This window comes from Oncorhynchus masou, unplaced genomic scaffold (assembly GCF_036934945.1).
Source record: "Oncorhynchus masou masou isolate Uvic2021 unplaced genomic scaffold, UVic_Omas_1.1 unplaced_scaffold_487, whole genome shotgun sequence".
Taxonomy (NCBI): domain Eukaryota; kingdom Metazoa; phylum Chordata; class Actinopteri; order Salmoniformes; family Salmonidae; genus Oncorhynchus; species Oncorhynchus masou.
In genome coordinates this window covers 5,944-78,032 of record NW_027011265.1, presented here as the reverse complement: position 1 = coordinate 78,032, position 72,089 = coordinate 5,944, and the positions used below count along the sequence as shown (strand labels likewise).

Here is a 72,089-nt window from a genome sequence, read left to right as displayed (position 1 = left end):
AGGAGCAGGAGGAGGAAGAAGAAGAAGGAAGAAGAGGAGGAGAAGGAGGAGGAGGAGAAGAAAGAGGAGGAGGAGGAGAAGAAAAGGAGGAGGAGGAGCAGGAGGAGGAGGAAGAAGAAGGAAGAAGAGGAGGAGGAGGAGGAGCAGGAGGAGGAGGAAGAAGAAGGAAGAAGAGGAGGAGAAGGAGGAGGAGGAGAAGAAAGAGGAGGAGGAGGAGAAGAAAAGGAGGAGGAGGAAGATGTACTCTGGCCTTAAACAACCCCAGATTTCATTCATCTTTACCTGGGCTCTGTTACATCAAACACAGTGACTTGGTTATGTTCTCTATATGTGTTGAGGACACCTGTTAAAGTTTCTATGTATTAGTCCACCAAGACCAATGTTTATCAGTTTTGACTGGTGGGAGGAGATATCATAGGACAGGCTCATTGAAATGCCCGAAGTGGAATAAATGGACAGGAACCAAACACATCAAACAAATGGTTTCCATGTGTTTGAGTCCAGCCATTATAATGAGCCTGTCCTCCAATATCTCTCCTCCCCACCAGCCACCTCTGATGTGTATAGAAAGTGGGGGACTGAGTTTCATAGACTAAATACTCTGAAAAGGCCTGCTGTTTCAGAATGAGGGGGGCTGTAGCTGTGCTGGTGCTGGTGTTGCTGTTCCATCTGTCTGGAACATGGGCTCAGCAAGAGAGTGGAGAGGTCAGAGAGAATGACACTACAGAGACCACCCAACCTGATGACTGGGCTGAACTGAGAGACATGATGGTGGAACCGAGAGTGGAGTTCCACAAGAACACCGTGGAAGAACTGAAGAGAGAGAACGTGTCACATGCAGCAGAGCTGTCCACCATGCGGGAGAGACTGGATGCCAGGGAGGGGAAGGTGGAGGAGCTGAAGAGAGAGAATGGAGAGTTGCGGATTAGACTGGCACGCGTTGAGGCGAAGAACCAAGACCAAGATGCAGAGTGGTTCGAACTGGAGGCCAGACTGAGTTCTAGTGAGCAGGAGGTGGAGGAGCTGAAGAGAGAGAACACAGACAGACCGAAGGTAGCCTTCTCTGCTGCTTTAGGTCGTCCAGTGGGACCCTTCACTACTGCTGTCACACTAGTGTCCAACAATGTCATCACGAACATTGGTAATGCCTCCAGCCCAGTTACAGGGGCCTTCACAGCACCAGTGAGAGGTGTCTACTACATCAGATTCACTGGTATGGACAACCGCATCTCAACAAGGGTGGGTGTCTCCATGAAAAAGAATGGCAAGTACCACATAATGTGGGCAGGTCAGAGGAATGTAGCAGATCATCAGCATGTTTCCACTGCAGTGATTCTAGAGCTGGAGGAAAGGGATGTGATCTACATGGAACTGGATTCTGTCTTTAGGCTCTATGATGATCACGATAAACACAGTATCTTCACTGTCTTTCTGCTCTTCCCTAGGTGAGAAAATGCTGACATGCAATCAGATGACATGTGGTCTTTCTCTTGATTCTGTGGCTGTCACATTGAATTTAAACTGTGGATTCCGGAATTGCACAATAAAGGCTTGTTAAATCGCTCTCTATATCTCTCTGTCTCTCTCTCTCTCCTCCACATAAACAGACATGAGATGTGCACCACTCATAATCCTCCAAACTTAAAGGGGAACACTTTACAAAAAGGTTCCATTTGCAAAAAGTGTATAATTACAATATTAACGACTATTTAATTATTTATAAATATATTATTAACCATTAAGAAACTGTTATATCGCATTAATGCATCATCAGGGCTTCAAACGTAACAACAACTGGTCTGAAAACCATTTCTGTTCCTGGGACGGAGCAATAATGCATCAAAAAGTGAGAAAATAATAATTGTTTAACTGTCAAACATTTAAAATAAGGTTGCATGATGATACAAAAGGGTTCAATATTATACGCACTTGTAAGTGCATTTATAAGTGGTTAATAGCTGGAGGGAAATAGTGGCCCACTATTTGGCAAGCACTGACTGGCTATCACACTCTTTGGCAAGCACTGACTGGCTATCAAACTATTTGGCAAACACTGACTGGCTCTCTCACTATTTATCTCACTATTTGGCAAACACTGTCTGGCTATCTCACTATTTGGCAAACACTGACTGGCTATCTCACTATTTGGCAAACACTGACTGGCTATCAAACTATTTGGCAAACACTGACTGGCTATCAAACTATTTGGCAAACACTGACTGGCTATCTCACTATTTATCTCACTATTTGGCAAACACTGTCTGGCTATCTCACTATTTGGCAAACACTGACTGGCTGGCTATCTCACTATTTATCTCACTATTTGGCAAACACTGTCTGGCTATCACACTATTTGGCAAACACTGACTGGCTATCTCACTATTTATCTCACTATTTGGCAAACACTGTCCGGCTATCTCACTATTTATCTCACTATTTGGCAAACACTGTCTGGCTATCTCACTATTTATCTCACTATTTGGCAAACACTGACTTGCTATCTCACTATTTGGCAAACACTGACTGGCTATCTCACTATTTATCTCACTATTTGGCAAACACTGACTGGCTATCTCACTATTTGGTAAACACTGACTGGCTATCACACTATTTGGCAAACACTGACTGGCTATCTCACTATTTAGCAAACACTGACTGGCTATCACACTATTTGGCAAACACTGACTGGCTATCTCACTGACTGGCTAACACATGGAATTATAGATATAGTGGGGCAAAAAAGTATTTAGTCAGCCACCAATTGTGCAAGTTCTCCCACTTAAAAAGATGAGAGAGGCCTGTCATTTTCATCATAGGTACACTTCAACTATGACAGACAAAATGTAGGATTTTTAATGAATTTATTTGAAAATTATGGTGGACAATAAGTATTTGGTCAATAACAAAAGTTTATCTCAATACTTTTTTATATACCCTTTGTTGGCAATGACAGAGGTCAAATGTTTTCTGTAAGTCTTCACAAGGTTTTCACACACTGTTGCTGGTATTTTGGCCCATTCCTCCATGCAGATCTCCTCCAGAGCAGTGATGTTTTGGGGCTGTTGCTGGGCAACATGGACTTTCAACTCCCTCCAAAGATTTTCTATGGGGTTGAGATCTGGAGACTGACCTTGAAATGCTTCTTACGAAGCCACTCCTTTGTTGCCCGGGTGGTGTGTTTGGGATCATTGTCATGCTGAAAGACCCAACCACGCTTCATCTTCAATGCTCTTGCTGATGGAAGGAGGTTTTCACTCAAAATCTCACGATACATGGCCCCATTCATTCTTTCCTTTACATGGATCAGTCGTCCTGGTCCCTTTGCAAAAAAACAGCCCCAAAGCATGATGTTTCCACCCCCATGCTTCACAGTAGGTATGGTGTTCTTTGGATGCAACTCAGCATTCTTTGTCCTCCAAACACGACGAGTTGAGTTTTACCAAAAGTTATATTTTGGTTTCATCAATTTGGTTTCAATGTGTCGGAGGAAACACCGTACACCATCGTACAGCACCGTACAGCATCGTGAAGAAGGCACAGCAGCGCCTCTTCAACCTCAGGAGGCTGAAGAAATTTGGCCTGTCACCAAAAACACAAACTTTTACAGATGCACAATCGAGAGCCTCCTGGTGGGCTGTATCACCGCCTGGTACGGTAACTGCTCCGCCCACAACCGTAAGGCTCTCCAGAGGGTAGTGAGGTCTGCACAACGTATCACCGGGGGCAAACTACCTGACATCCAGGACACCTACACCACCCGATGTTACAGGAAGGCCATAAAGATCATCAAGGACAACACCCACCCGAGCCACTGCCTGTTCACCCCGCTATCATCCAGAAGGCGAGGTCAGTACAGGTGCATCAAAGCTGGGACCGAGAGACTGAAAAACAGCTTCTATCTCAAGGCCATCAGACTGTTAAACAGTAACCACTAACATTGAGTGGCTGCTGCCAACACACTGACTCAACTCCAGCCACTTTAATAATGGGAATTGATGGGAAAGGATGTAAAATATATCACTAGCCACTTTAAACAATGCTACCTAATATAATGTTTACATACCCTACATTATTCATCTCATATGTATACGTATATACTGTACTCTATCATCTACTGCATCCTTATGTAATACATGTATCACTAGCCACTTTAACTATGCTCTTTGTTTACATACTCATCTCATATGTATATACTGTACTCGATACCATCTACTGTATCTTGCCTATGCTGCTCTGCACCATCACTCATTCATATCTTTATGTACATATTCTTTATCCCCTTACACTGTGTATAAGAAATTCGTTTTTGAATTGTTAGTTGGAATACTTGTTGGTTTTTACTGCATTGTCGGAACTGGCAGCACAAGCATTTCGCTACACGTGCATTAACATCTGCTAACCATGTGTATGTGACAAATAAAATTTGATTTGATTTGATTTTAAACAGCTTACTGGAGACGGACACACTCTGATCCTGATCACCAACAGCCAGCTGCCGTCCAGGCTCAGCCGGTCGCTGACTAAAGGAAACAAGGTCTCCTCGAGGATTCCGACACCATCCGCTGATACTGGTACATGTGCGGTGAGTCAGGCAGACATGAGTCGAAGCCCACCTCCTCCTCCCTGCCCAAGGCATGCCCGTTCTGTCCCCCTCTTCCTTCCCCATCGGATTCCATCACCACCACCATCATCTTGGGCAGCTTGATAGTGAGAGATATTGGACTGCCTGCAGCCTGCAGCCTGACCAAGGTCCACTGTCACCCAGGCGCCCGTATCCAAGACATCTACTCCCTTCTACCCACAGTTCTAGACAACTATTCGAATATTGTCACCATTGTCACTGTTGGATTTAACAACATTCACTTTCAGCAATCTGAGGAACTGAAGAAGGACTACAACATTCTCTATACATGGTTATAGAATATACAGGAAAGATATACATTCTAATGGAGGACTACAACATTCTCTATACATGGTTATAGAATATACAGGAAAGATATAAATTCTCATGGAGGACTACAACATTCTCTATACATGGTTATAGAATATACAGGAAAGATATACATTCTAATGGAGGACTACAACATTCTCTATACATGGTTATAGAATATACAGGACAGATATACATTCTAATGGAGGACTACAAAATTCTCTATACACGGTTATAGAATATACAGGAAAGATATACATTCTAATGGAGGACTACAACATTCTCTATACATGGTTATAGAATATACAGGACAGATATACATTCTAATGGAGGACTACAACATTCTCTATACACGGTTATAGAATATACAGGACAGATATACATTCCAATGGAGGACTACAACATTCTCTATACACGGTTATAGAATATACAGGAAAGATATACATTCTCATGGAGGACTACAACATTCTCTATACATGGTTATAGAATATACAGGAAATATATACATTCTAATGGAGGACTACAACATTCTCTATACATGGTTATAGAATATACAGGACAGATATACATTCTCATGGAGGACTACAACATTCTCTATACAAGGTTATAGAATATGCAGGAAAGATATACATTCTCATGGAGGACTACAACATTCTCTATACACGGTTATAGAATATACAGGAAAGATATACATTCTAATGGAGGACTACAACATTCTCTATACATGGTTATAGAATATACAGGAAAGATATACATTCTAATGGAGGACTACAACATTCTCTATACATGGTTATAGAATATACAGGAAAGATATACATTCTAATGGAGGACTACAACATTCTCTATACACGGTTATAGAATATACAGGAAAGATATACATTCTCATGGAGGACTACAACATTCTCTATACATGGTTATAGAATATACAGGAAAGATATACATTCTCATGGAGGACTACAACATTCTCTATACATGGTTATAGAATATACAGGAAAGATATACATTCTAATGGAGGACTACAACATTCTCTATACACGGTTATAGAATATTCAGGAAAGATATACATTCTCATGGAGGACTACAACATTCTCTATACATGGTTATAGAATATACAGGAAAGATATACATTCTCATGGAGGACTACAACATTCTCTATACATGGTTATAGAATATACAGGAAAGATATACATTCTCATGGAGGACTACAACATTCTCTATACATGGTTATAGAATATACAGGAAAGATATACATTCTAATGGAGGACTACAACATTCTCTATACATGGTTATAGAATATACAGGAAAGATATACATTCTCATGGAGGACTACAACATTCTCTATACATGGTTATAGAATATACAGGAAAGATATACATTCTAATGGAGGACTACAACATTCTCTATACACGGTTATAGAATATACAGGAAAGATATACATTCTCATGGAGGACTACAACATTCTCTATACATGGTTATAGAATATACAGGACAGATATACATTCTCATGGAGGACTACAACATTCTCTATACATGGTTATAGAATATACAGGAAAGATATACATTCTCATGGAGGACTACAACATTCTCTATACATGGTTATAGAATATACAGGAAAGATATACATTCTCATGGAGGACTACAACATTCTCTATACATGGTTATAGAATATACAGGAAAGATTTACATTCTAATGGAGGACTACAACATTCTCTATACATGGTTATAGAATATACAGGAAAGATATACATTCTCATGGAGGAGGTGTTGCCATGTATGTCCTGAGTCATATTCCTGTTAGGCTGAGAGAGGATCTCATGTCAGATGATGTGGAAGTAATATGGCTACAGGTTCATCTACTTAAAGCCTTGTAGGAAGTTTCTATAGACCACCATTTAATAAAAGTCAGTATTTAGACTATATGTGTGAAATGTTGGAAAATATATGTGATATCAACAAAGAGAGATATTTTCTAGGTGACCTAAATATTGACTGGTTGTAGACAAGCTGCCCACTCAATAAGAAGCTGCAAATAACCCGTGCTTAGATTCTAGTTAAAGTTATCAGTCAACCTACCAGGTCATTTACAAAACAGAACAGGAACTAAATCATCCACCTGTATTGATCATATATTTACTACAGAAATCTGCTCTAAATCTATATCCACACATCATAATATAATAGCCATATCTTGAAAACCAATGTTCCAAAGACTGGACCTAAAATCGTTTATAAACGATCATACAAGACATTTTGCAATGAATGTCATGTCGAAGATGTGAAAAATATTTGTTGGTCTGATGTGTGAGGAACATCCGGACGCTGCACTTGAAGCAACTGAAACAGCTTCTTCTGGTTACTGATAGGCCCATCATGAAACGAACTGTTAGAACTGCCAAATGCCCTCAGATAGATTATGAATTGAAAATCTGTATGGCTGAGAGGGATGAGGCAGAGGGAATAGCAGATAAGTCAACCAACACAGCAGACTGGAAAACATACAGTAAATTGAGAAATCAGGTAACTAAACTAAACACAAAGAAGAAGAAACTAAACTATGTAACAAAGATAAATTAAATATAGAATGACAGTAAGAGTCTGAATGAAATTCCAGGCCAAAGGACAAACTCGGCTCATTGAGGCAGAAGAGGTACAGAACGGGCCTCGGGTGGGGAGGAGGTACAGAACGGGCCTTGGGGTGGAGGAGGTACAGAACGGGCCTTGGGGGAGAGGAGGTACAGAACGGGCCTTGGGGGGAGGAGGTACAGAACGGGCCTTGGGCAGGGTGGAGGAGGTACAGAACGGGCCTTGGGGGTGGAGGAGGTACAGAACAGGCCTTGGGGTGGAGGAGGTACAGAACGGGCCTTGGGCAGGGTGGAGGAGGTACAGAACGGGCCTTGGGGTGGAGGAGGTACAGAACGGGCCTTGGGGGGGAGGAGGTACAGAACGGGCCTTGGGCAGGGTGGAGGAGGTACAGAACGGGACTTGGGGGTGGAGGAGGTACAGAACAGGCCTTGGGGTGAAGGAGGTACAGAACGGGCCTTGGGGGGAGGAGGTACAGAACGGGCCTTGGGCAGGGTGGAGGAGGTACAGAACGGGCCTTGGGGGTGGAGGAGGTACAGAACGGGCCTTGGGCAGGGTGGAGGAGGTACAGAACGGGCCTTGGGGGGAGGTACAGAACGGGCCTTGGGGGGAGGAGGTACAGAACGGGCCTGGGGTGGAGGAGGTACAGAACGGGCCTTGGGGGTGGAGGAGGTACAGAACGGGCCTTGGGGGTGGAGGAGGTACAGTACAGGCCTTGGGGGGGGAGGTACAGAACGGGCCTTGGGGGGAGGAGGTACAGAACGGGCCTGGGGGGAGGAGGTACAGAACGGGCCTTGGGGGGAGGAGGTACAGAACGGGCCTTGGGGGGGGAGGAGGTACAGAACGGGCCTTGGGGGGGAGGAGGTACAGAACGGGCCTGGGGGGAGGAGGTACAGAACGGGCCTTGGGGGGGAGGAGGTACAGAACGGGCCTTGGGGGGGAGGAGGTACAGAACGGGCCTTGGGGGGGAGGAGCATAATGGAATACATTGTGACTCCTGTCATGACGTTGCCCTATTTGGATATATATATACCAACCCCCTACAACTAGGCTGCTGTGAGAGAGAGGTCATAAATTCCTGAGGAGACCCATGGCCACACAGTATAAGAGGACGGTACATTTTCATAGAGAACAAAGGAATTTCTTCCACCTCACAGAACTTTATCTTTTCGGCAGTATATGACGAGCAAGACAGCAAAGTATTGCATCATGATATGGGTGGCCTGTTACGCACAATACAGCTACGCTTGGAAGATCAAATCAAATGTTATTGGTCACATACACATGGTTAGCAGATGTTAATGGTCACATACACATGGTTAGCAGATGTTAATGGTCACATACACATGGTTAGCAGATGTTATTGGTCACATACACATGGTTAGCAGATGTTATTGGTCACATACACATGGTTAGCAGATGTTAATGGTCACATACACATGGTTATCAGATGTTAATGGTCACATACACATGGTTAGCAGATGTTATTGGTCACATGGTTAGCAGATGTTAATGGTCACATACACATGGTTAGCAGATGGTCACATACACATGGTTAGCAGATGTTAATGGTCTCATGGTTAGCAGATGTTAATGGTCACATACACATGGTTAGCAGATGGTCACATACACATGGCTAGCAGATGTTAATGGTCACATACACATGGTTAGCAGATGTTATTGGTCACATGGTTAGCAGATGTTAATGGTCACATACACATGGTTAGCAGATGGTCACATACACATGGTTAGCAGATGTTAATGGTCTCATGGTTAGCAGATGTTAATGGTCACATGCACATGGTTAGCAGATGGTCACATACACATGGCTAGCAGATGTTAATGGTCACATACACATGGTTAGCAGATGTTAATGCGAGTGTAGCGAAATGCTTGTGCTTCTAGTTCCAACAATGCAGTAATAACCAACGAGTAATCTAACTAACAATTCCACAACTACTACCTTATACACACACGTGTAAAGGGATAAAGAATATGTACATAAAGATATATGAATGAGTGAGGGTACAGAACGGCATAGGCAAGATGCAGTAGATGATATAGAGTACAGTATATACATATGAGATGAGTAATGTAGGGTATGTAAACAAAGTGGCATAGTTTAAAGTGGCTAGTGATGCATGTATTACATAGAGATGCATGAGATGATATCGAGTACAGTATATACATAAGAGATGAGTAATGTAGGGTATGTAAACATTATATTAAGTAGCATTGTTTAAAGTGGCTAGTGATATACTTTACATCAATTTCCATCAATACCCATTATTAAAGTGGCTGGAGTTGAGTTAGTGTGTTGGCAGCAGCCACTCAATGTTAGTGGTTGCTGTTTAACAGTCTGATGGCCTTGAGATAGAAGCTGTTTTTCAGTCTCTCGGTCCCTGCTTTGATGCACCTGTACTGACCTCGCCTTCTGGATGATAGCGAGGTGAACAGGCAGTGGCTCAGGTGGTTGATGTCCTTGATGATCTTTATGGCCTTACTGTGACATCGGGTGGTGTAGGTGTCCTGGAGGGCAGGTAGTTTGCCCCCGGTGATGCGTTGTGCAGACCTCACTACCCTCTGGAGAGCCTTACGGTTGTGGGCGGAGCAGTTGCCGTACCAGGCGGTGATACAGTCCGCCAGGATGCTCTTGATTGTGCATCTGTAAAAGTTTGTGAGTGTTTTCGGTGACAAGCCAAATTTCTTCAGCCTCCTGAGGTTGAAGAGGCGCTGCTGCGCCTTCTTCACGATGCTGTCTGTGTGGGTGGACCAATTCAGTTTGTCTGTGATGTGTACGCCGAGGAACTTAACACTTACTACCATCTCCAATACTGTCCCATTGATGTGGATAGGGGGGTGTTCCCTCTGCTGTTTCCTGAAGTCCACAATCATCTCCTTAGTTTTGTTGACGTTGAGTGTGAGGTTATTTTCCTGACACCACACTCCGAGGGCCCTCACCTCCTCCCTGTAGGCCGTCTCGTCGTTGTTGGGAATCAAGCCTACCACTGTTGTGTCGTCCGCAAACTTGATGATTGAGTTGGAAGTGTGCATGGCCACGCAGTCGTGGGTGAACAGGGAGTACAGGAGAGGGCTGAGAACGCACCCTTGTGGGTCCCCAGATGTTGTTACCTACCCTCACCAACTGGGGCGGCCCGTCAGGAAGTCTAGTACCCAGTTGCACAGGGCGGGGTCTAGACCCAGGGTCTCGAGCTTGATGACGAGTTTGGAGGGTACTATGGTGTTAAATGCTGAGCTGTAGTCGATGAACAGCATTCTCACATAGGTATTCCTCTTGTCCAGATGGGTTAGGGCAGTGTGGTTGAGATTGCGTCGTCTGTGGACCAATTAGGGCGGGAAGCAAATTGGAGTGGGTCTAGAGTCTTCAATTCAATAAAGTCTTTAAGTCTTTGATGTTAATTACTAGTCTGCAGCTAGGAATTCGGTATCATTGAACGTGAAGAACGACAAACATCCATTCTACAACAACACGAATGAATGTCACTCTGAACTATCCACTCTAACCACGACAGAGAGAGAGAGAGAGAGAGAAAAGAGAGAGGACTGAAACTCTCCAACAGAAACTAACTTTTCAAAAGCGATCAAGACGACACACTGAGCGTAAATAAATATATTGATTGAAATTGTTCCCGAATGAGTGAGCGTTCATGTGCAAAGGATTAGCATTTCAGTTGTTAGAATTATTAACTCTGTAGTGACTTCTTAGTCGACCCTTTTGTCTAACAAGCCGCCAAGCCTCCTATCATTTCTTCTAACTATATTTACTTTGTCTGTTTGTTTATGCATTTCTTTGAATTACTTAGTAATAAATAAATTATTTAAGACAATTGATGTATGAAAGACTAAGTGAAGACTGGGTTCGTATTATATTTATTTATATTATATATTTATATTATTTATTTTATATTTCCACAACACAGGTCACCAAGGAAACAGTGACACTACCTCGTAACATTCAATAATGTTAAATATCACACTGGAGTCACGTTCTGACACAATGATGTCATAGTTTATTAAAACAATAAATCATCAATACATGGAAAATACCATTCAACTGTATAAACATGATCAATATATAATATACAGTGGGTCTGGAATTATAGATAAATAATTTAAATACTGAGCTCTATCATCTGCTCAACAACATGTCAATTATATTATTTTATACTAATACGATTGATCTGATTAAAATATTTAGTTTAACAAGTAGTATTTATTTTCTAAATGATTGACCCCCCTAAAGAGTAATAAACTAGTCACAAGGTCAGTATCTGGTTCTATATTCATAGCAATGACATCATCACACTCCTGTAGATTTTGGCTGTCAATCATTTTGACCCCTAACCTTTTACAACAAAAATACATTACACAAACATATTTCTCTGAGCAATTATATTATTTTAAAATAATATAATTTACAATGTATTTTGAGCATACAATAGGTCAGTACTTTATTTATTTAATATAGTCATGATCCTCAGCAAGGATGTCAATAATTTGACCCCTCTGTATATAATCAAGGTGACAATAAAAAAGTAGAGCAAAATTTAACACTTAAAGTCAAATAAAAAACTGGCACATTGACATGAAGCTAAAATATAAACATTTCAATAAATGGTTTTATCAGTCTTGTTCACAAAGCAGGTTGAACTTGACAGGTTGAAGCTACAATAGAAGCTGACAGGTTGAAGCTACGATAGAAGCTGACAGGTTGAAGCTACAATAGAAGTTGACAGGTTGAAGCTACAATAGAAGCTGACAGGTTGAAGCTACAATAGAAGCTGACAGGTTGAAGCTACAATAGAAATATAAACATTTCAACAAATTCTACCAGGAGACATTAGTCCTGTGGTCTGGTTGATGTACCTGATGATCAGGTACTGGACATAAGAGAGTCTGTACCAGGAGACATTAGTCCTGTAGTCTGGTTGATATACCTGATGATCAGGTACTGGACATAAGAGAGTCTGTAACAGGAGACATTAGTCCTGTGGTCTGGTTGATATACCTGATGATCAGGTACTGGACATAAGAGAGTCTGTACCAGGAGACATTAGTCTGGTTGATATACCTGATGATCAGGTACTGGACATAAGAGAGTCTGTAACAGGAGACATTAGTCCTGTGGTCTGGTTGATATACCTGATGATCAGGTACTGGACATAAGAGAGTCTGTAACAGGAGACATTAGTCCTGTGGTCTGGTTGATATACCTGATGATCAGGTACTGGACATAAGAGAGTCTGTACCAGGAGACATTAGTCCTGTGGTCTGGTTGATATACCTGATGATCAGGTACTGGACATAAGAGAGTCTGTAACAGGAGACATTAGTCCTGTGGTCTGGTTGATATACCTGATGATCAGGTACTGGACATAAGAGAGTCTGTAACAGGAGACATTAGTCCTGTGGTCTGGTTGATATACCTGATGATCAGGTACTGGACATAAGAGAGTCTGTACCAGGAGACATTAGTCCTGTGGTCTGGTTGATATACCTGATGATCAGGTACTGGACATAAGAGAATCTGTACCAGGAGACATTAGTCCTGTGGTCTGGTTGATATACCTGATGATCAGGTACTGGACATAAGAGAGTCTGTACCAGGAGACATTAGTCCTGTGGTCTGGTTGATATACCTGATGATCAGGTACTGGACATAAGAGAGTCTGTACCAGGAGACATTAGTCCTGTGGTCTGGTTGATATACCTGATGATCAGGTACTGGACATAAGAGAGTCTGTACCAGGAGACATTAGTCCTGTGGTCTGGTTGATATACCTGATGATCAGGTACTGGACATAAGAGAGTCTGTAACAGGAGACATTAGTCCTGTGGTCTGGTTGATATACCTGATGATCAGGTACTGGACATAAGAGAGTCTGTAACAGGAGACATTAGTCCTGTGGTCTGGTTGATATACCTGATGATCAGGTACTGGACATAAGAGAGTCTGTAACAGGAGACATTAGTCTGGTTGATATACCTGATGATCAGGTACTGGACATAAGAGAGTCTGTAACAGGAGACATTAGTCCTGTGGTCTGGTTGATATACCTGATGATCAGGTACTGGACATAAGAGAGTCTGTACCAGGAGACATTAGTCCTGTGGTCTGGTTGATATACCTGATGATCAGGTACTGGACATAAGAGAGTCTGTACCAGGAGACATTAGTCCCGTGGTCTGGTTGATATACCTGATGATCAGGTACTGGACATAAGAGAGTCTGTACCAGGAGACATTAGTCCTGTGGTCTGGTTGATGTACCTGATGATCAGGTACTGGACATAAGAGAGTCTGTAACAGGAGACATTAGTCTGGTTGATGTACCTGATGATCAGGTACTGGACATAGAGAGTCTGTAACAGGAGACATTAGTCCTGTGGTCTGGTTGATATACCTGATGATCAGGTACTGGACATAAGAGAGTCTGTAACAGGAGACATTAGTCCTGTGGTCTCGTTGATGTACCTGATGATCAGGTACTGGACATAAGAGAGTCTGTACCAGGAGACATTAGTCTGGTTGATATACCTGATGATCAGGTACTGGACATAAGAGAGTCTGTACCAGGAGACATTAGTCCATTATTCCATTCAAGCTCAGCTCTATAGTTATAGTCTCTCTATAGTAACCCTATAGCATATAGTTATAGTCTCTCTATAGTAACCCTATAGCATATAGTTATAGTCTCTCTATAGTAACTCAGCTCTATAGTTATAGTCTCTCTATAGTAACCCTATAGCATAGAGTTATAGTCTCTCTATAGTAACCCTATAGCATAGAGTTATTGTCTATAGTAACTCTTCCTCCCCTCTCCATCTCATCCAGATCATCATTCTGTGGTCCAGCAGCCAGTAAAGGCCTCTTCTCAGGTAAAGACTTCATCTCCATCCCGTCAATCCTCTTAGACTCTATTAAAGATAGAAAGGAACAACATCAGAATAACCTGACCAGACAGAGAGAGAGAGAGAGAGATAATAAACTGACCAGACAGAGAGAGAGAGAGATAATAAACTGACCAGACAGAGAGAGAGAGAGAGAGATAATAAACTGACCAGACAGAGAGAGAGAGAGATAATAAACTGACCAGACAGAGAGAGAGAGAGATAATAAACTGACCAGACAGAGAGAGAGAGAGAGAGATAATAAACTGACCAGACAGAGAGATATAATAAACTGACCAGACAGAGAGAGAGATATAATAAACTGACCAGACAGAGAGATAATAAACTGACCAGACAGAGAGATATAATAAACTGACCAGACAGAGAGAGAGAGATAATAAACTGTAAACTGACCAGACAGAGAGAGATATAATAAACTGACCAGACAGAGAGAGACAGAGATATAATAAACTGACCAGGCAGAGATATATAATAAACTGACCAGACAGAGAGAGAGAGAGAGAGAGAGAGAGAGAGAGAGAGAGAGATAATAAACTGACCAGACAGAGAGATATAATAAACTGACCAGACAGAGAGATATAATAAACTGACCAGACAGAGAGAGAGAGATAATAAACTGACCAGACAGAGAGAGATAATAAACTGACCAGACAAAGAGAGAGAGATAATAAACTGACCAGGCAGAGATATATAATAAACTGACCAGACAGAGAGAGACAGAGATATAATAAACTGACCAGGCAGAGATATATAATAAACTGACCAGACAGAGAGAGAGAGAGAGAGATAATAAACTGACCAGACAGAGAGAGAGAGAGAGAGATAATAAACTGACCAGACAGAGAGATATAATAAACTGACCAGACAGAGAGATATAATAAACTGACCAGACAGAGAGAGAGAGATAATAAACTGACCAGACAGAGAGAGATATAATAAACTGACCAGACAGAGAGAGAGATAATAAACTGACCAGACAAAGAGAGAGAGATAATAAACTGACCAGGCAGAGATATATAATAAACTGACCAGACAGAGAGAGACAGAGATATAATAAACTGACCAGGCAGAGATATATAATAAACTGACCAGACAGAGAGAGAGAGAGAGAGAGAGAGAGAGAGAGAGAGATAATAAACTGACCAGACAGAGAGATAAATAAACTGACCAGACAGAGAGAGAGAGAGAGATAATAAACTGACCAGACAGAGAGATATAATAAACTGACCAGACAGAGATATAATAAACTGACCAGACAGAGAGAGAGATAATAAACTGACCAGACAGAGAGATATAATAAACTGACCAGACAGAGAGAGAGAGAGATAATAAACTGACCAGACAGAGAGAGACAGAGAGATATAATAAACTGACCAGACAGAGATATAATAAACTGACCAGACAGAGATATATAATAAACTGACCAGACAGAGAGATATAATAAACTGACCAGACAGAGAGATATAATAAACTGACCAGACAGAGAGAGAGAGAGAGAGATAATAAACTGACCAGACAGAGAGATATAATAAACTGACCAGACAGAGAGAGATATAATAAACTGACCAGACAGAGAGAGAGAGAGATAATAAACTGACCAGACAGAGAGATATAATAAACTGACCAGACAGAGAGATATAATAAACTGACCAGACAGAGAGATATAATAAACTGACCAGACAGAGAGATATAATAAACTGACCAGACAGAGAGAGAGAGAGAGATAATAAACTGACCAGACAGAGAGATATAATAACCTGACCAGACAGAGAGATATATAATAAACTGACCAGACAGAGAGAGAGAGAGAGATAATAAACTGACCAGACAGAGAGATATAATAAACTGACCAGACAGAGAGAGATATAATAAACTGACCAGACAGAGAGATATAATAAACTGACCAGACAGAGAGAGAGAGAGAGAGAGAGAGATAATAAACTGACCAGACAGAGAGATATATAATAACCTGACCAGACAGAGATATATAATAACCTGACCAGACAGAGAGATATAATAAACTGACCAGACAGAGAGAGAGAGAGAGAGATAATAAACTGACCAGACAGAGAGATATAATAAACTGACCAGACAGAGATATAATAAACTGACCAGACAGAGATATATATAATAAACTGACCAGACAGAGATATATATAATAAACTGACCAGACAGAGAGATATAATAAACTGACCAGACAGAGATATAATAAACTGACCAGACAGAGAGATATAATAAACTGACCAGACAGAGAGAGAGAGAGAGATAATAAACTGACCAGACAGAGAGATATAATAAACTGACCAGACAGAGATATATATAATAAACTGACCAGACAGAGATATATATAATAAACTGACCAGACAGAGATATAATAAACTGACCAGACAGAGAGAGAGAGAGAGAGAGAGATAATAAACTGACCAGACAGAGATATATAATAAACTGACCAGACAGAGATATATATAATAAACTGACCAGACAGAGATATATATAATAACCTGACCAGACAGAGAGATATAATAACCTGACCAGACAGAGAGATATAATAAACTGACCAGACAGAGAGAGAGAGAGAGAGAGAGAGATAATAAACTGACCAGACAGAGAGATATAATAAACTGACCAGACAGAGATATATATAATAAACTGACCAGACAGAGATATATATAATAAACTGACCAGACAGAGAGATATAATAAACTGACCAGACAGAGAGAGAGAGAGAGAGATAATAAACTGACCAGACAGAGATATAATAAACTGACCAGACAGAGATATATAATAAACTGAATAGACAGAGAGAGAGAGAGATAATAAACTGACCAGACAGAGAGATATAATAAACTGACCAGACAGAGAGAGATATAATAAACTGACCAGACAGAGAGAGAGAGAGATAATAAACTGACCAGACAGAGAGATATAATAAACTGACCAGACAGAGAGAGATATAATAAACTGACCAGACAGAGATATATAATAAACTGACCAGACAGAGATATATATAATAAACTGACCAGACAGAGAGAGAGATATAATAAACTGACCAGACAGAGAGAGATATAATAAACTGACCAGACAGAGAGATATAATAAACTGACCAGACAGAGATATATAATAAACTGACCAGACAGAGATATATATAATAAACTGACCAGACAGAGAGATATAATAACCTGACCAGACAGAGAGATATAATAAACTGACCAGACAGAGAGAGATATAATAAACTGACCAGACAGAGAGATATAATAAACTGACCAGACAGAGAGAGAGAGATATAATAACCTGACCAGACAGAGATATAATAAACTGACCAGACAGAGATATATAATAACCTGACCAGACAGAGAGAGATAATAAACTGACCAGACAGAGAGAGAGAGAGATATAATAACCTGACCAGACAGAGAGAGATAATAAACTGACCAGACAGAGATATAATAAACTGACCAGACAGAGATATAATAAACTGACCAGAGAGAGAGATATAATAACCTGACCAGACAGAGAGATATAATAAACTGACCAGAGAGAGATATAATAAACTGACCAGACAGAGAGATATAATAAACTGACCAGAGAGAGATATAATAAACTGACCAGACAGAGAGATATAATAAACTGACCAGACAGAGAGATATAATAAACTGACCAGACAGAGAGATATAATAAACTGACCAGACAGAGATATAATAAACTGACCAGACAGAGAGAGATAATAAACTGACCAGACAGACAGACCAGTAATTGTAGAAACATTAGAATCATAAAGACTGATTACTTTGGGAAGGAGTCTGTGTTTCCTGTTGACCTCCTGGAGAGGTGGAGAGGGATTGGATCTCTCTAGCTTCCTCTGAGGACAAGAACAGATAGTCAGATATAATACATACAGTGCCTTGCGAAAGTATTATTTTGAACTTTGCGACCTTTTGCCACATTTCAGGCTTCAAACATAAAGATATAAAACTGTATTTTTTTGTGAAGAATCAACAACAAGTGGGACACAATCATGAAGTGGAACGACATTTATGGGATATTTCAAACTTTTTAAACAAATCAAAAACTGAAAAATTGGGCGTGCAAAATGATTCAGCCCCCTTAAGTTAATACTTTGTAGCGCCACCTTTTGCTGCGATTACAGCTGTAAGTCGCTTGGGGTATGTCTCTATCAGTTTTGCACATCGAGAGACTGAATTTTTTTCCCATTCCTCCTTGCAAAACAGCTCGAGCTCAGTGAGGTTGGATGGAGAGCATTTGTGAACAGCAGTTTTCAGTTCTTTCCACAGATTCTCGATTGGATTCAGGTCTGGACTTTGACTTGGCCATTCTAACACCTGGATATGTTTATTTTTGAACCATTCCATTGTAGATTTTGCTTTATGTTTTGGATCATTGTCTTGTTGGAAGACAAATCTCCGTCCCAGTCTCAGGTCTTTTGCAGACTCCATCAGGTTTTCTTCCAGAATGGTCCTGTATTTGGCTCCATCCATCTTCCCATCAATTGTAACCATCTTCCCTGTCCCTGCTGAAGAAAAGCAGGCCCAAAACATGATGCTGCCACCACCATGTTTGACAGTGGGGATTGGTGATGAGCTGTGTTGCTTTTACGCCAAACATAACGTTCTGCATTGTTGCCAAAAAGTTCAATTTTGGTTTCATCTGACCAGAGCACCTTCTTCCAAATGTTTGGTGTGTCTCCCAGGTGTCTTGTGGCAAACTTTAAACAACACTTTTTATGGATATTTTTAAGAAATGGCTTTCTTCTTGCCACTTTTCCATAAAGGCCATATTTGTGCAATATACGACTGATTGTTGTCCTATGGACAGAGTCTCCCACATCAGCTGTAGATCTCTGCAGTTCATCCAGAGTGATCATGGGCCTCTTGGCTGCATCTCTGATCAGTCTTCTCCTTCTCTTCTCCTTGTATGAGCTGAAAGTTTAGAGGGACGGCCAGGTCTTGGTAGATTTGCAGTGGTCTGATACTCCTTCCATTTCAATATTATCGCTTGCACAGTGCTCCTTGGGATGTTTAAAGCTTGGGAAATCTTTTTGTATCAAAATCCGGCTTTAAACTTCTTCACAACAGTATCTCGGACCTGCCTGGTGTGTTCCTTGTTCTTCATGATGCTCTCTGCGCTTTTAACGGACCTCTGAGACTATCACAGTGCAGGTGCATTTATACGGAGACTTGATTACACAGGCTCTGATTGGTCACCCCTCAGAGCCTGGTTCCTCTCTTCCCAGTACAGCCAGTAGAGGACTGGCCACCCCTCAGAGCCTGGTTCCTCTCTACCCAGTACAGCCAGTAGAGGACTGGCCACCTCTCATAGCCTGGTTCCTCTCTTGGTTTCTTCCTAGGTTCTGGCCTTTCTAGGGAGTTTTTCCTAGCCACCGTGCTTCTACATCTGCATTGATTACTGTTTGGGGTTTTAGGCTGGGTTTCTGTACAGCACTTTGTGACATCAGCTGATGTAAAAAGGGCTTTATAAATACATTTGATTGATGGATTGATGCCGGGCGATTAGGCCTGGCTCGCAGTCGCGTTCCAATTCATACCAAATGTGTTTGATGAGGTTGAGGTCAGGGCTCTGTTCAGGCCAGTCAAGTTCTTCCACACCGAGCTCAACAAACCATTTCTATATGGACCTCGCTTTGTGCACGGGGCATTGTCATACTGAAACAGGAAAGGGCCTTCCCCAAACTGTTGCCATAAAGTTGGAAGCACAGAATCGTCTAGAATGTCATTGAATGCTGTAATGTTAAGATTTCCTTTCACTGGGACTAAGGGGCCTGAACCATGAAAAACAGCCCCAGACCATTATTCCTCCTCCACCAAACTTTACAGTTGGCACTATGCATTGGGGCGGTAGCGTTCTCCTGGCATCCGCCAAACCCAGATTAATCTGTCGGACTGCCAGATGGTGAAGTGTGATTCATCATTCCTGAGAACGTATTTCCACTAGTCCAGAGTCCAATGGCGGTGAGCTTTACACCACTCCGCCCGATGCTTGGCATTGAGCATGGTGATCGTAGGCTTGTGTGCGGCTGCTCGGCCACGGAAACCCATTTCATGAAGCTTCAGACAAACAGTTATTGTGTTGACGTTCCTTCCAGAGGCAGTTTGGAACTCTGTAGTGAGTGTTGCAACTGAGGACAGGTGATTTTTACACTTGGCGGTCCCATTCTGTGAGATTCTGTGGCCTACCACTAAACGACTGACACATTTTTGCTCCTAGATGTTTCCACTCCACAATAACAGCACTTACACTTGACCGGGTTAGCTCTAGCAGGGCAGAAACCTGACGAACTGACTTGGTGGAAAGGTGGCATCCTAAGACAGTGTCACGTTGAAAGCCACTGAGCTCTTCAGTAAGGCGATTCTACTGACGGTGTTTGTCTATGGAGATTGCATGGCTGTGTGCTTGATTTTATACACCTGTCAGCAACGGGTGTGGCTGAAATATAATCAGTGTAATATATAGTGTAGTTAACCAGTGTAATATATAGTGTAGTTAATCAGTATAATATATAGTGTAGTTAACCAGTGTAATATATAGTGTAGTTAACCAGTATAATATATAGTGTAATATATAGTGTAGTTAACCAGTATAATATATAGTGTAATATATAGTGTAGTTAACCAGTGTAATATATAGTGTAGTTAACCAGTGTAATATATAGTGTAATATATAGTGTAGTTAACCAGTGTAATGTATAGTGTAGTTAACCAGTGTAATATATAGTGTAGTTAATCAGTGTAATATATAGTGTAGTTAATCAGTGTAATATATTGTGTAGTTAATCAGTGTAATATATAGTGTATTAATTTTTTAAATCACTTAAATCAATGAAATGCATGCAGACTTTCATGGAGTTGTGCAACTCACCCCTCTCTCCTTTGACCTCCTCTGTAGACAGATGATAGAGATGATAAAACATGATGCATTATGGGTACTAGAACATGAAGACAGACTACATCCTCTCTATTCTGACCTCCTCTGTAGACAGTAGATAAAACATGATGTATTATGGGTACTAGACCATGAAGACAGACTACATCCTACATATATCTGACTGTCTAACAGATAGATCCATATATCTGACTATCTAACAGATAGATCCATATATCTGACTATAGATAAACAAGAACAGAAAGTCAGTCAGAACACGTTGGTGAGTAACAACATCACAATTAAATAAAGATAGTGAGACAGTGATAATTAAATAATAATTGAATCATGAGATTTATACACTACACCTGCTCATTGAACATCTCAACAAGAACAGAGTCAGTCAGAACACACGTTGGTGAGTAAATCTTAACATGACAACGCAGACACACAGACACACACACACACTACTTACTCAGCTCTCCTTTGAGTTCATCTGGTGTAAAAATAAAACAAAGATAGTGAGATAGTGATAATTAAATAATCATTGAATGATGAGATGTATACACTATATGACCAAAAGTATGTGGACACCTGCTATTATCTAACAGTAGGTAGATACACTACATGACCAAAAGTATGTGGACACCTGCTCATTGAACATCTCATTCCAAAATCATGGGCATTAATATGGAGTTTGTCCCCCCTTTGCTGCTATAACAGCCTCCACTATTCTGAGAAGGCTTTCCACTAGATGATGGAACATTGCTGCTATAACAGCCTCCACTCTTCTGGGAAGGCTTTCCACTAGATGTTGGACCATTGCTGCTATAACAGCCTCCACTCTTCTGGGAAGGCTTTCCACTAGATGATGGAACATTGCTGTGGGGACTCCATTCAGCCACTAGAGCATTAGTGAGGTCTCCCTCTCTCTCTTCTCTCGGAGGACCTGAGCCCTAGGACCATGCCTCAGGACTATCTGGCCTGATGACTCCTTGCTGTCCCCAGTCCACCTGGTTGTGCTGAGCGTCAGTATAGAGACAAATTAGAGTCGTATTTCAATGGCTCAGACACAAGAGGTACGTGGCAGGGTCTACAGTCAATCACGGATTACAAACAGAAAGCCAGCCGGCGTCTTGCTGCCAGACAAATTAACACAACTTCTTTGCTCGCTTTGAGGACAATACAATGCCACCGACACGGCCCGCTACCAAAACCTTTGGACTCTCCTTCACCGTGGCCAACGTGAGTCAAACAGGCCACCACTCAGAGCCTGGTTCCTCTGGTCAACCCAGTACAGCCAGTAGAGGACTGGCCACCCCTCAGAGCCTGGTTCCTCTCTACCCAGTACAGCCAGTAGAGGACTGGTCCCCCCTCAGAGCCTGGTTCCTCTGGTCTACCCAGTACAGCCAGTAGAGGACTGGTCCCCCTCAGAGCCTGGTTCCTCTGGTCTACCCAGTACAGCCAGTAGAGGACTGGTCACCCCTCAGAGCCTGGTTCCTCTCTTCCCAGTACAGCCAGAAGAGGACTGGCCACCTCTCATAGCCTGGTTCCTCTGGTCTACCCAGTACAGCCAGTAGAGGACTGGTCACCCCTCAGAGCCTGGTTCCTCTCTTCCCAGTACAGCCAGTAGAGGACTGGCCACCCCTCAGAGCCTGGTTCCTCTCTACCCAGTACAGCCAGTAGAGGACTGGCCACCTCTCATAGCCTGGTTCCTCTCTTGGTTTCTTCCTAGGTTCTGGCCTTTCTAGGGAGTTTTTCCTAGCCACCGTGCTTCTACATCTGCATTGATTACTGTTTGGGGTTTTAGGCTGGGTTTCTGTACAGCACTTTGTGACATCAGCTGATGTAAAAAGGGCTTTATAAATACATTTGATTGATGGATTGATGCCGGGCGATTAGGCCTGGCTCGCAGTCGGCGTTCCAATTCATACCAAATGTGTTTGATGAGGTTGAGGTCAGGGCTCTGTTCAGGCCAGTCAAGTTCTTCCACACCGAGCTCAACAAACCATTTCTATATGGACCTCGCTTTGTGCACGGGGGCATTGTCATACTGAAACAGGAAAGGGCCTTCCCCAAACTGTTGCCATAAAGTTGGAAGCACAGAATCGTCTAGAATGTCATTGAATGCTGTAATGTTAAGATTTCCTTTCACTGGGACTAAGGGGCCTGAACCATGAAAAACAGCCCCAGACCATTATTCCTCCTCCACCAAACTTTACAGTTGGCACTATGCATTGGGGCGGTAGCGTTCTCCTGGCATCCGCCAAACCCAGATTAATCTGTCGGACTGCCAGATGGTGAAGTGTGATTCATCATTCCTGAGAACGTATTTCCACTAGTCCAGAGTCCAATGGCGGTGAGCTTTACACCACTCCGCCCGATGCTTGGCATTGAGCATGGTGATCGTAGGCTTGTGTGCGGCTGCTCGGCCACGGAAACCCATTTCATGAAGCTTCAGACAAACAGTTATTGTGTTGACGTTCCTTCCAGAGGCAGTTTGGAACTCTGTAGTGAGTGTTGCAACTGAGGACAGGTGATTTTTACACTTGGCGGTCCCATTCTGTGAGATTCTGTGGCCTACCACTAAACGACTGACACATTTTTGCTCCTAGATGTTTCCACTCCACAATAACAGCACTTACACTTGACCGGGTTAGCTCTAGCAGGGCAGAAACCTGACGAACTGACTTGGTGGAAAGGTGGCATCCTAAGACAGTGTCACGTTGAAAGCCACTGAGCTCTTCAGTAAGGCGATTCTACTGACGGTGTTTGTCTATGGAGATTGCATGGCTGTGTGCTTGATTTTATACACCTGTCAGCAACGGGTGTGGCTGAAATATAATCAGTGTAATATATAGTGTAGTTAACCAGTGTAATATATAGTGTAGTTAATCAGTATAATATATAGTGTAATATATAGTGTAGTTAACCAGTGTAATATATAGTGTAGTTAACCAGTATAATATATAGTGTAATATATAGTGTAGTTAACCAGTATAATATATAGTGTAATATATAGTGTAGTTAACCAGTGTAATATATAGTGTAGTTAACCAGTGTAATATATAGTGTAATATATAGTGTAGTTAACCAGTGTAATGTATAGTGTAGTTAACCAGTGTAATATATAGTGTAGTTAATCAGTGTAATATATAGTGTAGTTAATCAGTGTAATATATTGTGTAGTTAATCAGTGTAATATATAGTGTAGTTAACCAATGTAATATATAGTGTATTAATTTTTTAAATCACTTAAATCAATGAAATGCATGCAGACTTTCATGCAGTTGTGCAACTCACCCCTCTCTCCTTTGACCTCCTCTGTAGACAGATGATAGAGATGATAAAACATGATGCATTATGGGTACTAGAACATGAAGACAGACTACATCCTCTCTATTCTGACCTCCTCTGTAGACAGTAGATAAAACATGATGTATTATGGGTACTAGACCATGAAGACAGACTACATCCTACATATATCTGACTGTCTAACAGATAGATCCATATATCTGACTATCTAACAGATAGATCCATATATCTGACTATAGATAAACAAGAACAGAAAGTCAGAACACGTTGGTGAGTAACAACATCACAATTAAATAAAGATAGTGAGACAGGGATAATTAAATAATAATTGAATCATGAGATTTATACACTACACCTGCTCAGTGAACATCTCAACAAGAACAGAGTCAGTCAGAACACACGTTGGTGAGTAAATCTTAACATGACAACGCAGACACACAGACACACACACACACTACTTACTCAGCTCTCCTTTGAGTTCATCTGGTGTAAAAATAAAACAAAGATAGTGAGATAGTGATAATTAAATAATCATTGAATGATGAGATGTATACACTATATGACCAAAAGTATGTGGACACCTGCTATTATCTAACAGTAGGTAGATACACTACATGACCAAAAGTATGTGGACACCTGCTCATTGAACATCTCATTCCAAAATCATGGGCATTAATATGGAGTTTGTCCCCCCTTTGCTGCTATAACAGCCTCCACTATTCTGAGAAGGCTTTCCACTAGATGATGGAACATTGCTGCTATAACAGCCTCCACTCTTCTGGGAAGGCTTTCCACTAGATGTTGGACCATTGCTGCTATAACAGCCTCCACTCTTCTGGGAAGGCTTTCCACTAGATGATGGAACATTGCTGTGGGGACTCCATTCAGCCACTAGAGCATTAGTGAGGTCTCCCTCTCTCTCTTCTCTCGGAGGACCTGAGCCCTAGGACCATGCCTCAGGACTATCTGGCCTGATGACTCCTTGCTGTCCCCAGTCCACCTGGTTGTGCTGAGCGTCAGTATAGAGACAAATTAGAGTCGTATTTCAATGGCTCAGACACAAGAGGTACGTGGCAGGGTCTACAGTCAATCACGGATTACAAACAGAAAGCCAGCCGGCGTCTTGCTGCCAGACAAATTAACACAACTTCTTTGCTCGCTTTGAGGACAATACAATGCCACCGACACGGCCCGCTACCAAAACCTTTGGACTCTCCTTCACCGTGGCCAACGTGAGTCAAACAGGCCACCACTCAGAGCCTGGTTCCTCTGGTCAACCCAGTACAGCCAGTAGAGGACTGGCCACCCCTCAGAGCCTGGTTCCTCTCTACCCAGTACAGCCAGTAGAGGACTGGTCCCCCTCAGAGCCTGGTTCCTCTGGTCTACCCAGTACAGCCAGTAGAGGACTGGTCCCCCTCAGAGCCTGGTTCCTCTGGTCTACCCAGTACAGCCAGTAGAGGACTGGTCACCCCTCAGAGCCTGGTTCCTCTCTTCCCAGTACAGCCAGAAGAGGACTGGCCACCTCTCATAGCCTGGTTCCTCTGGTCTACCCAGTACAGCCAGTAGAGGACTGGTCACCCCTCAGAGCCTGGTTCCTCTCTTCCCAGTACAGCCAGTAGAGGACTGGCCACCCCTCAGAGCCTGGTTCCTCTCTACCCAGTACAGCCAGTAGAGGACTGGCCACCTCTCATAGCCTGGTTCCTCTCTTGGTTTCTTCCTAGGTTCTGGCCTTTCTAGGGAGTTTTTCCTAGCCACCGTGCTTCTACATCTGCATTGATTACTGTTTGGGGTTTTAGGCTGGGTTTCTGTACAGCACTTTGTGACATCAGCTGATGTAAAAAGGGCTTTATAAATACATTTGATTGATGGATTGATGCCGGGCGATTAGGCCTGGCTCGCAGTCGGCGTTCCAATTCATACCAAATGTGTTTGATGAGGTTGAGGTCAGGGCTCTGTTCAGGCCAGTCAAGTTCTTCCACACCGAGCTCAACAAACCATTTCTATATGGACCTCGCTTTGTGCACGGGGGCATTGTCATACTGAAACAGGAAAGGGCCTTCCCCAAACTGTTGCCATAAAGTTGGAAGCACAGAATCGTCTAGAATGTCATTGAATGCTGTAATGTTAAGATTTCCTTTCACTGGGACTAAGGGGCCTGAACCATGAAAAACAGCCCCAGACCATTATTCCTCCTCCACCAAACTTTACAGTTGGCACTATGCATTGGGGCGGTAGCGTTCTCCTGGCATCCGCCAAACCCAGATTAATCTGTCGGACTGCCAGATGGTGAAGTGTGATTCATCATTCCTGAGAACGTATTTCCACTAGTCCAGAGTCCAATGGCGGTGAGCTTTACATCACTCCGCCCGATGCTTGGCATTGAGCATGGTGATCGTAGGCTTGTGTGCGGCTGCTCGGCCACGGAAACCCATTTCATGAAGCTTCAGACAAACAGTTATTGTGTTGACGTTCCTTCCAGAGGCAGTTTGGAACTCTGTAGTGAGTGTTGCAACTGAGGACAGGTGATTTTTACACTTGGCGGTCCCATTCTGTGAGATTCTGTGGCCTACCACTAAACGACTGACACATTTTTGCTCCTAGATGTTTCCACTCCACAATAACAGCACTTACACTTGACCGGGTTAGCTCTAGCAGGGCAGAAACCTGACGAACTGACTTGGTGGAAAGGTGGCATCCTAAGACAGTGTCACGTTGAAAGCCACTGAGCTCTTCAGTAAGGCGATTCTACTGACGGTGTTTGTCTATGGAGATTGCATGGCTGTGTGCTTGATTTTATACACCTGTCAGCAACGGGTGTGGCTGAAATATAATCAGTGTAATATATAGTGTAGTTAACCAGTGTAATATATAGTGTAGTTAATCAGTATAATATATAGTGTAATATATAGTGTAGTTAACCAGTGTAATATATAGTGTAGTTAACCAGTGTAATATATAGTGTAGTTAATCAGTATAATATATAGTGTAGTTAACCAGTGTAATATATAGTGTAGTTAACCAGTATAATATATAGTGTAATATATAGTGTAGTTAACCAGTGTAATATATAGTGTAGTTAACCAGTGTAATATATAGTGTAATATATAGTGTAGTTAACCAGTGTAATGTATAGTGTAGTTAACCAGTGTAATATATAGTGTAGTTAATCAGTGTAATGTATAGTGTAGTTAACCAGTGTAATATATAGTGTAGTTAATCAGTGTAATATATAGTGTAGTTAACCAATGTAATATATAGTGTATTAATTTTTTAAATCACTTAAATCAATGAAATGCATGCAGACTTTCATGCAGTTGTGCAACTCACCCCTCTCTCCTTTGACCTCCTCTGTAGACAGATGATAGAGATGATAAAACATGATGCATTATGGGTACTAGAACATGAAGACAGACTACATCCTCTCTATTCTGACCTCCTCTGTAGACAGTAGATAAAACATGATGTATTATGGGTACTAGACCATGAAGACAGACTACATCCTACATATATCTGACTGTCTAACAGATAGATCCATATATCTGACTATCTAACAGATAGATCCATATATCTGACTATAGATAAACAAGAACAGAAAGTCAGAACACGTTGGTGAGTAACAACATCACAATTAAATAAAGATAGTGAGACAGTGATAATTAAATAATAATTGAATCATGAGATTTATACACTACACCTGCTCAGTGAACATCTCAACAAGAACAGAGTCAGTCAGAACACACGTTGGTGAGTAAATCTTAACATGACAACGCAGACACACAGACACACACACACACTACTTACTCAGCTCTCCTTTGAGTTCATCTGGTGTAAAAATAAAACAAAGATAGTGAGATAGTGATAATTAAATAATCATTGAATGATGAGATGTATACACTACATGACCAAAAGTATGTGGACACCTGCTCATTGAACATCTCATTCCAAAATCATGGGCATTAATATGGAGTTTGTCCCCCCTTTGCTGCTATAACAGCCTCCACTATTCTGAGAAGGCTTTCCACTAGATGATGGACCATTGCTGCTATAACAGCCTCCACTCTTCTGGGAAGGCTTTCCACTAGATGTTGGACCATTGCTGCTATAACAGCCTCCACTCTTCTGGGAAGGCTTTCCACTAGATGATGGAACATTGCTGTGGGGACTCCATTCAGCCACAAGAGCATTAGTGAGGTCTCCCTCTCTCTCTTCTCTCGGAGGACCTGAGCCCTAGGACCATGCCTCAGGACTATCTGGCCTGATGACTCCTTGCTGTCCCCAGTCCACCTGGTTGTGCTGAGTGTCAGTATAGAGACAAATTAGAGTCGTATTTCAATGGCTCAGACACAAGAGGTACGTGGCAGGGCCTACAGTCAATCACGGATTACAAACAGAAAGCCAGCCGGCGTCTTGCTGCCAGACAAATTAACACAACTTCTTTGCTCGCTTTGAGGACAATACAATGCCACCGACACGGCCCGGTTCTACCAAAACCTTTGGACTCTCCTTCACCGTGGCCAACGTGAGTCAAACAGGCCACCACTCAGAGCCTGGTTCCTCTGGTCAACCCAGTACAGCCAGTAGAGGACTGGCCACCCCCAGAGCCTGGTTCCTCTCTACCCAGTACAGCCAGTAGAGGACTGGTCCCCCCTCAGAGCCTGGTTCCTCTGGTCTACCCAGTACAGCCAGTAGAGGACTGGTCCCCCCTCAGAGCCTGGTTCCTCTGGTCTACCCAGTACAGCCAGTAGAGGACTGGTCACCCCTCAGAGCCTGGTTCCTCTCTTCCCAGTACAGCCAGAAGAGGACTGGCCACCCCTCATAGCCTGGTTCCTCTCTAGGTTTCTTCCTAGGTTCTGGCCTTTCTAGGGAGTTTTTCCTAGCCATCGTGCTTCTACATCTGCATTGCTTGCTGTTTGGGGGTTTTAGGCTGGGTTTCTGTACAGCACTTTGTGACATCAGCTGATGTAAAAGGGCTTTATAAATACATTTGATTGATGGATTGATGCCGGGCGATTAGGCCTGGCTCGCAGTCGGCGTTCCAATTCATACCAAATGTGTTTGATGAGGTTGAGGTCAGGGCTCTGTTCAGGCCAGTCAAGTTCTTCCACACCGAGCTCAACAAACCATTTCTATATGGACCTCGCTTTGTGCACGGGGACATTGTCATGCTGAAACAGGAAAGGGCCTTCCCCAAACTGTTGCCATAAACCTGGAAGCACAGAATCGTCTAGAATGTCATTGAATGCTGTAATGTTAAGATTTCCGTTCACTGGGACTAAGGGGCCTGAACCATGAAAAACAGCCCCAGAACAGTATTCCTCCTCCACCAAACTTTACAGTTGACACTATGCATTGGGGCGAGCGTTCTCCTGGCATCCGCCAAACCCAAATTAATCTGTCGGACTGCCAGATGGTGAAGCGTGATTCATCATTCCTGAGAACGTATTTCCACTAGTCCAGAGTCCAATGGCGGTGAGCTTTACACCACTCCACCCGACTCTTGGCATTGAGCATGGTGATCGTAGGCTTGTGTGCGGCTGCTCGGCCACGGAAACCCATTTCATGAAGCTTCAGACAAACAGTTATTGTGTTGACGTTGCTTCCAGAGGCAGTTTGGAACTCTGTAGTGAGTGTTGCAACCGAGGACAGACGATTTTTTACGCCCTTCAACACTTGGCGGTCCCATTCTGTGAGATTCTGTGGCCTACCACTAAACGACTGACGATTTTTGCTCCTAGATGTTTCCACTCCACAATAACAGCACTTACACTTGACCGGGGCAGCTCCAGCAGGGCAGAAACCTGACGAACTGACTTGATGGAAAGGTGGCATCCTAAGACAGTGTCACGTTGAAAGTCACTGAGCTCTTCAGTAAGGCCATTCTACTGACAATGTTTGTCTATGGAGACTGCATGGCTGGGTCCTTGATTTTTATACACCTGTCAGCAACAGGTGTGGCTGAAATAGAATCTACTAATTTAAAGAGTTGTCCACATACTTTTGTATATATAGTGTAGTTAACCAGTGCAATATATAGTGTAGTTAACCAGTGCAATATATGGTGTAGTTAACCAGTGCAATATATAGTGTAGTTAACCAGTGTAATATATAGTGTAATATATAGTGTAGTTAGTCAGTGTAATATATAGTGTAGTTAATCAGTGTAATATATAGTGTCATTAACCAGTGTAATATATAGTGTAGTTAACCAGTGTAATATATAGTGTAGTTAACCAGTGTAATATATAGTGTAGTTAACCAGTGTAATATATAGTGTAGTTAACCAGTGTAATATATAGTGTAGTTAACCAGTGTAATATATAGTGTCATTAACCAGTGTAATATATAGTGTAGTTAACCAGTGTAATATATAGTGTAGTTAACCAGTGTAATATATAGTGTAGTTAACCAGTGTAATATATAGTGTAATATATAGTGTAGTTAGTCAGTGTAATATATAGTGTAGTTAATATATAGTGTGGTTAATCAGTGTAATATATAGTGTATATATTTTTTAAGGAAAGTGTCTTTACTTAAATGAATAAAATACATGCAGTTGTGCAACTCACCCCTCTCTATTGTGACCTTGTCTGTAGACAGTAGATAAAACATGATGCATTATGGGTACTAGAACATGAAGACAGACTACATCCTCTCTATTCTGACCTCCTCTATAGACAGTAGATAAAACATGATGTATTATGGGTACTAGAACATGAAGACAGACTACATCCTCTCTATTCTGACCTCCTCTGTAGACAGTAGATAAAACATGATGTATTATGGGTACTAGAACATGACAGACTACATCCTCTCTATTCTGACCTCCTCTGTAGACAGTAGATAAAACATGATGTATTATGGGTAATTTCCTCTATTTCCTTTGATAATGTTGGTAATGTTGAAAATGACATGAATATGGTAAACACAGAGACAACACTTACCCAGCTGTACAGTCAGGTTTTTATTGACTTCATCTAGGGGGGAAAATATATTCACTAAACTTGCTACCAAAACAGACAGACAGGCAGGAACACAGGGAGGCAAAATCAGACAAACTACTTACAAAAGTCACTGTCTTCCGTCCAATTAGAACCTGCAGATGATACTAAAAAAAACAGATAGATATGTCAACATGTCTAACTGACTAAAACCATCAAGTTATTTTCAAACCCTGCTGATACCTCCTCAGAGCCTGGTTCCTCTGGTCTACCCAGTACAGCCAGTAGAGGACTGGTCACCCCTCAGAGCCTGGTTCCTCTGGTCTACCCAGTACAGCCAGTAGAGGACTGGTCACCCCTCAGAGCCTGGTTCCTCTGGTCTACCCAGTACAGCCAGTAGAGGACTGGTCACCCCTCAGAGCCTGGTTCCTCTGGTCTACCCAGTACAGCCAGTAGAAGACTGGTCACCCCTCAGAGCCTGGTTCCTCTGGTCTACCCAGTACAGCCAGTAGAGGACTGGTCACCCCTCATAGCCTGGGTCCTCTCTACCCAGTACAGCCAATAGAGGACTGGTCACCCCTCAGAGCTTGGTTCCTATCTACCCAGTACGGCCAGTAGAGGACTGGTCACCCCTCAGAGCCTGGTTCCTCTCTACCCAGTACAGCCAGTAGAGGACTGGTCACCCCTCAGAGCCTGGTTCCTCTGGTCTACCCAGTACAGCCAGTAGAGGACTGGTCACCCCTCAGAGCCTGGTTCCTCTCTACCCAGTACAGCCAGTAGAGGACTGGTCACCCCTCAGAGCCTGGTTCCTCTCTACCCAGTACAGCCAGTAGAGGACTGGTCACCCCTCAGAGCCTGGTTCCTCTGGTCTACCCAGTACAGCCAGTAGAGGACTGGTCACCCCTCAGAGCCTGGTTCCTCTCTACCCAGTACAGCCAGTAGAGGACTGGTCACCCTCAGAGCCTGGTTCCTCTCTACCCAGTACAGCCAGTAGAGGACTGGTCACCCCTCAGAGCCTGGTTCCTCTCTACCCAGTACAGCCAGTAGAGGACTGGTCACCCCTCAGAGCCTGGTTCCTCTCTACCCAGTACAGTCAGTAGAGGACTGGTCACCCCTCAGAGCCTGGTTCCTCTCTACCCAGTACAGCCAGTAGAGGACTGGTCACCCCTCAGAGCCTGGTTCCTCTCTACCCAGTACAGCCAGTAGAGGACTGGTCACCCCTCAGAGCCTGGTGAGGCTATATGATGTCAGCAGCAGGTGATCAGCTATTCCACATTGTATTCCATTTCCAGCATCGACTCACTGATGATTGAAGATGGTCGCTCGTCATCTTCAACCATGAACTGTCTTCTGACTGACTAGAGCTTGATGTGCCGTGATGCCAGCAGATTACAGATGGCCTTAGCCGATAGATGAATGAAGGTAATGATTGGTTTAGTTTGAACAGGCAGACTGGCACTAAGAACAGAGGGAACGTTTCTTGATATCTCAGTCTATTGGGTTCACCCTAGTAAACTATAGGAGGATACATGGCTGATATCTCAGTCTATTGATGTAATAGAGTTGGGTTCACCCTAGTTCTGACCTCTAGACAGAAGAAAGAGAAGATAAAACATGATGTATTATGGGTACTAGAACATGAAGACAGACTACATCCTCTCTATTCTGACCTTTTCACTTAAATAATCATTGAATCATGAGATTCATACAGTATATATTTTTTAAGGAAAGTGTATTCACTTAAATCAATGAAATACATGCAGTTGTTCAACTCACCAGTCTCTATTTTGAGCTTGTCTGTAGACAGAAGAAAGAGAAGATAAAATATGATGTATTATGGGTACTAGAACATGAAGCCTGACTACATGAATATAGTAAACACAGAGACAATACTTACCCAGCTGTCCTGGCAGGTTTAGAAGTTCATTTAGAGGGGAGAAATATATTCACTCATCGTCACCAAGACAGACAGGAAAACAGGCAAACACACTACTTACAAAGGTCTTCCTCATTTGAATCAGTAGATGTTTGTAAAAAACAGAATCAGTTAGAAGACACCTTCTAAAACATGTTATTATCTAACGCTGGTACCTCCTCAGAGCCTGGTTCCTCTGGTCTACCCAGTACAGCCAGTAGAGGACTGGTCACCCCTCAGAGCCTGGTTCCTCTGGTCTACCCAGTACAGCCAGTAGAGGACTGGTCACCCCTCAGAGCCTGGTTCCTCTGGTCTACCCAGTACAGCCAGTAGAGGACTGGTCACCCCTCAGAGCCTGGTTCCTCTCTACCCAGTACAGCCAGTAGAGGACTGGTCACCCCTCAGAGCCTGGTTCCTCTCTACCCAGTACAGCCAGTAGAGGACTGGTCACCCCTCAGAGCCTGGTTCCTCTGGTCTACCCAGTACAGCCAGTAGAGGACTGGTCACCCCTCAGAGCCTGGTTCCTCTCTACCCAGTACAGCCAGTAGAAGACTGGTCACCCCTCAGAGCCTGGTTCCTCTCTACCCAGTACAGCCAGTAGAGGACTGGTCACCCCTCAGAGCCTGGTTCCTCTGGTCTACCCAGTACAGCCAGTAGAGGACTGGTCACCCCTCAGAGCCTGGTTCCTCTGGTCTACCCAGTACAGCCAGTAGAGGACTGGTCACCCCTCAGAGCCTGGTTCCTCTGGTCTACCCAGTACAGTCAGTAGAGAGGTTCTTACCCAGGTGATAGACTAGATAAGGTTTATATTCCAGTGATATGTAACCAGAGGTAGAGAGGTTCTTACCCAGGTGATAGACTAGATAAGGTTTATATTCCAGTGATATGTAACCAGAGGTAGAGAGGTTCTTACCCAGGTGATAGACTAGATTAGGTTTATATTCCAGTGATATGTAACCAGAGGTAGAGAGGTTCTTACCCAGGTGATAGACTAGATAAGGTTTATATTCCAGTGATATGTAACCAGAGGTAGAGAGGTTCTTACCCAGGTGATAGACTAGATAAGGTTTATATTCCAGTGATATGTAACCAGAGGTAGAGAGGTTCTTACCCAGGTGATAGACTAGATAAGGTTTATATTCCAGTGATATGTAACCAGAGGTAGAGAGGTTCTTACCCATGTGATAGACCAGATCGATAAGGTTTATATTCCAGTGATATGTACCCAGAGGTAGAGAGGTTCTTACCCAGGTGATAGACTAGATAAGCTTTATATTCCAGTGATATGTAACCAGAGGTAGAGAGGTTCTTACCCAGGTGATAGACTAGATAAGGTTTATATTCCAGTGATATGTAACCAGAGGTAGAGAGGTTCTTACCCAGGTGATAGACTAGATAAGGTTTATATTCCAGTGATATGTAACCAGAGGTAGAGAGGTTCTTACCCAGGTGATAGACTAGATAAGGTTTATATTCCAGTGATATGTAACCAGAGGTAGAGAGGTTCTTACCCAGGTGATAGACTAGATAAGGTTTATATTCCAGTGATATGTAACCAGAGGTAGAGAGGTTCTTACCCAAGTCTCTGACAAGGTTAGATTCCAGATCCAGGAGAATCCTGTAAAAGTCTAATTTCACCCTTCTTGTGTCTTCTGCTTCTTCTAGGGCCTGGTACAACAGTCTCATCTGGTCCTGGCTGGTCATCTGGTTGATCCTGGTGTTACAGTACAAGTCCTTATAGAACAGCTCATGAAGGATGGGCTTCACATTGGTAACCTTCTGAATGAGTTGATACTTATGGATGTCCACAAATATGGCTCCTGAAAAGAGATGTAGAGTTATATAGTGTAGAACAAGAGGATATTACTAGTCAGGTTAGATGTAGAGTTATATAGTGTAGAACAAGAGGACATTACTAGTCAGGTTAGATGTAGAGTTATATAGTGTAGAACAAGAGGACATTACTAGTCAGGTTAGATGTAGAGTTATATACTGTAGAACAAGAGGACATTACTAGTCAGGTTAGATGTAGAGGACATTACTAGTCAGGTTAGATGTGGAGTTATATACTGTAGAACAAGAGGACATTACTAGACAGGTTAGATGTAGAGTTATATACTGTAGAACAAGAGGACATTACTAGTCAGGTTAGATGTAGAGTTATATAGTGTAGAACAAGAGGACATTACTGGTCAGGTTAGATGTAGAGGACATTACTAGTCAGGTTAGATGTAGAGGACATTACTAGTCAGGTTAGATGTAGAGTTATATACTGTAGAACAAGAGGACATTACTAGTCAGGTTAGATGTAGAGGACATTACTAGTCAGGTTAGATGTAGAGGACATTACTAGTCAGGTTAGATGTAGAGTTATATAGTGTAGAACAAGAGGACATTACTAGTCAGGTTAGATGTAGAGTTATATACTGTAGAACAAGAGGACATTACTAGTCAGGTTAGATGTAGAGGACATTACTAGTCAGGTTAGATGTAGAGTTATATACTGTAGAACAAGAGGACATTACTAGTCAGGTTAGATGTAGAGGACATTACTAGTCAGGTTAGATGTAGAGTTATATACTGTAGAACAAGAGGACATTACTAGTCAGGTTAGATGTAGAGGACATTACTAGTCAGGTTAGATGTAGAGTTATATACTGTAGAACAAGAGGACATTACTAGTCAGGTTAGATGTAGAGTTATATACTGTAGAACAAGAGGACATTACTAGTCAGGTTAGATGTAGAGGACATTACTAGTCAGGTTAGATGTAGAGGACGTTACTAGTCAGGTTAGATGTAGAGGACGTTACTAGTCAGGTTAGATGTAGAGTTATATACTGTAGAACAAGAGGACATTACTAGACAGGTTAGATGTAGAGGACATTACTAGTCAGGTTAGATGTAGAGTTATATACTGTAGAACAAGAGGACATTACTAGTCAGGTTAGATGTAGAGTTATATACTGTAGAACAAGAGGACATTACTAGTCAGGTTAGATGTAGAGGACATTACTAGTCAGGTTAGATGTAGAGTTATATACTGTAGAACAAGAGGACATTACTAGTCAGGTTAGATGTAGAGTTATATACTGTAGAACAAGAGGACATTACTAGTCAGGTTAGATGTAGAGGACATTACTAGTCAGGTTAGATGTAGAGTTATATACTGTAGAACAAGAGGACATTACTAGTCAGGTTAGATGTAGAGTTATATACTGTAGAACAAGAGGACATTACTAGTCAGGTTAGATGTAGAGGACATTACTAGTCAGGTTAGATGTAGAGTTATATAGTGCAGACCAAGAGGACATTACTGGTCAGGTTAGATGTAGAGGACATTACTAGTCAGGTTAGATGTAGAGTTATATACTGTAGAACAAGAGGACATTACTAGTCAGGTTAGATGTAGAGGACATTACTAGTCAGGTTAGATGTAGAGTTATATAGTGCAGACCAAGAGGACATTACTGGTCAGGGTAGATGTAGAGGACATTACTAGTCAGGTTAGATGTAGAGTTATATACTGTAGAACAAGAGGACATTACTAGTCAGGTTAGATGTAGAGGACATTACTAGTCAGGTTAGATGTAGAGTTACATACTGTAGAACAAGAGGACATTACTAGTCAGGTTAGATGTAGAGGACATTACTAGTCAGGTTAGATGTAGAGTTATTTACTTTAGAACAAGAGGACATTACTAGTCAGGTTAGATGTAGAGGACATTACTAGTCAGGTTAGACGTAGAGTTATATACTGTAGAACAAGAGGACATTACTAGTCAGGTTAGATGTAGAGGACATTACTAGTCAGGTTAGATGTAGAGTTATATACTGTAGAACAAGAGGACATTACTAGTCAGGTTAGATGTAGAGGACATTACTAGTCAGGTTAGATGTAGAGTTATTTACTTTAGAACAAGAGGACATTACTAGTCAGTTTAGATGTAGAGGACATTACTAGTCAGGTTAGATGTAGAGTTATTTACTTTAGAACAAGAGGACATTACTAGTCAGGTTAGATGTAGAGTTATATACTGTAGAACAAGAGGACATTACTAGTCAGGTTAGATGTAGAGTTATATACTGTAGAACAAGAGGACATTACTAGTCAGGTTAGATGTAGAGTTATATACTTATTTTATTTGTGAATCACAGGGATTTGGGACTTGTCTGTTCATCTCTAACCCATACCTGTTCATGTTAACTGAACAGGCTCTAGTCAGAAGGCTCTAGTCAGAAGGCTCTAGTCAGAAGGCTCTAGTCAGAAGGCTCTAGTCAGAAGGCTCTAGTCAGAAGGCTCTAGTCAGAAGGCAGGAAGGCTTTATAAACTCAGCAAAAAAAGAAACGTCCCTTTTTCAGGTCTCTGTCTTTCAAAGATAATTAGTAAAAATACAAATAACTTCACAGATTTTCATTGTAAAGGGTTTAAACACTGTTTCCCATGTTTGTTCAATGACCCATTAACAATTAATGAACATGCACCTGTGGGACGGTCGTTAAGACACTAACAGCTTACAGACGGTAGGCAATTTAGGTCACACACACAAAAACGTAGGACACTAAAGAGGCCTTACTACTGACTGATAAACACCAAAGAAAGATGCCCAGGATCCATGCTCATCTGCGTGAACGTGCCTTAGGCATGCTGCAAGGAGGCATGAGGACTGCAGATGTGGCCAGGGCAATAAATAGCAATGTCCGTACTGTGAGACGCCTAAGAAAATGCTACAGGGAGACAGGACGGACAGCTGATCGTCCTTGCAGTGGCAGACCCCGTGTAACAACACCTGCACAGGATCGGTACATCTGAACATCACACCTACGGGACAGGTTTTAGGATGGCAACAACAACTGCCCGAGTTATACCAGGAACGCACAATCCCTCCATCAGTGTTGACTGTCCGCAATAGAGGCTGGGCAGAGGGCTGGTAGGCCTGTTGTAAGGCAGGTCCTCAGCAGATACCATCAGTGCTCAGACTGTTCACAATAGGCTGAGAGAGGCTGGGCAGAGGGCTGGTAGGCCTGTTGTAAGGCAGGTCCTCAGCAGACATCACCGGCAACAACGTCGCCTATGGGCACAAACCCACAGTGGCTGAATCAGACAGGACAGGCAAAAAGTGCTCTTCACTGACGAGTTGTGGTTTTGTCTCACTCGGGGTGATGTTCGGATTCGCTTTTATTCTCACGACGGAATGAGCGTTACACTGAGGCCTGTACTCTGGGGCGGGATCGATTTGTAGAGAGGAAGGTTAGTCATGGTCTGGGGCGATGTGTGTGCATCACCGGACTGAGCTTGTTGTCATTGAAGGCAATCTCAACGCTGTGCGTTACAGGAAGACATCCTCCTCCCTCATGGGGTACCCTTCCTGCAGGCTCATCCTGACATGACCCTCCAGCATGACAATGCCACCAGCCATACTGCTCATTCTGTGCGTGATTTCCTGCAAGACAGGAATGTCAGTGTTCTGCCATGGCCAGCGAAGAGCCCGGATCTCAATCCCAGTCAGCACGTCTGGGACCTGTTGGATCGGAGGGTGAGGGCTCGGGCCATTCCCCCAGAAATGTCCGGAACTCGCAGGTGCCTTGCTGGAAGAGTGGGGTAACATCTCACAGCAAGAGCTGGCAAATCTGTTGCAGGCCATGAGGAGGAGATGCACTGCAGTACTTAATGCAGCTGGTGGCCACACTAGATACTGACTGTTACTGTTGATTTTGACCCCCCTTGTTCAGGGACACATTATTCCATTTCTGTCAGTCACATGTCTGTGGTACTTGTTCAGTTTATGTCTCAGTTGTTGAATCTTGTTATGTTCATACAAATATTTACACATGTTTAAGATTGCTGAAAATAAACGCAGTTGACAGTGAGAGGACGTTTGTTTTTTTGCTGAGTTATATATACAGTGGGGGGAAAAGTATTTAGTCAGTTCTCCCACTTAAAAAGATGAGAGAGGCCTGTAATTTTCATCATAGGTACACTTCAACTATGACAGACAAAATGAGAAAAATAATCCAGAAAATCACATTGTAAGATTTTTTATGAATTTATTTGCAAATTATGGAAAATAAGTATTTGGTCAATAAAAGTTTCTCAATACTTTGTTATATACCCTTTGTTGGCAATGACAGAGGTCAAATGTTTTCTGTAAGTCTTCACAAGGTTTTCACACACTGTTGCTGGTATTTTGGCCCATTCCTCCATGCAGATCTCCTCTAGAGCAGTGATGTTTTGGGGCTGTTGCTGGGCAACGTGGACTTTCAACTCCCTCTAAAGATTTTCTATGAGGTTGAGATCTGGAGACTGGCTAGACCACTCCAGGACCTTGAAATGCTCCTTACGAAGCCACTCCTTCATTGCCCGGGCGGTGTGTTTGGGATCATTGTCATGCTGAAAGACCCAGCCACGCTTCATCTTCAATGCTCTTGCTGATGGAAGGAGGTTTTCACTCAAAATCTCACGATACATGGCCCCATTCATTCTTTCCTTTACATGGATCAGTCGTCCTGGTCCCTTTGCAAAAAACACAGCCCCAAAGCATGATGTTTCCACCCCATGCTTCACAGTAGGTATGGTGTTCTTTGGGTGCAACTCAGCATTCTTTGTCCTCCAAACACGATGAGTTGTGGTTTTACCAAAATGTTCTATTTTGGTTTCATCTGACCATATGGCATTCTCCCAATCTTCTTCTGGATCATCCAAATGCTCTCTAGCCGTCTTCAGATGGGCCTGGACATGTACTGGCTTAAGCACACCTCGTGTCCTTGGAAACACAACCCAACCAAGCTGCTTCTTGACACAATGCACATCCAACCCGGAAACCAGCCGCACAAACAAATTATGGTGGAATATATTAATTAATTAATAATTCCTCCATGCAGATTCTTTGGATGCAACTCAGCATTCTTTGCCCTCCAAACATGACGAGTTGAGTTAACAAAACTTTATATTTTAGTTTCATCTGAACATATGACATTCTCCCAATCTTCTTCTGGATCATCCAAATGTTCTCTAGCAAACTTCAGACAGGCCTGGACATGCACTGGCTTAAGCAGGGGGACACGTCTGGCACTGCAGGATTGAGTCCCTGGGGGCGTAATGTGTTACTGATGGTAGGCTTTGTTACTTTGGTCCCAGCTCTCTGCAGGTCATTCACTAGGTCCCCCCGTGTGGTTCTGGGATTTTTGCTCACCGTTTTTGTGATCATTTTGACCCCACGGGGTGAGATCTTGCGTGGAGCCCCAGATCGAGGAGATTATCAGTGGTCTTGTATGTCTTCCATTTCCTAATAATTGCTCCCACAGTTGATTTCTTCAAACCAAGCTGCTTACCTATTGCAGTTTCAGTCTTCCCAGCCTGGTGCAGGTCTAAAATGTTGTTTCTGGTGGCCTTTGACAGCTCTTTGGTCTTGGCCATAGTGGAGTTTGGAGTGTGACTGTTTGAGGTTGTGGACAGGTGTCTTCTATACTGATAACAAGTTCAAACAGGTGCCATTAATACAGGTAACGAGTGGAGGACAGAGGAGCCTCTTAAAGAAGAAGTTACAGGTCTGAGAGCCAGAAATCTTGCTTGTTTGTAGGTGACCAAATACTTATTTTCCACCATAATTTGCCAATAAATTCAATAAAAATCCTACAATGTGATTTTCAGGATTTTTTTTCTCTCATGTCTGTCGTAGTTGAAGTGTACCTATGATGAAAATTACAGGCCTCTCTCATCTTTTTAAGTGGGAGAACTTGCACAATTGGTGGCTGACTAAATACTTTCTTGCCCCACATACATACATACCTGTCGTAGTTGAAGTGTACCTATGATGAAAATTACAGGCCTCTCATCTTTTTAAGTGGGAGAACTTGCACAATTAATGGCTGACTAAATACTTTCTTGCCCCACATACATACATACATACATACATACATACATACATACATACATACATACATACATACATACATACATACATACATACATACATACATACATACATACATACATACATACATACATACATACATACATACATACATACATACATAATGGTATACAGTCAGTAGAGGACTGGTCACCCCTCTGAGCCTGGTTCCTCTGGTCTACCCAGTACAGCCAGTAGAGGACTGGTCACCCCTCAGAGCCTGGTTCCTCTCTACCCAGTACAGCCAGTAGAGGACTGGTCACCCCTCAGAGCCTGCTTCCTCTGGTCTACCCAGTACAGCCAGTAGAGGACTGGTCACCCCCCAGAGCCTGGTTCCTCTGGTCTACCCAGTATAGCCAGTAGAGGACTGGTCACCCCCCAGAGCCTGGTTCCTCTCTACCCAGTACAGCCAGTAGAGGACTGGTCACCCTCAGAGCCTGGTTCCTCTGGTCTACCCAGTACAGCCAGTAGAGGACTGGTCACCCCAGAGCCTGGTTCCTCCATCTACCCAGTACAGCCAGTAGAGGACTGGTCACCCCTCAGAGCCTGGTTCCTCTGGTCTACCCAGTACAGCCAGTAGAGGACTGGTCATCCCTCAGAGCCTGGTTCCTCTCTACCCAGTACAGCCAGTAGAGGACTGGTCACCCCTGGTCTACCCAGTACAGCCAGTAGAGGACTGGTCACCCCTCAGGCCTGGCTCCTCGGGTCTACCCAGTACAGACAGTAGAGGACTGGTCACCCCTCAGAGCCTGGTTCCTCTGGTCTACCCAGTACAGCCAGTAGAGGACTGGTCACCCCTCAGAGCCTGGTTCCTCTCTACCCAGTACAGCCAGTAGAGGACTGGTCACCCCTCAGAGCCTGGTTCCTCTGGTCTACCCAGTACAGCCAGTAGAGGACTGGTCACCCCTCAGAGCCTGGTTCCTCTCTACCCAGTACAGCCAGTAGAGGACTGGTCACCCCTGGTCTACCCAGTACAGCCAGTAGAGGACTGGTCACCCCTCAGAGCCTGGTTCCTCTGGTCTACCCAGTACAGCCAGTAGAGAGGTTCTTACCCAGGTGATAGACTAGATAAGGTTTATATTCCAGTGATATGTAACCAGAGGTAGAGAGGTTCTTACCCAGGTGATAGACTAGATAAGGTTTATATTCCAGTGATATGTAACCAGAGGGAGAGAGGTTCTTACCCAGGTCGATGACAACGTCAGGTTCCAGATCCAGTAGAATCCTGTAAAAGTCTGATTTCACCCGTCTTGAGTGTACTGCTTCTTCTAGAGCAGTCAAGTACAAGTACAACAGTCTCATCTGGTCCTTTGTGGTCCTGGCAGCATGGATCTTAGAGTACCTCTCAGAACGGATCAAGTAAAATGCTATGGGAATCACCATGGTAACACTCTGGATGAGGTGAACCTTGTTTCTGTTCACAAACAGGACATCACCTAGACAGGAAAGAAAACAGAGAGTTATATACTGTAGAACAAGAGGACATTACTAGTCAGGTTAGATGTAGAGGACATTACTAGTCAGGTTAGATGTAGAGGACATTACTAGTCAGGTTAGATGTAGAGTTATATACTGTAGAACAAGAGGACATTACTAGTCAGGTTAGATGTAGAGTTATATACTGTAGAACTAGAGGACATTACTAGTCAGGTTAGATGTAGAGTTATATACTGTAGAACAAGAGGACATTACTAGTCAGGTTAGATGTAGAGTTATATACTGTAGAACAAGAGGACATTACTAGTCAGGTTAGATGTAGAGTTATATACTGTAGAACAAGAGGACATTACTAGTCAGGTTAGATGTAGAGTTATATACTGTAGAACTAGAGGACATTACTAGACAGGTTAGATGTAGAGGACATTACTAGTCAGGTTAGATGTAAAGGACATTACTAGTCAGGTTAGATGTAGAGGACATTACTAGTCAGGTTAGATGTAGAGGACATTAGTAGTCAGGTTAGATGTAGAGTTATATACTGTAGAACAAGAGGACATTACTAGTCAGGTTAGATGTAGAGGACATTACTAGTCAGGTTAGATGTAGAGTTATATACTGTAGAACAAGAGGACATTACTAGTCAGGTTAGATGTAGAGTTATATACTGTAGAACAAGAGGACATTACTGGTCAGGTTAGATGTAGAGTTATATACTGTAGAACAAGAGGACATTACTAGTCAGGTTAGTTGTAGAGTTATATACTGTAGAACAAGAGGACATTACTAGTCAGGTTAGATGTAGAGGACATTACTAGTCAGGTTAGATGTAGAGGACATTACTAGTCAGGTTAGATGTAGAGTTATATACTGCAGAACAAGAGGACATTACTAGTCAGGTTAGATGTAGAGGACATTACTAGTCAGGTTAGATGTAGAGTTATATACTGTAGAACAAGAGGACATTACTAGTCAGGTTAGATGTAGAGGACATTACTAGTCAGGTTAGAAGTAGAGGACATTACTAGTCAGGTTAGATGTAGAGTTATATACTGTAGAACAAGAGGACATTACTAGTCAGGTTAGATGTAGAGGACCTTACTAGTCAGGTTAGATGTAGAGTTATATACTGTAGAACAAGAGGACATTACTAGTCAGGTTAGATGTAGAGGACATTACTAGTCAGGTTAGATGTAGAGTTATGTTAGAAAAGAGATGACTACTTACGCTTCACGTCCCTTATTAATTTGAAGTTCTTCACTGTAGAAATACATGAATATTCAGTCTGTGATTAACAGTTGACCCATCAGTATTATAGTAATAAACCATGAGGTCTGTGATTAACAGTTGACCCATCAGTATTATAGTAATAAACCATGAGGTCTGTGATTAACAGTTGACCCATCAGTATTATAGTAATAAACCATGAGGTCTGTGATTAACAGTTGACCCATCAGTATTATAGTAATAAACCATGAGGTCTGTGATTAACAGTTGACCCATCAGTATTATAGTAATAAACCATGAGGTCTGTGATTAACAGTTGACCCATCAGTATTATAGTAATAAACCATGAGGTCTGTGATTAACAGTTGACCCATCAGTATTATAGTAATAATCATAATCTCTATATGTGAAACTCTAACAGTTGACCCATTAGTTGTTCCTAAAAACTTCATGAGGTTCTTCTCTTAGACAAAAGAAAACAAATTATGTATCTAAGACATCCAGACTTCTAAAATCAAACAAAAAATAAATGAATAGAGTCTAATGGACAGTATATGGGTCATTCCTAGTTATATCCTGATCTTACAGGACTGGTCTGAAGGTAACCTGTTAAATGAATAGAGTCTAATGGACAGTATATTCTTCCTAGTTATATCCTGATCTAATACAAATGGTCTTAAATAATAACCTGGTATAAATTAAAAGAGTCTAATGGACAGTATATTGGTCATTCCTAGTTATATCCTGATCTAAAACAGAACTGGTCTGAAGGTAACCTGGTATAAATGAATAGAGTCTAATGGACAGTATATGGGTCATTCCTAGTTATATCCTGATCTAATACAGGACTGGTCTGAAGGTAACCTGGTATAAATGAATAGAGTCTAAGGGACAGTATATGGGTCATTCCTAGTTATATCCTGATCTAATACAGGACTGGTCTGAAGGTAACCTGGTATAAATGAATAGAGTCTAATGGACAGTATATGGGTCATTCCTAGTTATATCCTGATCTAATACAGGACTGGTCTGAAGGTAACCTGGTATAAATGAATAGAGTCTAATGGACAGTATATGGGTCATTCCTAGTTATATCCTGATCTAATACAGGACTGGTCTGAAGGTAACCTGGTATAAATGAATAGAGTCTAATGGACAGTATATGGGTCATTCCTAGTTATATCCTGATCTAATACAGGACTGGTCTGAAGGTAACCTGGTATAAATGAATAGAGTCTAATGGACAGTATATGGGTCATTCCTAGTTATATCCTGATCTAATACAGGACTGGTCTGAAGGTAACCTGGTATAAATGAATAGAGTCTAATGGACAGTATATGGGTCATTCCTAGTTATATCCTGATCTAATACAGAACTGGTCTGAAGGTAACCTGGTATAAATGAATAGAAGTGAATAGAGTATTGTTGTTCTAAAATGACTTAAATAGTTTTCCCTCATCAACAACAACAAAATTAATAACTGAAATATCACACTTGTTTAATGATGAGACATCAAGGACCAGTCAGAGATCAAGGACCAGTCAGAGGTCAAGGACCAGTCAGACATCAAGGACCAGTCAGACATCAAGGACCAGTCAGAGGTCAAGGACCAGTCAGAGATCAAGGACCAGTCAGACGTCAAGGACCAGTCAGAGGTCAAGGACCAGTCAGAGATCAAGGACCAGTCAGACATCAAGGACCAGTCAGAGGTCAAGGACCAGTCAGAGATCAAGGACCAGTCAGAGATCAAGACCAGTCAGAGATCAAGGACCAGTCAGAGGTCAAGGACCAGTCAGACATCAAGGACCAGTCAGAGGTCAAGGACCAGTCAGAGATCAACCAGTCAGAGGTCAAGGACCAGTTTAAAGGACCAGTCAGAGGTCAAGGACCAGTCAGAGATCAAGGACCAGTCAAGATCAAGGACCAGTCAGAGGTCAAACCAGTCAGACATCAAGGACCAGTCAGAGATCAAGGACCAGTCAGAGGTCAAGGACCAGTCAGAGGTCAATGACCAGTCAGAGATCAAGGACCAGTCAGAGATCAAGGTTAAACTCACCTTCAATATGTTTTCTCCACATGTAGACACCAATATAAGCTGCAAGAACTACAACTGCTGCTGCTATTAGTAGACCAACAATCAACCCTACTTGTGATTTAGGAAACACGATATCTGAAACAGAGAAGCCATGTCAAACCATTACAACACTACATATATACTGTACAGGAAGTAAAGCATCATTTATAAATACTACTGAACAGACCAATAAGGTCATCCCCTAGGAAACCGTCCTCCACTAACTAGTCTAACTAACTAGAGGTCTCAGGTATTTGGGTTAACCAATGAAGACCTCACCTGGGACATGGATCTCAGTCTCCTTCAGGTGGTTGATCTCCATCTGTTGAACTCTACAGGTGAACATGTTGGTGTCAGTCTTGTTCACAGTGACATGTCGTCTCACAGCGTAGAGGTCCTCTGAGTCTCTGTATTTCTCTGGAGGCCCATCAGCAGGGAGGAAGGTTCCAGAACTGTCCAGCCACTCCATCTGAGGTTCAGGAAACCAGCCTCCAGACTCACACTTCAGGACCACCCCCCAGTCTTTAGTTCCAACAATAGAGATCACTGGCTGAGATACAGCACCTACACAGATACAAGATAAAACAGAGATCACTGGCTGGGATACAGCACCTACAGATACAAGATAAAACAGATCACTGGCTGAGATACAGCACCTACAGATACAAGATAAAACAGAGATCACTGGCTGAGATACAGCACCTACACAGATACAAGATAAAACAGAGATCACTGGCTGGGATACAGCACCTACACAGATACAAGATAAAACAGATCACTGGCTGAGATACAGCACCTACACAGATACAAGATAAAACAGAGATCACTGGCTGGGATACAGCACCTACACAGATACAAGATAAAACAGAGATCACTGGCTGGGATACAGCACCTACACAGATACAAGATAAAACAGAGATCACTGGCTGAGATACAGCACCTACAGATACAAGATAAAACAGAGATCACTGGCTGGGATACAGCACCTACACAGATACAAGATAAAACAGATCACTGGCTGAGATACAGCACCTACAGATACAAGATACAACAGAGATCACTGGCTGAGATACAGCACCTACACAGATACAAGATAAAACAGATCACTGGCTGAGATACAGCACCTACACAGATACAAGATAAAACAGATCACTGGCTGGGATACAGCACCTACAGATACAAGATAAAACAGAGATCACTGGCTGGGATACAGCACCTACACAGATACAAGATAAAACAGATCACTGGCTGGGATACAGCACCTACACAGATACAAGATAAAACAGAGATCACTGGCTGGGATACAGCACCTACACAGATACAAGATAAAACAGAGATCACTGGCTGGGATACAGCACCTACAGATACAAGATAAAACAGAGATCACTGGCTGGGATACAACACCTACACAGATACAAGATAAAACAGAGATCACTGGCTGGGATACAGCACCTACACAGATACAAGATAAAACAGAGATCACTGGCTGGGATACAGCACCTACACAGATACAAGATAAAACAGAGATCACTGGCTGGGATACAACACCTACAGATACAAGATAAAACAGAGATCACTGGCTGGGATACAGCACCTACACAGATACAAGATAAAACAGAGATCACTGGCTGAGATACAACACCTACAGAGATACAAGATAAAACAGATATCACTGGCTGGGATACAACACCTACACAGATACAAGATAAAACAGAGATCACTGGCTGAGATACAGCACCTACAGAGATACAAGATAAAACAGAGATCACTGGCTGGGATACAGCACCTACAGATACAAGATAAAACAGAGATCACTGGCTGGGATACAGCACCTACACAGATACAAGATAAAACAGAGATCACTGGCTGGGATACAGCACCTACACAGATACAAGATAAAACAGAGATCACTGGCTGGGATACAGCACCTACACAGATACAAGATAAAACAGAGATCACTGGCTGGGATACAGCACCTACACAGATACAAGATAAAACAGAGATCACTGGCTGAGATACAGCACCTACACAGATACAAGATAAAACAGAGATCACTGGCTGAGATACAGCACCTACACAGATACAAGATAAAACAGAGATCACTGGCTGAGATACAGCACCTACAGATACAAGATAAAACAGAGATCACTGGCTGAGATACAGCACCTACAGATACAAGATAAAACAGATCACTGGCTGAGATACAGCACCTACACAGATACAAGATAAAACAGATCACTGGCTGGGATACAGCACCTACAGATACAAGATAAAACAGAGATCACTGGCTGGGATACAGCACCTACACAGATACAAGATAAAACAGAGATCACTGGCTGAGATACAGCACCTACACAGATACAAGATAAAACAGAGATCACTGGCTGGGATACAGCACCTACACAGATACAAGATAAAACAGAGATCACTGGCTGGGATACAGCACCTATAGATACAAGATAAAACAGAGATCACTGGCTGGGATACAGCACCTACACAGATACAAGATAAAACAGAGATCACTGGCTGGGATACAGCACCTACAGATACAAGATAAAACAGAGATCACTGGCTGGGATACAGCACCTACACAGATACAAGATAAAACAGAGATCACTGGCTGGGATACAGCACCCCAGATACAAGATAAAACAGAGATCACTGGCTGAGATACAGCACCTACACAGATACAAGATAAAACAGAGATCACTGGCTGGGATACAGCACCTACAGATACAAGATAAAACAGATCACTGGCTGAGATACAGCACCTACAGATACAAGATAAAACAGAGATCACTGGCTGGGATACAGCACCTACAGATACAAGATAAAACAGAGATCACTGGCTGGGATACAGCACCTACAGATACAAGATAAAACAGAGATCACTGGCTGAGATACAGCACCTACAGATACAAGATAAAACAGAGATCACTGGCTGGGATACAGCACCTACACAGATACAAGATAAAACAGAGATCACTGGCTGAGATACAGCACCTACAGATACAAGATAAAACAGAGATCACTGGCTGGGATACAGCACCTACAGATACAAGATAAAACAGAGATCACTGGCTGGGATACAGCACCTACACAGATACAAGATAAAACAGAGATCACTGGCTGGTACAGCACCTATAAAGCACCTACAGATACAAGATAAAACAGAGATCACTGGCTGGGATACAGCACCTACAGATACAAGATAAAACAGAGATCACTGGCTGGGATACAGCACCTACACAGATACAAGATAAAACAGAGATCACTGGCTGAGATACAGCACCTACACAGATACAAGATAAAACAGAGATCACTGGCTGGGATACAGCACCTACACAGATACAAGATAAAACAGAGATCACTGGCTGAGATACAGCACCTACACAGATACAAGATAAAACAGAGATCACTGGCTGAGATAGCACCTACACAGATACAAGATAAAACAGAGATCACTGGCTGAGATACAGCACCTACACAGATACAAGATAAAACAGAGATCACTGGCTGGGATACAGCACCTACAGATACAAGATAAAACAGAGATCACTGGCTGGGATAGAGATCAGCACCCTACAGATACAAGATAAAACAGAGATCACTGGCTGGGATACAACACCTACAGATACAAGATAAAACAGATCACTTGGGATACAGCACCTACACAGATACAAGATAAAACAGAGATCACTGGCTGAGATACAGCACCTACAGATACAAGATAAAACAGATCACTGGCTGAGATACAGCACCTACACAGATACAAGATAAAACAGAGATCACTGGCTGAGATACAGCACCTACAGATACAAGATAAAACAGAGATCACTGGCTGGGATACAACGCCTACACAGATACAAGATAAAACAGAGATCACTGGCTGGGATACAGCACCTACACAGATACAAGATAAAACAGAGATCACTGGCTGAGATACAGCACCTACACAGATACAAGATAAAACAGAGATCACTGGCTGGATACAGCACCTACAGATACAAGATAAAACAGAGATCACTGGCTGGGATACAGCACCTACACAGATACAAGATAAAACAGAGATCACTGGCTGGGATACAACACCTACAGATACAAGATAAAACAGAGATCACTGGCTGAGATACAGCACCTACACAGATACAAGATAAAACAGAGATCACTGGCTGGGATACAGCACCTACAGATACAAGATAAAACAGATCACTGGCTGGGATACAGCACCTACACAGATACAAGATAAAACAGAGATCACTGGCTGAGATACAGCACCTACACAGATACAAGATAAAACAGAGATCACTGGCTGGGATACAGCACCTACAGATACAAGATAAAACAGAGATCACTGGCTGAGATACAGCACCTACACAGATACCAGATTTGTAGTTTGCATTTGTATTTATTATGGATCCCATTAGCCTGCCAAGGCAGCAGCTACTCTTCCTGGGGTTTATTATGGATCCCCATTAGTTCCTGCCAAGGCAGCAGCTCTCTTCCTGGGGTTTAATATGGATCCCCATTAGTTCCTGCCAAGTCAGCAGCTACTCTTCCTGGGGTTTATTATGGATCCCCATTAGTTCCTGCCAAGGCAGCAGCTACTCTTCCGTTAGTTCCTGCAAAGGCAGCAGCTATTCTTCCGTTAGTTCCTGCCAAGGCAGCAGCTACTCTTCCTGGGGTTTATTATGGATCCCCATTAGTTCCTGCCAAGGCAGCAGCTATTCTTCCTGGGGTTTATTACGGATCCCCATTAGTTCCTGCCACAGCAGCATCAACTCTTCCTGGGGGTTATTACGGATCCCCATTAGTTCCTGCCAAGGCAGCAGCTACTCTTCCTGGGGTTTATTATGGATCCCCATTAGTTCCTGCCAAGGCAGCAGCTAATCTTCCTGGGGTTTATAATGGATCCTCATTAATTCATGTCAAGGCAGCAGCTACTCTTCCTGGGGTTTATTATGGATCCCCATTAGTTCCTGCCAAGGCAGCAGCTACTCTTCCTGGGGTTTATTATGGATCCCCATTAGTTCCTGCCAAGGCAGCAGCTACTCTTCCTGGGGTTTATTATGGATCCCCATTAGTTCCTGCCAAGGCAGCAGCTACTCTTCCTGGGGTTTATTATGGATCCCCATTAGTTCCTGCCAAGGCAGCAGCTACTCTTCCTGGGGTCCAGCAACATTAAGGCAGTTGACAAAATTTTAAACCATTACAATACATTCACAGATTTCACACTGTGTGCCCTCAGGCCCCTAATCCACCACTACCACATATCTACAAATATATCTACTAAATCCATGGGGAATATTCAGAGGTGGAAACTTTCCGTGGGAATTAACGGGAATATATGCAAATTAATAGTAATACCATTTAAATGTAGATGTGTTTTGCATTGGATATATTTACCAATTTAAACAATCCAGGAATGGACTGGTACATGGAGACAGAAACATAAACCTTTTACCTTATCAGAAGTAGACATCATTCAAATGATTAAATCCTTCCAATATAAATATAAAAACTATTTAGTTATGAATTGAACTTTAATTAAATGAGTTGACTCTTCACATGGGATGATTTCACTGAACAACAAAAGAAAGGGAAGATTGAATGATCCATCACATTTTCAACATACATCTGTAGAATTATAGTATTTTGATGTATTTCAGAACTGCAGTTTCCTTGGAGCAACAGTGAAGTGGGCAGTAGGGATTTCTTCTCTTACATCTGCAAGCAGAGTTTGGGGAAGTTGAAGTAGGCTGTGATTCGATGATATATTAACAGGCACCGAATTGATTATATGCAACGCAGGACATGCTAGTTAAACTAGTAAGATCATCAACCATGTGTAGTTAACTAGTGATTATGTGAAGATTGACTGTTTTTTTATAAGATAAGTTTAATGCTCGCTAGAAACTTACTTTGGCACCTTGCTGCACTCGCGTAACAGGTGGTCAGCCTGCCACACAGTCTCCTCGTGGAGTAACAGGTGGTCAGCAGTCTCCTCGTGGAGTAACAGGTGGTCAGCCTGCCACACAGTCTCCTCGTGGAGTAACAGGTGGTCAGCCTGCCACGCAGTCTCCTCGTGGAGTAACAGGTGGTCAGCCTGCCACACAGTCTCCTCGTGGAGTAACAGGTGGTCAGCCTGCCACACAGTCTCCTCATGGAGTAACAGGTGGTCAGCAGTCTCCTCGTGGAGTAACAGGTGGTCAGCCTGCCACACAGTCTCCTCGTGGAGTAACAGGTGGTCAGCAGTCTCCTCGTGGAGTAACAGGTGGTCAGCAGTCTCCTCGTGGAGTAACAGGTGGTCAGCCTGCCACACAGTCTCCTCGTGGAGTAACAGGTGGTCAGCCTGCCACACAGTCTCCTCGTGGAGTAACAGGTGGTCAGCAGTCTCCTCGTGGAGTAACAGGTGGTCAGCCTGCCACTCAGTCTCCTCGTGGAGTAACAGGTGGTCAGCCTGCCACACAGTCTCCTCATGGAGTAACAGGTGGTCAGCAGTCTCCTCGTGGAGTAACAGGTGGTCAGCCTGCCACACAGTCTCCTCGTGGAGTAACAGGTGGTCAGCCTGCCACACAGTCTCCTCGTGGAGTAACAGGTGGTCAGCAGTCTCCTAGTGGAGTAACAGGTGGTCAGCCTGCCACACAGTCTCCTCGTGGAGTAACAGGTGGTCAGCCTGCCACACAGTCTCCTCGTGGAGTAACAGGTGGTCAGCCTGCCACACAGTCTCCTCGTGGAGTAACAGGTGGTCAGCCTGCCACACAGTCTCCTCGTGGAGTAACAGGTGGTCAGCCTGCCACACAGTCTCCTCGTGGAGTAACAGGTGGTCAGCCTGCCACACAGTCTCCTCGTGGAGTAACAGGTGGTCAGCCTGCCACACAGTCTCCTCGTGGAGTAACAGGTGGTCAGCCTGCCAGGCAGTCTCCTCGTGGAGTAACAGGTGGTCAGCCTGCCACACAGTCTCCTCATGGAGTAACAGGTGGTCAGCCTGCCACACAGTCTCCTCGTGGAGTAACAGGTGGTCAGCCTGCCACTCAGTCTCCTCGTGGAGTAACAGGTGGTCAGCCTGCCACTCAGTCTCCTCGTGGAGTAACAGGTGGTCAGCCTGCCAGGCAGTCTCCTCATGGAGTAACAGGTGGTCAGCCTGCCACACAGTCTCCTCGTGGAGTAACAGGTGGTCAGCCTGCCACACAGTCTCCTCGTGGAGTAACAGGTGGTCAGCCTGCCACACAGTCTCCTCGTGGAGTAACAGGTGGTCAGCAGTCTCCTCGTGGAGTAACAGGTGGTCAGCCTGCCACTCAGTCTCCTCGTGGAGTAACAGGTGGTCAGCAGTCTCCTCGTGGAGTAACAGGTGGTCAGCCTGCCACACAGTCTCCTCGTGGAGTAACAGGTGGTCAGCCTGCCACACAGTCTCCTCATGGAGTAACAGGTGGTCAACCTGCCACACAGTCTCCTCGTGGAGTAACAGGTGGTCAACCTGCCACACAGTCTCCTCGTGGAGTAACAGGTGGTCAGCCTGCCACACAGTCTCCTCGTGGAGTAACAGGTGGTCAGCAGTCTCCTCGTGGAGTAACAGGTGGTCAGCAGTCTCCTCGTGGAGTAACTGGTCAGCAGTCTCCTCGTGGAGTAACAGGTGGTCAGCCTGCCACACAGTCTCCTCGTGGAGTAACAGGTGGTCAGCCTGCCAGGCAGTCTCCTCGTGGAGTAACAGGTGGTCAGCCTGCCACTCAGTCTCCTCGTGGAGTAACAGGTGGTCAGCCTGCCACACAGTCTCCTCGTGGAGTAACAGGTGGTCAGCCTGCCACTCAGTCTCCTCGTGGAGTAACAGGTGGTCAGCCTGCCACACAGTCTCCTCATGGAGTAACAGGTGGTCAGCAGTCTCCTCATGGAGTAACAGGTGGTCAGCCTGCCACTCAGTCTCCTCGTGGAGTAACAGGTGGTCAGCCTGCCACACAGTCTCCTCGTGGAGTAACAGGTGGTCAGTCTGCCACGAAGTCTCCTCGTGGAATGCAATCTGGCGTCCAAAAATGCAGATTACCGATTGTTCTGAAAACTTGAAATCGGCCCAAATTAACCATGCCGATTAAATCGGTCGATCTAATGCAGAGGGTTGCATTTCCATTGAATTGGGGATAGTTTAACCAAAATATGCCACAAGACCTAGAATTGCCTTATGTGTGTCCCACAAAAAAAGGTTCACTGATATAAGGTACGTTTTTGGTGAATTAAAGCAGAATTCCCCAAATTCCCGGGCTTAACTTCCCATGGAAAATGTCCAGACATTTACCAGAAGGTTTCTGACCCTTTGCAACCCTAGACAACATTAAACACTTCCCGCTATTTGAGAAATGCCTAGTCAACAACATTAAACATGAACAGAACCCTGCAGTACTCCAGTATTACCAGAACCCTGCAGCACTCCAGTATTAACTGAACCCTGCAGCACTCCAGTATTACCAGAACCCTGCAGCACTCCAGTATTAACTGAACCCTGCAGCACTCCAGTATTAACAGAACCCTGCAGCACTCCAGTATTAACTGAACCCTGCAGCACTCCAGTATTAACTGAACCCTGCAGCACTCCAGTATTAACTGAACCCTGCAGCACTCCAGTATTAACTGAACCCTGCAACACTCCAGTATTAACTGAACCCTGCAGCACTCCAGTATTAACTGAACCCTGCAGCACTCCAGTATTACCAGAACCCTGCAGCACTCCAGTATTAACTGAACCCTGCAGCACTCCAGTATTAACTGAACCCTGCAGCACTCCATTATTTCCAGAACCCTGCAGCACTCCAGTATTAACAGAACCCTGCAGCACTCCAGTATTAACTGAACCCTGCAGCACTCCAGTATTAACTGAACCCTGCAGCACTCCAGTATTAACAGAACCCTGCAGCACTCCAGTATTAACAGAACCCTGCAGCACTCCAGTATTAACAGAACCCTGCAGCACTCCAGTATTACCAGAACACTGCAGCACTCCAGTATTAGAACCCTGCAGCACTCCAGTATTAACTGAACCCTGCACTCCAGTATTAACTGAACCCTGCAGCACTCCAGTATTAACAAATTAAACACTTCCTGCTATCAACAACAGAGGGTGAGTCAACAGCAGGTAGTAGGAATATTGGGACACAGACAGTGAGTCAACAGCAGGTAGTAGCATATTGGGACACAGACACCCTGAGTCAACAGCAGGAATATTGGGACAGACAGTGAGTCAACAGCAGCAATATTGGGACACAGACAGTGAGTCAACAGCAGGAATATTGGGACACAGACAGCAGTATTCAACAGCAGGTAGTAGGAATATTGGGACACAGACAGTGAGTCAACAGCAGGAATATTGGGCACAGACTCCAGTAGTCAACAGTAGGTAGTAGGAATATTGGGACACAGAGGTGAGTCAACAGCAGGAATATTGGGACACAGACAGTGAGTCAACAGTAGGTAGTAGGAATAGGTGGAATATTGGGACACAGACAGTGAGTAAACAGCAGGTAGTAGGAATATTGGGAATATTGGGACACAGACAGTGAGTCAACAGTAGGTAGTAGGAATATTGGGAAAATTGGGACACAGACAGTGAGTCAACAGTAGGTAGTAGGAATATTGGGACACAGAAGTGTAACAGTGTGGGAGGTTTTGATGTGTGAGGAGTGTGTTGTGAAGGCTGTGTGCTGAGCAGCTGAATACATGATGAGGGAGGAAGACCAGCTGAATACATGAGGGAGGAAGACCAGCTGAATACATGATCTATAACAGAGGAAGTAATGATGGGGAGGAAGACCAGCTGAATACATGATGAGGGAGGAGGACTAGCTGAATACATGATGAGGAGGAAGACTAGCTGAATAATGATGAGGGAGGAAGACCAGCTGAATACATGATGAGGGAGGAAGACCAGCTGAATACATGATGGGGAGGAAGACCAGCTGAATACATGATCTATAACAGAGGAAGGAATGATGAGGGAGGAGGACATGTTGATATTTCAGCAGCCAATCATTTAGCCAGATTTACCAAAACAACCTCTGATCACAACTCCAGTATTCATGACTCACCAACAAAGAGTTGAACGGTGGTGTTCTTCACCCGGCTGGTCAGTTTGGAAAGAAGCACCTGTAGCTTCCAGCATCAGAGAGAGTAACTCTGGTCAGCTTTAAGGAGACGATGCCGTTCTTCAGTTCATCATGAAACATTGATGTCCTTCCCCTGTAGGATGGAAACTGATCCTTATTGGAGTCTCTTCTGTCAAGGTAAAGGTGGACCTTTTCTGCTTTCAAGTTCAATCTGGTCCACTCCACTACCATGTCCTCAGCACTGACATTGGGTTTCAGGGAACATGGTAGAATGACGTCATCACCAGCTAAGGCAAGGACTGGGTCAGCCGGTCCAACAACCTGAACCTCAGACGACCCTGGAGAAAAACAAATGACACACAGTTAAAGACAACTGGTAACTTCCTGTTGCTCCATGGATTCTGGTCCATTATGACACCATTCATACCTATGTGAAGACTCAACAGCATTGAAGCTAAATAGTCATTTAAGATGGCTATCTCATGTGGGAGATTTATGTAGACAGTTTGAGCTACTCCAGGAAGTGACGGTGCAGGCTAGCTCCAACAGTGCTGCCCCCTCTCATTATTAAGTAACCAAGTTGAAGGCCAACCGGGGCTACTGCAGGCTGCCATAAGACATAACATGCAGGCTAGCTCAGTGCTGCCCCCTCTCATTAAGTACCTGAAGTTGAAGGCCAACCGGGTACTGCAGGCTGCCATTAGACATAACATGCAGGCTAGCTCAATGCTGCCCCCTCTCATTAAGTAACTCAAGTTGAAGGCCAACCGGGGTACTGCAGGCTGTCATATAACATAGCAACAACCTTCTCATAGTACCTACAAAACATTATGAACACCTGCTCTTTCCATGACAGAACCCAGCACCAGGTGAACCCTGGTGACTGCAAGATATGATCCCTTATTGATGTTTAAAAACCCAGCCACCGTCTATCACTATGTTTTATCACAGGGGACAATGTTAGGACTCATCACTGTAGTCTTAATGTGGGATGGACCTCTGTCTGAAAGAAGACAGATGCATTCTCTTATTTATTTACAATCTGAAGAAACTCCCTCATATATAACTTCATTAATTAAGAAAATAATCATAAGATAAAATCAAATCAAATTTATTTGTCACATACACATGGTTAGCAGATGTTAATGCGAGTGTAGCGATCTTGTGCTTCTAGTTCCGACAATCCAGTAATAACCCTAATCTAACCAACAATTCCTAAACTACTGTTTTATACACAGTGTAAGGGGATAAAGAATATGTACATAAGGATATATGAATGAGTGATGGTACCAGACCAGCATGTCAAGATACAGTAGATGGTATCTTACCCCTATACATATGAGATGAATGTAAACAAAGTGGCATAGTTAAAGTGGCTAGTGATACATGTATTACATAAGGATGCAGTCCATGACCCCTATAGAGTACAGTATATACGTATGCACATGAGATTAATAATGTAGGGTAAGTAACATTATATTTTTATAGCATTGTTTAAAGTGGCTAGTGATATATTTACATCTGTAATTCCTCATCCCAATTCCCATTATTAAGACCCTGGAGTTGAGTCAGTCAATTACCAACCCCTCTCAGGATAACAGATAAGATGTGCATCCCAGTTAGATGATTGTCCCAGAACCTGATCCCAGTTCATCCCAGACAGTATGTGATTGTCCCAGAACCCTCATCCCAGACCCCTTTGTTTTAGATTCAGTATTATTCCTCATCCCAGACACCTCATCCCAGACCCCTCATCCCAGACCCCTCAGTACATTGTCCCAGACACCTCATCCCAGACCCCTCATCCCAGACAGCACATTGTCCCAGACCCCTCATCCCAGACAGTACATTGTCCCAGACACCTCATCCCAGACAGTACATTGTCCCAGACACCTCATCCCAGACATCCCAGACAGCACATTGTCCCAGACACCTCATCCCAGACCCCTCATCCCAGACAGCACATTGTCCCAGACCCCTCATCCCAGACAGTACATTGTCCCAGACACCTCATCCCAGACTCCTCATCCCAGACAGTACATTGTCCCAGACACCTCATCCCAGACAGCACATTGTCCCAGACCCCTCATCCCAGACAGTACATTGTCCCAGACACCTCATCCCAGACAGTACATTGTCCCAGACCCTCATCCCAGACAGTACATTGTCCCAGACCCCTCATCCCAGACAGTACATTGCCCCAGACCCCTCATCCCAGACCCCTATATCCCAGACCCCTCATCCCAGACAGTATATTATCCCAGACCCCTCATCCCAGACCCCTCATCCCAGACCCCTCATCCCAGACAGTACATTGTCCCAGACCCCTCATCCCAGACAGTATATTGCCCCAGACCCCTCATCCCAGACAGTATATCCCAGACCCCTCATCCCAGACAGTATATTATCCCAGACCCCTCATCCCAGACAGTATATTGCCCCAGACCCCTCATCCCAGACATCCCAGACCCCTCATCCCAGACCCCTATCCCAGACAGTACATTGTCCCAGACCCCTCATCCCAGACAGTATATTGTCCATCCCAGACCCCTCATCCCAGACAGTACATTGTCCCAGACCCCCTCATCCCAGATATTATCCCAGACATTCATCCCAGACCCCTCATCCCAGACAGTATATTATCCCAGACCTCTCATCCCAGACCCCTCATCCCAGACAGTATATTATCCCAGACCCCTCATCCCAGACAGTACATTGTCCCAGACCCCTCATCCCAGACAGTATATTGTCCCAGACCCTCATCCCAGACCCCCATCCCAGACTCATCAGACAGTATATTCCCAGACCCCTCATCCCAGACAGTATATTGTCCCAGACCCTCATCCCAGACAGTCCTCATCCCAGACAGTATCAGACCCCTGTCCCAGACAGTATATCATCCCAGACCCCTCATCCCAGACAGTATATTATCCCAGACACCTCATCCCAGACAGTATATTATCCCAGACCCCTCATCCCAGACAGTATATCCCAGACCCCTCATCCCAGACAGTATATTATCCCAGACCCTCATCCCATCCCAGACAGTATATTATCCCAGACCCCTCATCCCAGACAGTACATTATCCCCAGACACCTCATCCCAGACCCCTCATCCCAGACAGTATATTATCCCAGACCCCTCATCCCAGACAGTATATTGTCCCAGACCCCTCATCCCAGACAGTATATTGTCCCAGACCCTCATCCCAGACAGTATCCCAGACAGTATCCCAGACCCCCCCTCATCCCAGACAGTATATTGCCCCAGACCCCTCATCCCAGACAGTATATTATCCCAGACCCCCCAGACAGACCCCAGACCCTCATCCCAGACCCCTCATCCCAGACAGTATATTATCCCAGACAGACCCCTCATCCCAGACAGTATATTAGACCCCTCATCCCAGACCCCTCATCCCAGACAGTATATTATCCCAGACCCCTCATCCCAGACCCCTCATCCCAGACCCCACATCCCAGACAGTATATTATCCCAGACCCCTCATCCCAGACAGTATATTATCCCCCATCCCAGACAGTATATTATCCCAGACCCCTCATCCCAGACAGTATATTATCCCAGACCCCTCATCCCAGACAGTATATTATCCCAGACCCCTCAGACCCCTCATCCCAGACCCCTCATCCCAGACAGTATATTATCCCAGACCCCTCATCCCAGACAGTATATTATCCCAGACCCCTCATCCCAGACCCCTCATCCCAGACAGTATATTATCCCAGACCCCTCATCCCAGACAGTATATTATCCCAGACCCCTCATCCCAGACAGTATATTATCCCAGACCCCTCATCCCAGACAGTATATTATCCCAGACCCCTCATCCCAGACCCCTCATCCCAGACAGTATATTGCCCCAGACCCCTCATCCCAGACAGTATATTATCCCAGACCCCTCATCCCAGACAGTATCATTATCCCAGACCCCTCATCCCAGACCCCTCCCATCCCAGACAGTATATTATCCCAGACCTCTCATCCCAGACAGTATATTATCCCAGACCCTCTCATCCCAGACCCCTCATCCCAGACCCCTCATCCCAGACCTATATTATCCCAGACCCCTCATCCCAGACAGTATATTATCCCAGACCACTCATCCCAGACCCCAGACCCCTCATCCCAGACAGTATATTATCCCAGACCCCTCATCCCAGACAGTATATTATCCCAGACCCCTCATCCCAGACAGTATATTATCCCAGACCCCATCAACCCAGACAGTATATTATCCCAGACCTCTCATCCCAGACAGTATATTATCCCAGACCCCTCATCCCAGACAGTATATTATCCCAGACCCCTCATCCCAGACAGTATATTATCCCAGACCCCATCATCCCAGACATCCCAGACCTCTCATCCCAGACAGTATATTATCCCAGACCCCTCATCCCAGACAGTATATTATCCCAGACCCCTCATCCCAGACAGTATATTATCCCAGACCCCTCATCCCAGACAGTATATTATCCCAGACCCCTCATCCCAGACAGTATATTATCCCAGACCCCTCATCCCAGACCCCTCATCCCAGACAGTATATTATCCCAGACCCCTCATCCCAGACAGTATATTATCCCAGACCCCTCATCCCAGACAGTATATTATCCCAGACCCCTCATCCCAGACAGTATATTATCCCAGACCCCTCATCCCAGACAGTATATTATCCCAGACCCCTCATCCCAGACAGTATATTATCCCAGACCCCATCCCAGACCCCTCATCCCATCCCCCAGACCCCTCTATATTATCCCAGACCCCTCATCCCAGACAGTATATTATCCCAGACCCCTCATCCCAGACAGTATATTATCCCAGACCCCTCATCCCAGACAGTATATTATCCCAGACCCCAGACCCTCATCCCAGACAGTATATTATCCCAGACCCCTCATCCCAGACAGTATTATCCCAGACCCTCATCCCAGACAGTATCCCAGACCCCTCATCCCAGACAGTATATTATCCCAGACCCCTCATCCCAGACCCCTCATCCCAGACAGTATATTATCCCAGACCCCTCATCCCAGACAGTATATTATCCCAGACCCCAGACAGTCATCCCAGACCCCTCATCCCAGACAGTATATTATCCCAGACCCTCATCCCAGACAGTATATTATCCCAGACCCCTCATCCCAGACAGTATATTATCCCAGACCCCTCATCCCAGACAGTATATTATCCCAGACCCCTCATCCCAGACCCCTCATCCCAGACAGTATATTATCCCATATCCCAGACAGTATCCCAGACCCCTCATCCCAGACAGTATATTATCCCAGACCTCTCATCCCAGACAGTATATTATCCCAGACCCCTCAGACAGTATATTATCCCAGACCCCTCATCCCAGACAGTATATTATCCCAGACCCCTCATCCCAGACAGTATATTATCCCCCAGACCCTCATCCCAGACAGTATATTATCCCAGACCCCTCATCCCAGACAGTATATTATCCCAGACCCCTCATCCCAGACAGTATATTATCCCAGACCCCTCATCCCATCCCAGACCCCTCATCCCAGACAGTATATTATCCCAGACCCCTCATCCCAGACAGTATATTATCCCAGACCCCTCATCCCAGACAGTATATTATCCCAGACCCCTCATCCCAGACAGTATATTATCCCAGACCCCAGACCCTCATCCCAGACCCTCATCCCAGACAGTATATTATCCCAGACCCTCATCCCAGACAGTATATTATCCCAGACCCTCATCCCAGACAGTATATTATCCCAGACCCCTCATCCCAGACAGTATATTATCCCAGACCCCTCATCCCAGACAGTATATTATCCCAGACCCTCATCCCAGACAGTATATTATCCCAGACCCCTCATCCCAGACAGTATATTATCCCAGACCCCTCATCCCAGACAGTATATTATCCCAGACCCCTCATCCCAGACAGTATATTATCCCAGACCCCTCATCCCAGACAGTATATTATCCCAGACCCCTCATCCCAGACAGTATATTATCCCAGACCCCTCATCCCAGACAGTATATTATCCCAGACCCCTCATCCCAGACAGTATATTATCCCAGACCCAGACAGTATATTATCCCATCATCCCAGACAGTATATTATCCCAGACCCCTCATCCCAGACAGTATCCCCAGACAGTATATTATCCCAGACCCCTCATCCCAGACAGTATATCATCCCAGACAGTATATTATCCCAGACCCCTCATCCCAGACAGTATATTATCCCAGACCCCTCATCCCAGACAGTATATTATCCCAGACCCCTCATCATCCCAGACCCCTCAGACAGTATATTATCCCAGACCCCTCATCCCAGACAGTATATTATCCCAGACCCCTCATCCCAGACAGTATATTATCCCAGACCCCTCATCCCAGACAGTATATTATCCCAGACCCCTCATCCCAGACAGTATATTATCCCAGACCCCTCATCCCAGACAGTATATTATCCCAGACCCCATCATCCCAGACCCCTCATCCCAGTATATTATCCCAGACCCCTCATCCCAGACAGTATATTATCCCAGACCCCTCATCCCAGACCCCTCATCCCAGACAGTATATTATCCCAGACCCCTCATCCCAGACCCCTCATCCCAGACCCCTCATCCCAGACAGTATATTATCCCAGACCCCTCATCCCAGACAGTATATTATCCCAGACCCCTCATCCCAGACAGTATATTATCCCAGACCCCTCATCCCAGACAGTATATTATCCCAGACCCCTCATCCCAGACAGTATCCCAGACCCCTCATCCCAGACAGTATATTATCCCAGACCCCTCATCCCAGACAGTATATTATCCCAGACCCCTCATCCCAGACAGTATATTATCCCAGACCCCTCATCCCAGACAGTATATTATCCCAGACCTCTCATCCCAGACAGTATATTATCCCAGACCCCTCATCAGACAGTCCCCAGACCCCTCATCCCAGACAGTATATTATCCCAGACCCCTCATCCCATCCCAGACCCCTCATCCCAGACAGTATATTATCCCAGACCCCTCATCCCAGACAGTATATTATCCCAGACCCCTCATCCCAGACAGTATATTATCCCAGACCCCTCATCCCAGACCCCTCAGTATATTATCCCAGACCCCTCATCCCAGACAGTATATTATCCCAGACCCCTCATCCCAGACAGTATATTATCCCAGACCCCTCATCCCAGACAGTATATTATCCCAGACCCCTCATCCCAGACAGTATATCCCCAGACCCCTCATCCCAGACAGTATCATCCCAGACAGTATATTATCCCAGACCCCTCATCCCATCCCAGACCCCTCATCCCAGACAGTATATTATCCCAGACCCCTCATCCCAGACAGTCCCCAGACCCCTCATCCCAGACCCCAGACCCCTCATCCCAGACAGTATATTATCCCAGACCCTCATCCCAGACCCCTATCCCAGACCCCTCATCCCAGACAGTATATTATCCCAGACCCCTCATCCCAGACAGTATATTATCCCAGACCCCTCATCCCAGACAGTATATTATCCCAGACCCCTCATCCCAGACAGTATATTATCCCAGACCCTCATCCCAGACAGTATATTATCCCAGACCCCTCATCCCAGACAGTATATTATCCCAGACCCCTCATCCCAGACAGTATATTATCCCAGACCCCTCATCCCAGACAGTATATTATCCCAGACCCCTCATCCCAGACAGTATATTATCCCAGACCCCTCATCCCAGACAGTATATTATCCCAGACCCATCATCCCAGACAGTATATTATCCCAGACCCCTCATCCCAGACAGTATATTATCCCAGACCCCTCATCCCAGACAGTATATTATCCCAGACCCCTCATCCCAGACAGTATATTATCCCAGACCCCTCATCCCAGACAGTATATTATCCCAGACCCCTCATCCCAGACAGTATATTATCCCAGACCCCTCATCCCAGACAGTATATTATCCCAGACCTCTCATCCCAGACAGTATATTATCCCAGACCCCTCATCCCAGACAGTATATTATCCCAGACCCCTCATCCCAGACAGTATATTATCCCAGACCCCATCCCAGACAGTATATCCCAGACCCCTCATCCCAGACAGTATATTATCCCAGACCCCAGACCCCATCCCAGACAGTATATTATCCCAGACCCCTCATCCCAGACCCCTCATCCCAGACAGTATATTATCCCAGACCCCATCCCAGACAGTATATTATCCCAGACCCCTCATCCCAGACCCCTATTATCCCAGACCCCTCATCCCAGACAGTATATTATCCCAGACCCCTCATCCCAGACAGTATATTATCCCAGACCCCTCATCCCAGACAGTATATTATCCCAGACCCCTCATCCCAGACAGTATATTATCCCAGACCCCTCATCCCAGACAGTATATTATCCCATCCCAGACCCCTCATCCCAGACAGTATATTATCCCAGACCCCTCATCCCAGACAGTATATTATCCCAGACCCTCATCCCAGACCCCCAGACCCCTCATCCCAGACCCCTCATCCCAGACAGTATATTATCCCAGACCCCTCATCCCAGACAGTATATTATCCCAGACCCCTCATCCCAGACAGTATATTATCCCAGACCCCTCATCCCAGACAGTATATTATCCCAGACCTCTCATCCCAGACAGTATATTATCCCAGACCCCTCATCCCAGACAGTATATTATCCCAGACCCCTCATCCCAGACAGTATATTATCCCAGACCCCTCATCCCAGACAGTATATTATCCCAGACCCCTCATCCCAGACAGTATATTATCCCAGACCCCTCATCCCAGACAGTATATTATCCCAGACCCCTCATCCCAGACAGTATATTATCCCAGACCTCTCATCCCAGACAGTATATTATCCCAGACCCCTCATCCCAGACAGTATATTATCCCAGACCCCTCATCCCAGACAGTATATTATCCCAGACCCCTCATCCCAGACAGTATATTATCCCAGACCTCTCATCCCAGACAGTATATTATCCCAGACCTCTCATCCCAGACAGTATATTATCCCAGACCCCTCATCCCAGACAGTATATTATCCCAGACCCCTCATCCCAGACAGTATATTATCCCAGACCCCTCATCCCAGACAGTATATTATCCCAGACCCCTCATCCCAGACAGTATATTATCCCAGACCCCTCATCCCAGACAGTATATTATCCCAGACCCCTCATCCCAGACAGTATATTATCCCAGACCCCTCATCCCAGACAGTATATTATCCCAGACCTCTCATCCCAGACCCCTCATCCCAGACAGTATATTATCCCAGACCCCTCATCCCAGACAGTACATTATCCCAGACCTCATCCCATCCCAGACCCCTCATCCCAGACAGTATATTATCCCAGACCCCTCATCCCAGACAGTATATTATCCCAGACCCCTCATCCCAGACAGTATATTATCCCAGACCCTCATCCCAGTATATTATCCCAGACCCCTCATCCCAGACAGTATATTATCCCAGACCCCTCATCCCAGACAGTATATTATCCCAGACCCCTCATCCCCCTCAGACAGTATATTATCCCAGACCCCTCATCCCAGACAGTATATTATCCCAGACCCCCCAGACCCCTCATCCCAGACAGTATATTATCCCAGACCTCTCATCCCAGACAGTATATTATCCCAGACCTCTCATCCCAGACCCCTCATCCCAGACAGTATATTATCCCAGACCCCTCATCCCAGACAGTATATTATCCCAGACCCCTCATCCCAGACAGTATATTATCCCAGACCTCTCATCCCAGACAGTATATTATCCCAGACCCCTCATCCCAGACCCCTCATCCCAGACAGTATATTATCCCAGACCCCTCATCCCAGACAGTATATTATCCCAGACCCCTCATCCCAGACAGTATATTATCCCAGACCCCTCATCCCAGACAGTATATTATCCCAGACCTCTCATCCCAGACAGTATATTATCCCAGACCCCTCATCCCAGACAGTATATTGTCCCAGACCCCTCATCCCAGACAGTATATTATCCCAGACCTCTCATCCCAGACCCCTCATCCCAGACAGTATATTATCCCAGACCTCTCATCCCAGACAGTATATTATCCCAGACCTCTCATCCCAGACCCCTCATCCCAGACAGTATATTATCCCAGACCTCTCATCCCAGACCCCTCATCCCAGACAGTATATTATCCCAGACCCCTCATCCCAGACAGTATATTATCCCAGACCTCTCATCCCAGACAGTATATTATCCCAGACCCCTCATCCCAGACAGTATATTATCCCAGACCCCTCATCCCAGACAGTATATTATCCCCAGACCCTCATCCCAGACAGTATATTATCCCAGACCCCTCTCATCCCAGACAGTATATTATCCCAGACCCCTCATCCCAGACCCCTCATCCCAGACCCCTCATCCCAGACAGTATATTATCCCAGACCACTCATCCCAGACAGTATATTATCCCAGACCCCTATATCCCAGACCCCCTCATCATCCCAGACCCCTCATCCCAGACAGTATATTATCCCAGACCTCATCCCAGACCCCTCATCCCAGACCCCTCATCCCAGACCCCTCATCCCAGACAGTATATTATCCCAGACCACTCATCCCAGACAGTATATTATCCCAGACAGTATATTATCCCAGACCCCTCATCCCAGACCCTCATCCCAGACAGTATATTATCCCAGACCTCTCATCCCAGACAGTATATTATCCCAGACCCCTCATCATCCCCAGACAGTATATTATCCCAGACCTCTCATCCCAGACAGTATATTATCCCAGACCCCTCATCCCAGACCCCTCATCCCAGACAGTATATTGTCCCAGACCCCTCATCCCAGACAGTATCATCCCAGACCCCTCATCCCAGACAGTATATTATCCCAGACCCTCATCCCATCCCAGACAGTATATTATCCCAGACCTCTCATCCCAGACAGTATATTATCCCAGACCCCTCATCCCAGACAGTATATTATCCCAGACCACTCATCCCAGACATCCCAGACATATTATCCCAGACCCCTCATCCCAGACAGTATATTATCCCAGACCCCTCATCCCAGACCCCTCATCCCAGACAGTATATTGTCCCAGACCCCTCATCCCAGACAGTATATCATCCCAGACCCCCATCCCAGACAGTACATTGTCCAGGACCACTCATCCCAGACAGTATATTATCCAGACCCCTCATCCCAGACCTCATCCCAGACAGTACATTGTCCCAGACCCTCATCCCAGACAGTATATTGTCCCAGACCCCTCATCCCAGACAGTATATTATCCCAGACAACACATCCCAGACCCCCATCCCAGACAGTACATTGTCCCAGACCCAGAAAGAGCCAGCAAGTGTGCTGTATCATGTATGTCCATGCCAAGTTTCAGTTCCAATGGGTTATTACTGTAGCCTACAGAAAATGTCATCTTGGTGGTCAAAATGTAATGAAATAAGATGGTGTTAAACTATATAACCTTCCTGTATTCTGACTAGATGGTGTTAAACTATATAACCTTCCTGTATTCTGACTAGATCAGATGGTGTTAAACTATATAACCTTCCTGTATTCTGACTAGATCAGATGGTGTTAAACTATATAACCTTCCTGTATTCTGACTAGAGATGGTGTTAAACTATATAACCTTCCTGTATTCTGACTAGATGGTGTTAAACTATATCACCTTCCTGTATTCTGACTAGATGGTGTTAAACAGTATTCTGACTAGATGTTTAAACTATATCACCTTCCTGTATTCTGACTAGATGGAGTTAAACTATATGTGTCAGAAGAAACACAGGAGTTGCAAGGGCGAGATGAGATATCCCTGCCGGCCAAACCCTCCCTAACATGGACGACACTGACCCAATTGTGCACCGCCCCATGAGCCTCGCGGTCACGGCCGGCTGCGACAGAGCCTGGGATCGAACCCAGAATCTCTGGTGGCACAGCTAGCACTGCGATGCAGTGTGCCACCCAGGAGGCCCATAATCACCCCTTTCAATCATTTGCTTGCCCTTGTTTGAAGTCAGTAGGTCACATGACCAAGGAGCTATTGAAATGTCAAAGTATGTCAAATTTGTGTAAAATCGTGTGAGATTAAAATGGACAAACTATAGGGTGTGCAATATAGAAGGGTAGTCAGTAGACATTCTGAACCTTGTTTGAGGTCAGTAGGTCACATTACCAAGGAGATATTGAATGTAGAAACATTGAAAAACATTGAAAATGTGAAGATGAAAATGGACAAACAAAGGGTGTGCAATGTGTAGGCCCACTGAGTGTACATTCTGAACCTTGTTTGAAGGCACTATGTCACATGACCAAGGAGCTATTCAAATTTAAAAATATAAATCATTTAAAATGGTGCGATATGTAAATCGACAAAAAAGTGTTTGCATTGTGTGTCTATGACATCGGGTTAGCTAGAACCAGTTTTGAAAGTTTTAGGAGTATTGGTTAAATAACTATTGAAATTAGAAAACATTGATTTGTCACTATGTTGACGGTCCCTTACTGCTGTTGGTGGAGGAAGGAAAACTACAGGCGAATATCCGACCTGAATCCGTCTTTACTTCGGAGTAAAACGTCTCCTCTTTCTAGTCATAAACATGGCGACACTTCCTTCAGCCCAACAACTTAACACCCTCTACTTTATGCGCCACTTCGATACAGCTACGATTTTCGTAAGAAGTTAGGAGAGCATTTTCGCTAACACTTTACCTAAACTTAACTAATTCTCCTAACCTGCTTCGAAAAAGTCACTGTTGTATCGAAGTAGCGTGAAAACAGTGTTTCTCTGCCACGGACAGCACCACCCTACAGCACCACACCCAAACTGTCCCGTCTGATCAGACGACAAGACATCGACATTTCCTGCACTCGGTTATGATCCTGCACTTGAATTCTCCCCGTTTCTTTCTTATTAATATTATGTTCAGATAATAAAATAGCCTACAGGCTAAATAATGAAGGAATAATGTTGGGTCCTACCTGTCGTTTTCAATGAAACACTGATGAACAGAATCCCAAAACACCAGACCGCCGAGGTCGGAAAGGTCTTCATTTCACGAACAAAACAAGTCTGACTCCAAGGTAAAGCTGTTTGTAACTGGAGAATAAAACTATTAGGAGTTTAGAAAAATAAACCAAAACTGTCGAAAGGCTAATTTGGCAACGAACAGAATGTAACACGACGTCTGATCCAGAAATAACGGAGGAAAATGGTGGTGGAGTTTCACACTTTACTTTCACTTTCACTTACAGTACTTCTAGTTGAATATAATCTCGCGATATCTAGCTCCATCTAGTGTTCTGATACGGACATTAACGTCATGTCATCTCGCGATATCTAGCTCAGTCTTGTGTTCTGATGTGGACATTAACTTCATCTCATCTCGCGATATCTAGCTCGGTCTAGTGTTCTGATATGGACATGAACTTCATGCCAAATGTTCTAGAACATGTGAATCATGAAATAAATGTGACAACAACAGTGCGACCTTCAGGGCAGATGGGGCTCTGTTTTTCGCAAACAGAAATGCTTGGACACACCTACCCATTCCAGGGTTTTTCTTTATTCTTACTATTTTCTACATTGTAGAATAATAGTGGAGAAATAAAAACTATGAAATAAAACAAATGGAATCATGAATCAAAATATACACTGCTCAAAAAAATAAAGGGAACACTAAAATAACACATCCTAGATCTGAATGAATGAAATATTAGTATTAAATACTTTTTTCTTTACATAGTTGAATGTGCTGACAACAAAATCACACAAAAATTATCAATGGAAATCAAATTTATCAACCCATGGGGGTCTGGATTTGGAGTCACACTCAAAATTAAAGTGGAAAACCACACTACAGGCTGATCCAACTTTGATGTAATGTCCTTAAAACAAGTCAAAATGAGGCTCAATAGTGTGTGTGGCCTCCACGTGCCTGTATGACCTCCCTACAATGCCTGGGCATGCTCCTGATGAGGTGATCTCCTCCCAGACCTGGACTAAAGCATCCGCCAACTCCTGGACAATCTGTTGGTGGATGGAGCGAGACATGATGTCCCAGATGTGCTCAATTGGATTCAGGTCTGGGGAACGGGCGGGCCAGTCCATAGCATCAATGCCTTCCTCTTGCAGGAACTGCTGACACACTCCAGCCACATGAGGTCTAGCATTGTCTTGCATTAGGAGGAACCCAGGGCCAACCGCACCAGCATATGGTCTCACAAGGGGTCTGAGGATCTCATCTCGGTAACTAATGGCAGTCAGGCTACCTCTGGCGAGCACATGGAGGGCTGTGCGGTCCCCCAAAGAAATGTCACCCCACACCATGACTGACCCACCGCCAAACCGGTCATGCTGGAGGATGTTGCAGGCAGCAGAACGTTCTCCACGGCGTCTCCAGAATGTCACATGTGCTCAGTGTGAACCTGCTTTCATCTGTGAAGAGCACAGGGCACCAGTGGCGAATTTGCCAATCTTGGTGTTCTCTGGCAAATGAAAAACGTCCTGCACGGTGTTGGGCTGTAAGCACAACCCCCACCTGTGGACGTCGGGCCCTCACACCACCCTCATGGAGTCTGTTTCTGACCGTTTGAGCAGACACATGCACATTTGTGGCCTGCTGGAGGTAATTTTGCAGGGCTCTGGCAGTGCTCCTCCTGCTCCTCCTTGCACAAAGGCGGAGGTAGCGGTCCTGCTGCTTGCTTGTTGCTCTCCTACGGCCTCCTCCTCCGTCTCCAGATGTACTGGCCTGTCTCCTGGTAGCGCCTCCATGCTCTGGACACTACGCTGACAGACACAGCAAACCTTCTTGCCACAGCTCGCATTGATGTCCCATCCTGGATGAGCTGCACTACCTGAGCCACTTGTGTGGGTTGTAGACTCCGTCTCATGCTACCACTAGAGTGAAAGCACCGCCAGCATTCAAAAGTGACCAAAACATCAGCCAGGAATCATAGGAACTGGGAAGTGGTCTGTGGTCCCCACCTGTAGAACCACTCCTTTATTGGGGGTGTCTTGCTAATTGCTTATAATTTCTACCTGTTGTCTATTCCATTTGCACAACAGCATGTGAAATTTATTGTCAATCAGTGTTGCTTCCTAAGTGGACAGTTTGATTTCACAGAAGTGTGATTTACTTGGAGTTACATTGTGTTGTTTAAGTGTTCAAATCAAAATCAAATCAAATGTATTTATATAGCCCTTCGTACATCAGCTGATATCTCAAAGTGCTGTACCGAAACCCAGCCTAAAACCCCAAACAGCAAGCAATGCAGGTGTAGAAGCACGGTGGCTAGGAAAAACTCCCTAGAAAGGCCAAAACCTAGGAAGAAACCTAGAGAGGAACCAGGCTATGTGGGGTGGCCAGTCCTCTTCTGGCTGTGCCGGGTGGAGATTATAACAGAACATGGCCAAGATGTTCAAATGTTCATAAATGACCAGCATGGTCGAATAATAATAAGGCAGAACAGTTGAAACTGGAGCAGCAGCACGGTCAGGTGGACTGGGGACAGCAAGGAGCCATCATGTCAGGCAGTCCCGGGGCACGGTCCTAGGGCTCAGATCCTCAGAGAGAGAGAAAGAAAGAGAGAATTAGAGAGAGCATATGTGGGTTGGCCAGTCCCCTTCTGGCTGTGCCGGGTGGAGATTATAACAGAACATGGCATTTATGTTGAAGAATACCCGTAGTGGGCTACATTGCGCAAGTGGTCACATGATGCTCCCGGAGAAAATCTTGAGTAAAGTACAGAGGTAGCCATTATTCCAATCGCTTCTACTGAG

At 44.2% G+C, this 72,089-nt stretch overlaps 2 protein-coding genes and 1 pseudogene across 2 annotated transcripts in view; 1 reads left to right on the top strand and 2 right to left on the bottom strand.

The window, feature by feature from the left end:
• LOC135535388 (complement C1q-like protein 2) overlaps positions 1 to 1,449 on the top strand; it is a 1,879-nt gene extending 430 nt beyond the window's left edge. Inside the window, exons 2-3 of the mRNA XM_064962065.1 lie at positions 691 to 888; positions 973 to 1,449. Coding sequence (XP_064818137.1) covers positions 691 to 888; positions 973 to 1,449 — 675 coding nt within the window. The remainder of the gene's footprint in view (positions 1 to 690; positions 889 to 972) is intronic.
• A 10,064-nt stretch (positions 1,450 to 11,513) lies between these two features.
• LOC135535391 (uncharacterized) lies at positions 11,514 to 44,112 on the bottom strand. Its single transcript, XM_064962067.1, has 15 exons — positions 44,084 to 44,112; positions 42,604 to 42,855; positions 35,085 to 35,327; positions 33,369 to 33,389; positions 31,718 to 31,759; positions 31,596 to 31,628; positions 31,221 to 31,241; positions 28,456 to 28,476; positions 27,982 to 28,002; positions 25,117 to 25,137; positions 24,643 to 24,663; positions 21,815 to 21,835; positions 21,337 to 21,357; positions 18,230 to 18,301; positions 11,514 to 14,448 (listed from the first exon to the last, which is right to left on the bottom strand). The coding sequence occupies exons 2-15, from the start codon at positions 42,800 to 42,802 to the stop codon at positions 14,309 to 14,311; spliced, it is 897 nt and encodes a 298-aa protein (XP_064818139.1). The 5' UTR covers positions 42,803 to 42,855; positions 44,084 to 44,112; the 3' UTR covers positions 11,514 to 14,308.
• A 2,305-nt stretch (positions 44,113 to 46,417) lies between these two features.
• Positions 46,418 to 69,555, bottom strand: LOC135535384 (butyrophilin subfamily 1 member A1-like; annotated as a pseudogene).
• Positions 69,556 to 72,089: the final 2,534 nt, after the last annotated feature.

Coding starts and splice junctions, on each gene's coding strand:
- LOC135535391 (XM_064962067.1), bottom strand. CDS start 42,802: ATGGTGATTCCCATAGCATTTTACTTGATCCGTTCTGAGAGGTACTCT. Junction 35,328..42,603: donor TGACGTTGTCATCGACCTGG/GTAAGAACCTCT, acceptor ATCTCTTTTCAG/GAGCCATATTTGTGGACATC. Junction 31,760..33,368: donor CAAGCTCAAAATAGAGACTG/GTGAGTTGAACA, acceptor TGTTTTTTTTAG/TATCATCTGCAGGTTCTAAT.